This window comes from Gigantopelta aegis, chromosome 1, assembly GCF_016097555.1.
Source record: "Gigantopelta aegis isolate Gae_Host chromosome 1, Gae_host_genome, whole genome shotgun sequence".
Taxonomy (NCBI): Eukaryota; Metazoa; Mollusca; class Gastropoda; order Neomphalida; family Peltospiridae; genus Gigantopelta; species Gigantopelta aegis.
The window spans coordinates 14,443,662-14,515,750 of record NC_054699.1 but is presented as its reverse complement, the minus strand read 5'-3'; the positions used below and the strand labels follow the sequence as shown (position 1 = coordinate 14,515,750).

The 72,089-nt window shown below is 36.0% G+C and overlaps 2 protein-coding genes across 2 annotated transcripts; both read right to left on the bottom strand.

The window, feature by feature from the left end:
• Positions 1–13,261: 13,261 nt before the first annotated feature.
• On the bottom strand, positions 13,262–14,101 carry LOC121368537 (tigger transposable element-derived protein 6-like). Its single transcript, XM_041493306.1, has one exon. It carries the CDS (start codon positions 14,099–14,101, stop codon positions 13,262–13,264), a length of 840 nt encoding a protein of 279 aa, XP_041349240.1.
• A 20,057-nt stretch (positions 14,102–34,158) lies between these two features.
• Positions 34,159–69,972, bottom strand: LOC121390128. The gene is made up of 11 exons (XM_041521903.1): positions 69,823–69,972; positions 66,833–67,186; positions 63,395–63,658; positions 54,468–54,821; positions 52,444–52,695; positions 48,997–49,347; positions 45,168–45,431; positions 41,388–41,741; positions 39,430–39,693; positions 35,732–35,870; positions 34,159–35,212 (listed from the first exon to the last, which is right to left on the bottom strand). The coding sequence occupies exons 1-11, from the start codon at positions 69,863–69,865 to the stop codon at positions 35,164–35,166; spliced, it is 2,688 nt and encodes an 895-aa protein (XP_041377837.1). The 5' UTR covers positions 69,866–69,972; the 3' UTR covers positions 34,159–35,163.
• Between the last annotated feature and the right edge of the window lie 2,117 nt (positions 69,973–72,089).

The window sequence follows — 72,089 nt, the reverse complement described above, 5'->3', positions numbered from 1 at the left end:
CAAATCTGTTACTGCGGTCAAATCTTATAATTAAATTTATATGCATACTTCAACAATATATAACTGAATTTATTTTTGTTTAGCTTTAAATACGCCTGTAGTATTGTTTGTGTAAACTTCACTGATACTTATGTCGCGTAAGAATGCAAACGTTCATTCACTTAAGAATTGACCGCAATTATTTTTTGGTTCATGCAAGTATGAACCGAAAAAACGATGTGCACATTGTTTGAGCCCGCGTAGCGGGTCATACAAAAGTCTGCACATCGTGTTTTCGGTTCATACTTGCATGAACCAAAAAATAATTGCGGTCAAATCTTATAATTAAATTTATATGCATACTTTAACAACACATAACTGAATTTATTTTGTTTAGCTTTAAATACACCTGTAGTATTGTTTGTGTAAACTTCATTGATACTTATGTCGCGTAAGAATACGAACTTTCATTCATTATCATTTGAATCAGGTGATTTTTTTGTAAATGACGTCATTTCCTTTAACTGCTGTGCATTTTTATGGATCGTTTAGTTATATTGGAAGGAATTGTCCTATTCGTGTTTAATTTATATTTTATGAAAGTGAACGAAGAGAACGTGTCTAACATTTATGCTGTTGGTGGAACCGTTTAATTTTCGCCAACAGCTGTAGAACATCGCTTACAAGTAAGTTACAGAAGTGAAGTTTCCTACATGATTTCTTTGGCCACCGACCGAGTCTCATGTCATGATTAGCGAAGAGGGTGGGGTTTTTGGGTGTGTTTAAAAAAAAAAAATCAATGCGTATATATCTACATGTCTAGTCTGCTATAGCATTTTCCATTAATTTATCGTATACATTTTTTGTAGCTTTCACGTGCGTTTTCTTCAAAATATCTAAATATGATTGTCAGAATAATCCGGCTTGTTGCACAAAAGTAGTGCGAGTCAGGGGGTGGGGGTGGGGGTGGGGGGGATGTAGTAGGCGTGGCTTAAATGTTTTCGGTTCATCGAGATATGAACGAAAAAAAGTAAGCACCTCTGGACCAATCAGATTGCCGTAAAGTGTATAGACGCAAAGAAAATTTAATTATTATTATTTGAATCAGGTGATTTTTTTTGTAAATGACGTCATTTGGTAAATAACATGATTTTGATAAGCGACGCCATTTCATCTAGCTGCTGTGCATTTTTACGAATCATTTCGTTATATTGGAAGGAATTGTCCTATTCGTGTTTAGTTTATATTTTATGAAAGTGTATAGACGCAAAACAAAAAATTATTATAAAGAAAACAACACTAATAATATGGATAATAAAGAAATTATTACACTCGTGTGTGAGTCGTACTGATTTTACAAAACTCGTGTCAGGATTCATGTATTACCCTCGCTCTCACTCGGGCAATACCAAAATCCTGACACTCGTTTCGTAAAATCAGTACGACACACACGCTCGTATAATAATATCTATTTACAATCATAGCACGACGACTCGGCGAGAATGGGTAATTATATTACTCTAGTATCAAACTATATCAACTGTTACAATCATAGTATCGCGACTCTGCGAGACCAGGTAATTATATTACTCTAGTGTCAAACTATATCAACTGTTACAATCATAGGACCACCACTCAGCGATACCAGGTAATTATATTACTCTAGTGTCAAAATATATCAACCGTTAAAATCATAGGACTACCACTCGGCGAGATTGTGTAATTATATTACTCTAGTGTCAAAATATATCAACTGTTACAATCATAGTATCGCGACTCTGCGAGACCAGGTAATTATATTACTCTAGTGTCAAACTATATCAACTGTTACAATCATAGGACCACCACTCAGCGATACCAGGTAATTATATTACTCTAGTGTCAAAATATATCAACCGTTAAAATCATAGGACTACCACTCGGCGAGATTGTGTAATTATATTACTCTAGTGTCAAAATATATCAACTGTTACAATCATAAGACCACCACTCAGCGAGACCTGGTAATTATATTACTCTAGTGTCAAAATATATCAACTGTTACAATCATAGGACTACCACTCGGCGAGATTGTGTAATTATATTACTCTAGTGTCAAAATATATCAACTGTTACAATCATAAGACCACCACTCAGCGAGACCTGGTAATTATATTACTCTAGTGTCAAAATATATCAACTGTTACAATCCTAGGACGACCACTCGGCGAGATTGTGTAATTATATTACTCTAGTGTCAAAATATATCAACTGTTACAATCATAGGATGATCACTCAGCAAGAACGGGTAAATATATTACTGTAGTGTCAAAATATATCAATTGTGACAATCCTAGGACGACCACTCAAGGAGACAGGATAATTATATTACTCCAGTGTCAAAATATATCAACTGTTACAATCATAGGACTACCACTCGGTGAGATTGTGTAATTATATTACTCTAGTGTCAAAATATATCAACTGTTACAATCATAGGACTACCACTCGGCGAGATTGTGTAATTATATTACTCTAGTGTCAAAATATATCAACTGTTACAATCCTAGGACGACCACTCGGCGAGACCAGGTAATTATATTACTCTAGTGTCAAAATATATCAACTGTTACAATCATAGGACTACCACTCGGCGAGATTGTGTAATTATATTACTCTAGTGTCAAAATATATCAACTGTTACAATCCTAGGACGACCACTCGGCGAGACCAGGTAATTATATTACTCTAGTGTCAAAATATATCAACTGTTACAATCATAGGACTACCACTCGGCGAGATTGTGTAATTATATTACTCTAGTGTCAAAATATATCAACTGCTACAATCATAGGACGACCACTCGGCGAGACCAGGTAATTATATTACTCTAGTGTCAAAATATATCAACTGTTACAATCATAGGACTACCACTCGGCGAGATTGTGTAATTATATTACTCTAGTGTCAAAATATATCAACTGTTACAATCATAGGATGATCACTCAGCAAGAACGGGTAAATATATTACTGTAGTGTCAAAATATATCAATTGTGACAATCCTAGGACGACCACTCAAGGAGACAGGATAATTATATTACTCCAGTGTCAAAATATATCAACCGTTTCAATCATAGCAGACCACTCAGCGTGACCGGGCAATTATATTACTCTAGTGCCAAAATATATCAACCGTTACAATCATGAGAGACCACTCAGCGAGACCGGCCAAGTATATTACTCAAGTGTCAAAATATATCAACTGTTACAATCATATTATGGCGACTCAGCGAGACCTGGTAATTATATTAGTCTGGTGTCAAAATATATGAACTGTTACAATCGTAGGACGACCATACTGCAGAATGAGCTAATTATATTACTCTAGCGTCAAAATATATCACCTGTTACAATCATACAATGTAATTAAAATTAGCTCCAGTGTTACATGTGGACCTAACAGCAGCTCGTTGGGGCTCATGTCCAGTTGACCTTTTATTCAACCAATCAAAACCTTAGTTGCAAAATCATGCCAGTGATTAGAAAAGAATTTGAAAACATTCGGGATTATGCCGAGGGTATACGAAATGATTCGGGTGAATTACGAAGTATGCCGGAAACTAATTGCAATATAAAATTTTATATAAAATTTGTTTCAAGACGAAAAAAAACAACCGTGATGGTATAGCCATAAAATCTTTTATACTAGTATACAATCCAGAGTTTATTTCTGCACTCCCCCCCCCCCCCCCCCCCCCGTTTTTTCAATGTTGAAATAGACCAGCAAGTTCGCCTATTGCGAGAGTTTTAAGAATTTTTATGCTTCCGAATAACGCTATAAAAGGCGAAGTGTAATTGGTCGATATTTAAATTGTTATTTATAGATAAAATTTCACCTGGACATAGGTGTCTACACAATTCTGTTAGATCTACTGGTAGACCCAATAAAAGCTAATTTCAATCAGATTGACAATCATAGTACGACCACTCAGCGAGAACGGGTAAATATATTACTCTGGTGTCAAAATATATCAACTGTTACAATCATAGGACTACCACTCGGTGAGATTGTGTAATTATATTACTCTAGTGTCAAAATATATCAACTGTTACAATCATAGGATGATCACTCAGCAAGAACGGGTAAATATATTACTGTAGTGTCAAAATATATCAATTGTGACAATCCTAGGACGACCACTCAGGGAGACAGGATAATTATATTACTCTAGTGTCAAAATATATCAACTGTTACAATCATAGGACTACCACTCAGCGAGATTGTGTAATTATATTACTCTAGTGTCAAAATATATCAACTGTTACAATCATAGGATGATCACTCAGCAAGAACGGGTAAATATATTACTGTAGTGTCAAAATATATCAATTGTGACAATCCTAGGACGACCACTCAGGGAGACAGGATAATTATATTACTCTAGTGTCAAAATATATCAACTGTTACAATCATAGGACTACCACTCGGCGAGATTGTGTAATTATATTACTCTAGTGTCAAAATATATCAACTGTTACAATCATAGGATGACCACTAAGTGAGAACGGGTAATTATTTTACTCTAGTGTCAAAATATATCAACTGTTACAATCATAGGACGACCACTCAGCAGAACAGAATAGAACAGAACAGAACAAAACTGTATTACGCTCAGGCCGTTACACAACGGCATATGAGGAACATGATATATAAACTGTAGTGACAAGATAGGGTTTACAGGAGACAATAGTACAATGGTATTAATACAAATGCAATACAGTAATAGAGACAATAGTATAACACAAATACAATAGAATAATAAAGACAATAATAAAAAATAATAAAAAAATAAAGAAATGTTTTATTTAACGACGCACTCAACACATTTTATTTACGGTTATATGGCGTCAGACATATGGTTAAGGACAACACAGATTTTTAAGAGGAAACCTGCTGTCGCCACTACATGGTCTACTCTTTCCGATTAGCAACAAGGGATCGTTTATTTGCGCTTCCCACAGGCAGGATAGCACAAACCATGGCCTTTGTTGAACCAGTTATGGATCACTGGTCGGTGCAAGTGGTTTACACCTACCCATTGAGCCTTGCAGAGGACTCACTCAGGGTTTGGAGTCGGTATCTGGATTAAAAATCCCATGCCTCGACTGGGATCCGAACCCAGTACCTACCAGCCTGTAAACGATGATTTTGTTTGTTTACCAGATACCATACGAGCCCAAAAACTTATAATTCTTTGTTGAATAATTAATTTAAGGGGTCTTCTTCCTAGTTGTCCATATAACATGAATAGAGGGGTGCCTTTTTTACAGGTAGGATGTGTCTTAAGAATTTTATATGAATAGTTTCAATGATATCGATGTTTTCGTAACCCCATATTTCAAGAGTACAATGGAGTCAAATAGTTTTAATTTGCATTCTTCTGAAAAGTTATTATCTTTAGATTTAAACAGAACAAAGTACATTGCTTTTGTTGCCTTTTGAGTTGTCTGTTTTTTGCTTGTATTAAATTTATTTAGTTTGGTAAAAGTAAGACCTAGGTATTTAAACACATCATTTCCAAGTGTAAAAACTTTCTTGTAGTCATTACTGGTGCCATTGAACATTATTGTTTTAGTTTTACTTCATTTACTTTGCAATATTGTGAAAAGACATTTGGAGATTGTTTAAGTCAGAGGCGTTTGATGCGAGAAGCGCAGTATCGTCAGCATATAATAAACATAAAAAATAAAGAGCTGTTTCATAGAACGTTTCATAGAACGTTTCATCTGTATCCAGGGATACCCCAGTAATTATCTAGATCATTTAAATAAAGGGAAAACAGGACAGGCGACAAATTCTCTCCTTGTCGGACACCGATGTTGCACGGAACTAGGTCTGAGGTTTCGTTTTTTTGGTACAAATACATGACTTTATTCCTTTATACAGTTGATAAATTATTTTAAAGAATTTTCCATTTATATGATTTTCTAACGATTTGTATATCAAATGCCGTGGTATGTGCTATCCTGTCTGTTGGATGGTGCATATAAAATATATCTTTCTACTAATGGAAAAGATGTAGCGGGTTTCCTTTCTCAGACTAAATGTCAAAATTACCAAACGTTTGACATCCAGTAGTTGATGATTAATAAATCAATGTGTTCTAGTGGTGTCCTTAAACAAAACAAACTTTTAACTATGTATCTGTCTTTCTTCTCGCTGTGTTTTATAACAAATTCAAGGCCCATATTTTCGAAGCCATCTTAGCGCTATGAAATCGTAAAACCATCGTAGGGTGTGACGTCACTACAACACACGCCATAGTGACGTCATAGGTTACAGTGATTTTACGATTTCGTATTTTTGAAGCCAGCTTAGTGCTACGAAATCGTGAAACCACCGTACGTTGTGATACCACTACAGCACACGCTATAGTGACGTCATAGTTTATCGTAGCTAGTTAAGAGCAAAATTTAAGATACGACAGATTTTCGAAGGAAATTCCCTCTAAATGTCATCTCGGTACAGCTGACTTTCCAGAATGGATACTATGCAAGCGTCCGAACTACCGACAAAGAGGCCCCGTAAGGGAAACTAATGTTCCATAGAAGTAGAAATTTTAATATCGGATGTGGGGAAGAAGTCCAACATTCTATTTTCTTCTTTTTGGCTGATGAACAGTGATTAGACTATTATTTGATTATGAATATTTTAGACCAGTGGTAAAGCGCACGCTTAATGATCGGTCAGTCTGGGATCGATCACCATCGGGGGATCCATTGGGCTATTTCTCGTCCCAGTCAGTGCACCACGACTGGTATATCAAAGGCGTGGTATGTGTTATCCTGTCTATGAGTGGTGCATATAAAATATCCCTTGCTACTAATGGAAAAATGTAGCGGGTTTTCTCATTAAGACTATATGTCGAAATTACCAAATGTTTGACATCCAATAGCATATTATTAATAATTCAATGTGCTCTAGTGGTGTTGTTAAACAAAACAAACTTTAATTTTATACTTTAATAACAAAAATTCACAAATCAAAGAAGGAAAATGGATACAGCCTAAGACACCCTCCCTCCCCCTGTAACGCTAAACCATACACCCCACAATTTAAAATTTTTTATTTAAAGGTTGGAGACCTCCCCCATTTCCAAACAAGACATACTGTGGTTGTAATATAATTTTAAGGTGCTATTTATGTACTTATGAATAAACTGATTTTATTGGATTTGGTTTGTTTTGCGATTTGGGAAAGCGCTAATCAGTGGTGTGTTTGTGTGTGTGTGTGTGGGGGGGGGGGGGGGGCGGATCATGCCGCCCCCCAATCAAACCTTTTTTAAAACTATTAAATTTTATAAAATCATACATACATAGTGTGGTTCTCCTCCCCCGCCAAATGGGTTACCTGCGTAGGAACCTGGGTCCATATTTGCGAAGCCATCTTAGCCACGATTTGTCATAAATCCGTCGTAATTGACAGCGGCAAATGTAACGTATTTTTGAAATTGTCCCAACTCCAAAATATCGTAAATGCATCGTAGATCCTACGACATGTTCCTACCTGTCGTAGACTAGAAACCAATATGGTGCCTTACTTCTTATTCCATTTAAAGAATATTTCTTCATGCTAGATATGTCTATGTAATTACCTGTATATGTTACTACTAATATATATATGCTAAGTATTGTAGTAGTGATTTAGGGCCCCAACCCTAACACCACGTATTCTTCTGGGACAATTAAAAAAAAAAAAAAAAAAAAAAAAAAAAAGGTGCCTTACTTCTTATTCCATGATAATGACGAAGATACAGCTCCCCAGTGTTGTAAACTCGAAATATTTTGCCGTAAAAACTTTAAAACAGTTTATTGCAACCGTGACCTTTGATTGTTACGCTACCTATTTCACAAAAATTAGCAATCGATATAATGGGGCCGTACCGATATGAAGTTTAGAGGGAATTTCTTTGATTACGTCACCGAGAAATACCCCATCTGTTGTATCTCCATTTAATGAGAGTTCCCATTTTTGTTTACGACAAACATCGTAAATCATGACACACTAAGAGAACTTTACATGCCTTCGAAAATCTGTCGTATCTTAAATCTACGACATTCGTATTTTGCTCATAACTAGCTACGATATGTCGTAGCTAAGATGGCTTCGAAAATACGAGCCCTGTCGTAGGATCTACGATGTATTTTCGATATTTTGGAGTTACGACAATTTCGAAAATACGCTACGACATTTGCCGCAGTCACTTACGACGGATTTACGACATATCGTGGCTAAGATGGCTTCGAAAATATAGGCCCTGGATCCTAACCTAGTACAGCAGGCGCGGATGCAGGATTTCTGAAAGGGTGTGTGTGTGTGTGTGTGTGTGTGTGTGTGTGAGGGTGTGTCCAAATGTGATGACTGATCTCTCCTTTTACACAGAACAGTTAATATAATCACGTTTCGCCTTAAAGGTTGTGGTCGGTTTTCAAAAAGGGAGTTGGGTGGGGGGTGGGTGGTCCGGACCCCTGGACCCCCTGGATCTGCTACTGTACAGTGCATACAGGGTGTCGTGGAGCCTTTTCGATGGTCATCTTTCTTGACCCAGCAACCATGACCTTTTGTCTAATTTGGAATTGTGGACCTATGGGTGGTGAGAAATACTGCCTTCCTCCAAACTTCCCAGGGTTTCTGCCACAGGGTAAAACGGGTATGGCGCCATACCCAGATATTTTGACAGATTTCGTGGGTATTTTTAAGTTAACATTTTAACAAAATGAATAACTCTTATCATTACTGTATGATTTTCTTAACCATAACCCTAAACTTAACCCATTTTCTTTCTTAGGGAGACCCCCCCCCCCCCCATACCCTCTGTTGACTGTGGTTGCATTCAGTTCCATAGCGCCATACCCAAAAATTTCCTTCTGGCAGAAACACTGCTTCTACTCCCTATGCACACGTCACTGTTTGCAAAGTGTGTCGTTTATTTTAATTTTTGAGCTGGTTTGTTCTCGAATTAAACGAAAATGCCCGAATCTGAATAATAGCAATTATTCACATTAGCATTATTACCAAACAGGTATATAGGGTTGTAAACGGATCACTACGCATTTTTACATGGAGTGTAGAATGATGGAAATACAGGGTAAAAACGTCTTAGGTTAGCACGTTTTGTCCGAATATATGTCTGAATTTAAGATTTTGCTCCAGAACTAGGGGGACAGCTGCTTCTCCCTGGTCTTTGATATACCAGTCGTGGTGCACGAGCTAGAATGACAAATAGCCCTAAGGGCCCATCGACAGGGATCAATCGGTTCCCTCCCAAAGGTCAGACGTACCATAGCACAGACATTCCATTTGATAGACAAAAACTCTTTATTGGGTTATGTAATGTATCCAGTACACCCCTGCCTGCTTTAGTGGTACTGGTCCAGTCTGTCCAGCAAGCTACCTCCAGCAGTGGGTCAGCAGTGGGTCAGCAGTGTTAATCAATTAGCTGACTGACATTACCACAGTATTTTTATTGCAAAATATCTATTTATAGTCTTTTTTTTACATCTACTGATTCCACACAAGCAACAGTGAGAGCTTAATTGTAATCTGGTAAATGGAATTAATAAATGTAAGGACAGTTGATAACCACTGAAATATGCATGAACGCAGCTGATAATTTGTCATTCTACCATTATTCTTTTTCCCTAGAATTCGTATGAAACCTGAACTAATGGACAATGCACCATCCGGTGCAATTGCTGTACCACACCCCTCTGGATGGATGCAGGTTTTTTTACGCAGTGGTTCAAACATTTCTTGGAGCATTCTAATCCTTTTCATGATAAACCTGTCCTCCTTATTCTTGATGGACACAAGACCCACACAAACAACTTGGAGGCGATTTTGATGGCACGAGAACACAGTGTCCACATCGTTTGCCTCCCGCCTCACTGTACCTATCGTCTACAGCCACTGGATGTCTCATTCATGAAACAGCTAATGACATACTACACACAGGAAGTGGCTTCGTAACCATCCTGGAAGAGTTGTAACCATATTTCAGATTGTTGGTTTGTTCAGTGGGGCTATTTACGTGCAGCCACATCTGTCAATGCAGTAAATGGTTTTTGAAAGACAGGAATTTGGCCACACAATCGCGATGTATTCGATGATGGTGATTTTGCAGAATCTGAACCCACAGATCTTCCAGCACCTCAACTGGATGAGAGAATAGACGGATCAGTGCTCCTATGGACAACATAACCATTGTTCAGCCATCAACATCCGACACCGCACAAGGACAAGATGATGTACCTCCAGTGCAGACGAAGACACAACCATCAGCATATGGCAGCAATCAAACACAAGATCATGTGCAAACACCCACATTTAAACCGACAACATCTGGCACTGGACAAAAACAACATGATGTATCTTTCACTGAACTTTCACCCATTCCAAAAGCTAAGCAGTCAGAAGGACGCAAACCATCAAAAGTTATCTTAACAAGCAGCCCATATAAGAACAGTTTGGAGCAAACCTTGGAGAGTAGGCCATCTACTTCTGTTCCTGTCACAAAATGAGCTATAAAAAGATCAACTACGTCAAACGGAAAAGGAGGGAACAAGAAGACTAAGGTGACCATGGAGACGTCCCAGGCCGACACACCTTGCTTATTTTGTGAAGAGAAGTTTTCCGAATCTAGGCGGGATGAGAACTGGATCCAGTGCATGTCATGTAAACAGTGGGCCCATCAAGAATGCTCTGGTGCGGAAAATGATACATTTTACTGCAATTTTTGTACACGTGACTGAAGATGGATGGTTTAAGCAAAAGTTTTGATGTATCACACCTTTTGGGGATAGTAATGGGCAATATATCGCAGAGCAATTAGTTCGTTTTGTTTTATTAGATGTCTGTTCATTTCATTTATTTACACGAAAAACCAGTTTTTAAGACCTGGGCCCGTGCTTATAAAACTTTTAGAGTCCGGACTCAATCTTTAATGACGTCACACGCATACAGTTTGTATGGCGTTGTCATGGCATTACTGTCTCAGACTCTATTAGAATCTCGAGTCTAGACTCTAAAAGTTTTATAAGCACCAGGCCTGATGTGTATTGTTCCTGTTTTAAAAATTACTTCAAATGGCCCATTTTACACAATAGTTTGGGTAAAATGGGATTTTTATTTTATGATTTAATAATAAATTTCTGTTACATTCAATACTACGTAACGCCACCCCATTGGTCCAGACGCAGCAACGGAAGTTCATTTTTCGACGAATGTAAAAATTACGTCGTCAGGGAACGTCATATGCTGATGACGTCATTTTATATGGGCAAGTTGTCTTATTGAATGTTATTGTTTATGGATAAAAAATAATTCAAAGTAAAGTATGACGTTTTAGTGTTAATATTAGCGTGTATAATTCAAATTTAATTATAAGTATTGTCTGTTATTTCTTTTACGTTCATCTGGGTATGAACAAAAAAATCATCCGCAAACATATGTGAGAACGGCTTCGCCGATTCACACAGTTTGCTGATGATTTTTTTTGTTCATACCCTGATGAACATAAAATAAATAACAGACAATCCTTAACTAAATTTGATTTTCGTCCATAAGAAAGTTATATGCTGTAGTGTCTTGGAACTTATAGTGAACATTGTGGTATGTCCCGGGACTCCTATGAGATACGCATGCGTAACAAAAAAAAACAACCAACATCCGCCCATGTAGCGTTGCCTCCATGTTTACGTTATTTATTCAACATGAATAAATCTGATGTTTAAACACCAAAACGTGTTCCTATATGTAGACAGGACACCATACCTGGCGACGAGGATGAACTCTACGTAATTGGTACGTGAATACAGTATCTATGCTACGAGCTAGCAAACGAACTGGTTTTTTTTTTTTTCGTTCTAAAAAGTACAGCCATGCTAATTTGTGAATGTGTTTTCGCTGACTTCATGGCATCGCTACCGCCTTTTAAGAAATTTGTTGTGTATGGGGAATAAAGAACAGCCGGCACCAGATGGCGTAAATGGGCAACAAAATTTGAAAATCTACTGTGTGCGCTTGACATTGCAAATGTTTCCTGAATAAAAGCCTTGCTACTCCACTATGCAGGCGACAATGTTTTTGAAATATTTTACGCAATGACCGATGGACAGAAAGGGATTGGAGCAATGACTGATGGAGACAACCCTATTCCTAGGGAATATACCGTGCTAAAGAAGTCCCTGGATGAGTATTTCACTCCCAAAAAGAATATTTCTTATGAAACATTTAAGTTTAGGCAAACGCAGCAGAAGGAAGGTGAGAACGTTGATGCTTTCCACACCCGTCTGCGAGGCATGGCAGTCCTTTGTGATTTTCATGATGTTGACAAAGAGATTCTTGGACAAATCATACAAGGCTGCACTTCTACCAGAATGTGCAGGAAAGCTCTGAAGAACAATTTAACTCTCAGGCAAATGCTAGATGAAGCTCGCAGTATGGAACTTTCTGAACGTAGAGCTGCTATCATTGAGAATTCTGCTGCTGCTAATGCTGTCTCCAGTGATGCTAGTGTCTACACTGTCAACAATGAACATCATCGTGGTCGTCGCGGACAACGATATCATCATTCGCGTGGTTCCAATCACTCTCTTCACAATGGACACCAACGTAGTACAGTCGAACCTCGTTAATCCGGACAGAATGGTTTTCCCACAAATTAAAGGGATAAACGAATTTCCGGACTACTGAATCATGTCCCTTCGATTACAAAAGATTAAAAAAAACCCCCAAAAACCCCAAGCATGAAATACAATCATTTATTTGTTTCACCTTCAATATCACATGCACACGTACACAAATCTCAGTCAATATTTCACAAAGTAATCTGAAATACGGCATTGTTTAATAGCACATTTTGACGTAAAACAGCTTTGCATTTTAAGAACAAGTTCGAGATTGTTTTCATCGCCAACGGTCTCAAAATAACTGACAAGCGAATCAATGTGAGTTTTTGCTTCCTTTGCCGATGGGGTTGGTAGTGGTGTTGGTTCGATATCGTCATCATCGCTGGTTCGTCAGGTTTTGATTGATCTCCAACAACTATGTTCAAAATGTCACTGTCTGTCAAAGACTCACCAGTTTCTACATGGCTGTCAGCGTCCACATACTGTTCAGCGGTCAGAACAGAACTTTCTCCATTTTTGTCTGCTACTTGGTAAGATTTCAGCAAGTCGCGTAACTCAGAAAGGATCATGTCGTCTTCATCGTTGTCGACGGTTTCATTTGTAGGCAGGATGTCAACGTGACTGTAACAGTTTCACCTCACCCCACGCTTGTTTCACAAATCTCAACGCCTGTCGTATACTGACGACTTGAGGTTCGTTCTCTTCGACACAATTCAGGTAAAGCTGGACCAAATACCTCTGGTAATATGCCTTGAATGTCCTTATGATTCGTCCATCCATTGGTTGAATATGTTTAGTGGTGTTTGGTGGCAAGAAATGGACTTTTACGTTGGTTAACCGCACATGCGTACAACCATGGCTAGCGGCATTGTCAACAAGCAGAATAACATGGCGACCTCGTGACTTCGTCTGCCTATCAAAAGCTCTCAACCAATCACAGAACAGTTCGGATGTCATCCACGCCCTCTTGTTGTGTTTGTACCGAACATACACCTCTGGGTTGAAATCGGTTCCGAAACAACGTGGTCTCCGAGCTTTGGCAATTACTAATTGCTTAATTTTTGTTTCCCAGGTAGCATTTGCACACAATGCAACTGTTATTCTCTCCTTTGACCGTTTAACCCCTTTCACTGGCTTTGATGCTAAGGTGTAATTTGGGCCCAGTTTGAAAAACAGTCCGGTTTCATCCATTTTGAAGATATCTTCCCGCTCGTAGTTCTTCATCACCTTCTTCAGCTCTTCTCTGCCGCTAATTACAGCAGTGTTGTTGGCACTTGCTGCTTTCCCCTCGTACACGCGTTTGGTGACGTTGTGTCTGGACTTGAACCGTGACAACCACTCACCTGAGCCCCCCAGGAAGCTCACCAGATAGGGCATCGCATGGAAATGGTCACAAACAGAACAACAAGCTTTTGACAAGCTGAAGCAATCTCTGACGCAAACGCCAGTCATGGCTTACTTCAATCCTAAGGAAGAAACTACAATCTTGGTCGATGCAAGTCCTGTTGATCTAGGAGCAATTCTGACCCTACGCCAGCCGTGCTCTCACTCCCACTGAACAATGTTACTCCCAAACAGACAGAGAACTCTTGGCAGATGTCTATGGAGTAGAACACTCCCATCTGTACCTTTTTGGCTCCTCACTGATCACAAGCCACTACTGGGAATCACGAACAGCCAAAAGCCGACTACAGCCCAGATGGAAAGATGGCATTTACGTCTTATGCCCTATGAGAGGACACTAGTCTATGCTCCAGGAAGAGATGACCTAAATCCAGCCGACTACATCAGATGTCACCCTCAGACTACACTAAACCGCGAGAATGCTGGTGAAGCATACATTGCATATGTCTTGCGAAATGCCATACTCAAATCAATGACGACTGAAGAAGTGAAAAACGCCACAAAGCAAGATCAAACACTCCAAAGTTTGATGTTGGCAATCCAAACTGGCTTATGGGAAGACCCAGAGATATCAAATTTCACCAAGTTTTTTAATTGTGTGCCAAGTTACAGAAACGTTTGAGAACTGTTTTACTTTCTTATGAATTGTGTATTTTTCTTTGACAATTTTCTGTTCAAGTTGGGGCGGAATGTAGTGTCTTGGAACTTATAGTGAACATTGTGGTCTGTCCCGGTACTCCTATGAGATACGCATGCGTAGAGAAAAAAGAAACAACATCCGCCCAAGTAGCGTTGCCTCCATGTTTACGTTATGTATTCAGTATGAATAAATCTGATGTTTACACACCAAAACGTGTTCCTGTATGTAGACAGGACACCATATATGCAAGTGGATTCTGTGCTTTATACATCGATTACACATGTTCAGCAATGAAGCAATCATTATTGTACGTGCTTTATGCTTAAAAAATTACGATTCAGGGGCCCATTTTAGACCACTTTCCCTTACTGTGCTTTTTGAGGTGTAAAATGTATAGATAAATCTACTTTTACATAATTATGTTCTGTGTTCTGTATTTAGTTATATCAGCCTATTCCATTATTTACTACATGTATTATTCAAGATAAAAGGCAGGTCATTAGTAATACGTTCAACCGTGTCTTGTGTTGTTTTAAAGAATCTGCCATATGGGATGTCTGACTTTTGGGAGGACACCGTTATTTCATCGAATAAAAGTGGTTTATTATTATTGTTATTGTTGTTATTATTATTATTATTATTATTATTATTATTATGTTGTGTGTGTGTGTGTGTGCGTGCGCACGAGCACATATGTGCATGTATTTATTATTAATGATTTTAACAAAATATATTTTTTAATTCCTTTTTTTCAGAATGACATTTGTATTGACATACTCCTCATATTGGTATTTTGAAAAAAATTCCCCTATTGCAATTGATGTCTACTTTACAACACGTCGTAGAGTCCTCGTGAATTCATTTTCGAAATGTGAAAAACGCACACAAGACTTCCCATTTGCCGTAGGAGAACAGTTTAACATCACATTCGAACTTACCGATCTGGCATTTAACGTAAGTACACTACAGCTACTACAGAGTCAAGTGGGGTTACTAGTTTTAAAATTTCGGAAAATCTTGACTTAAAGGTAGCCTATTTCGCCAGATTACAATCTGAACAATATTTCTGTGAAATATTTATAGTTCTTTGCTTGAAATGTTCTAAGCATATCGGCTTTTGTGAAGGACACAGTAGCGCCAGAACCTTGTCTATTAGTCTTCCAGTGAGCCTGAGAGTCGTCTTAGTGAAGGACACAGTAGCGCCAGAACCTTGTCTATTAGTCTTCCAGTGAGCCTGAGAGTCATCTTAGTGAAGGACACAGTAGCGTCAGAACCTTGTCTATTAGTCTTCTAGTGAGCCTGAGAGTCATCTTAGTGAAGGACACAGTAGCGTCAGAACCTTGTCTATTAGTCGTCTAGTGAGCCTGAGAGTCATCTTAGTGAAGGACACAGTAGCGTCAGAACCTTGTCTATTAGTCTTCCAGTGAGCCTGAGAGTCATCTTAGTGAAGGACACAGTAGCGTCAGAACCTTGTCTATTAGTCTTCCAGTGAGCCTGAGAGTCATCTTAGTGAAGGACACAGTAGCGTCAGAACCTTGTCTATTAGTCTTCCAGTGAGCCTGAGAGTCATCTTAGTGAAGGACACAGTAGCGTCAGAACCTTGTCTATTAGTCTTCTAGTGAGCCTGAGAGTCATCTTAGTGAAGGACACAGTAGCGTCAGAACCTTGTCTATTAGTCTTCTAGTGAGCCTGAGAGTCATCTTAGTACGCAGTCCGCCCAGTATAATCACAGCACTGAATTACCACACATTATGGCAGCACATTATGTTAGCCAACTCGATAGGTGCTTTGTAAAGTTGTTTATCATCCATTAAAGGCTTTTGTGGGAGATATCGCTGGCACTATAAATAGGGAATAAAATCCTTGACAATACTCGATTTGCGTACACAAAACTGGAATAAATAACGATTTTCCGAATATCCCTGTAGGATTGAGCAGGATAATACATTGTCACCTTAAAAAGCGTGTGTAAACTCTAATTCACAAATAAATATACAAGTTTTGTATTATCGCAAAACTAAAAATTATTAGTATTTATTGTACTTAAAGAAATGATTTAAAGAGTATGTTTTTTGAAAATCTACTCTGAAATACTCGAGTCGAGCCAGACTTATGTCACGTGACCTATATTTTTGGTCAGTGACCGAAAATATATAGTGGCTATTTCATGGGTTTTTTCGAATACGATTTTTATGTCAACGAGTGATGTGTGAAAACCATATTTTCACGAATTGCGAAGCAATGAGTGAAAATATGGTTTTCACACATCACGAGTTGACATAAAAATCGTATTCGGAAAAACACCATGAAATGGTCTATTTATTATATACATATTTCCTAATTTTTGACAATATCTTTCGCTCTTTGGTAATATCTTTCACTTATCCAATCGAAAACACGTAACGTCATGATATATTTCTTCCTATGGAACTTTGCCAGAAAATTTACTCAACCATAGACTTTTAAAAAGAAATTTGATTAAAATTTATCTTTATTAACATTTATTTAACAATACTGTGGTGCAAACATACCTGACAAAGTGATGTTTTAAAAACTCCCACAAAAACAAAACGAGTCGAACGCCGTTAAATTCTTACACTTACACTCGGTGACACTACATTGTGTCATCATTATTTAGTTTCGTATTCAATTTGTTTTATATATTTTATCGTAATTGCACTTCGTATCCCGTTTTTATAGGTACAGTTGTTTAAATTACATTTTTTATTTTTCAAATACGATCAGATGCATTGGTAATCATCAAATTTAAATACGAAGAACAGAGACAAAGGGAGATAATTTAATCATGCACTCTTACAAAAAAGTAAATACGACTTCTATATTTTCACTGTAGCTAAAATACAGTGAAAATATGACTTTTCACAGGATATGACTTTTATGGTTTCCGTAGATCTATATATTTCATTGCTATGTATATAATAAATAGAGGATATTTCATGTTTTTTTGTCAAATACGATTTATATCTCATCGAGTGAAGTTTGCAATCATATCTCACGAGTCGTGACGAGTGTGATATAATTGCAAACTTCACGAGACAAAAAACATGAAATTTTCTATTTATTATATAACTTTTGGCAATTTACCTTTATTTTTAAAATGCCAGCAGCAAAAGAGTTCCGACTTTCTTACAGTGAAGATCACTTTCTACAGTGACGATAACATATTTTAGAGTGAAACAGTGAAATTTTCACTCTAAAATATGTTATCGTCACTGAATGACTGATAACACTTTTATTTCACTGATATTTTAAGATATTTCACTAAATGTTATATAATGAAGATATTTATCTAGTCATCATACCTTGCCAATGTATACAGTGATTGCTGGATAATTTGCAATATCTTCTGCGATATTCTCCTACGAGATATTGCTGCTTTTGTTACATCACTGTGCATGTTTCAGCGCTAAACCTATGATTAGTGACGTCACGCTACGGTCGTTCTGCTAGTTAACGAGTCTACCGCAGCCAAATATGGTGACATTCAACCCACATTATTGACATTGTTTACAATTGTCGCAAATGAAAAGAATGATAATGGATGATACAAATAATTCCCCCATGTGTCTTGTGATACAATGTATCAGCACTCGTTGATAAAAGTATAAAAATTCTCGGCAAGCCTCTGATTTCATACTTTTATCAACTCGTGCCGATAAATTATATCACAAGACACTAGGGTTATATTCTCTATTGTATACTGAAAGGCAAAAGTTATTGTGACACACAAAAGACAAAGATAATTGATGATAAGTTTTTACTGCCGTGTATGAAACGTTATTACATGGAAAGAGAAATGTCTGAAGGTATGGAAACGAGCAATAGTCCATGAAAAGGGCGCACCTGCTATATGCAAATGAGCCACATCACTAGAGGGGGTCCAGAGCGAAGTTCACACAGTCAGTAGCGAGTGTGTCCACCTTGAGCATTGCTACAGGCCTGACACCGTCGTCTCAGTGAGGCCACTAAACGCTGGAGAAAGGGATAGTACGGGCTGTGAGGGTTGCTGGCTGAAACCTGTTTCGCAGATGCGTGCTTCGGATCCATGTGTCTTAGCCAGGGGTTGTCACGGATGGTCGGCCGCTATGGGGACGGTCCCTGACCTGGTTGTTTTGTTGATATTGTTGCCATAAGTGCCATATGGTGTTTCTATTGAAGTTGAAATGACGAGCGACGTCACGCTGCGAGATCCCAGATTGAAGCATCCCAGAGTGGCAGTGATTTGCGACTGAATGTCTGGCCTTTTATGGTGAACACTGGACAGCATTTCTCCCGAATATTCCATGTTTCTTGCGCAAAGCATGCAATTGCTACAACAACTGCTTGGTTGCATTTCTTTGAGCTGTTTCATGCACATTTCCTATGGTTTACATCCATAAATCCATTCACAAATTTATTACTGCAAACAATCCATGTCATAATAACTTTTGCCTTTGAGTATAAGAGGGCTCAGACAAGCAACTGGACAGTCGTAGAAGTGAGATCGGCGAACTGGCCAACTCAGTCGTGACAATCGGTAGCCTTAATCTAGCATTACTGACGGAGAACACTGAGATTGGTAAAATATTGTGATTGAAATTTGTTCTGGGTTCATATAGCCAATCATTATCAAAATATATAAATATACTGGAATATATATATACTGAAACACAATGAAAACGCAAAAACAACTTTTCATTGCAAATAACGACAAACTATTAATGAATTGATGGACAATGTATTATGACATTAATGACTGGTATTCATGAGATACATTCACATGGAAACATGGCCAGTTATCATCAGTAATCGAGTTGCATTCGTAATGGAAAAGTTCAACCCCCCCCCCCCCCTCCCCATATCAAGGTCGGTATCTGGTGTGTCCACCATTGGCCCGTGAGCATGCGTGAAGACGACGGGGAAAGGATTGGCACAAACATCTCACTTAAGTCACAGGAATGTTCCTCCACTCCTGCTGCATCGCCTGTGCAAGCTCAGCGACGTTACGCGGTGGTGGCTGGCGGTGACGTACACGACGTCCTAACTTATCCCACATATGTTCAATTGGGTTCAAATCCGGTGAAACAGCGGGCCAGTTCATAACGGTGATACCGGCTTGTTGCAGGAATGCCTGGGTAATTCTTGCAGTATGTGGACAGGCATTGTCTTGTTGAGACAGAAGGGGACCTCCTGGTCTTCGGTGACGGCGCAAAAGTGGCTGGAGAACTGGTCTTAGAATAAGTTCAACATAACACTGGGCTGTAGGGGCATCGTGGACAATGATGAGATCACTCCTGAAATGACAATTGATTGCCCCCCCATACCATCAGACAACCGCCGCCAAACCTATCACGTTCCCTCACACATCCGTCAGCGTATCGTTCATGGAGTCTCCTGTACACACGTGCTCTTCCATCGGCAAAGGAGACAGAGAAACGGGACTCATCTGAGAAATCAATGCTCCGGTAAAAGGCTGGTGGATGATTACCATTCTGGAGAGCAAACTGTAGTCTCGCAGCACGATGTCGCGGTGTCATGATGTTACCGTTGGATAGGCCTTCCATGACGTCCTATCGTGTTGCTTGCTGTCATCGTCGCATTTCTGAACCGGTCACGGGGGTGGTGTCGTCGAATCTGCCGATCTTGGCGTGGGGTCGTAACGGGACGTTGACCAGGTCGAGGTCGATTACGGACATTCCCAATCTGTTGATGACGTTCAGCAAGTCGTCCAATAGTTGATAGATGGACTCTGAAGGTCCTAGCAACTTGGCTTTGCGAATTCCCCTCTTGAACCATGCTCAACGCTCGCTCCCTTTGTTCTTCTCTGAGTCGTGGCATTCTTAATGTGACAAGGAATATGACACCGTTACGTGACTTTTATGTGTCCACATGCTGGCATTTCACGTGCATTGCATGCAACATGATTGAGCATGTAGTGAACGCATATCACACCATTTTGTGTATTTCTGCTATTGTATGTGTAACGAGAACAAAACCAGGATTAAAACCCAGACAAAAGTACCAATCAATGGCTTCCTCTCATAAATTGTTATTTTAAGTCCAATAAATATATTTTTCATTAATCACAACAAAATATTGAAAAATATCTGTTTTGCGTTTTGATTGTGTGTCAATATATATAAAAAATTAATTTTGTGATATAATTATTTATATAATATAATATTTATTAGACTATTATTAATGTATTGGTGGTATTGTAATGTTTAAAAGCAAATTCGCTATAAGACTTCTGTCTGACATGTATGAGAAAAACCAAGAAAGAACAGTGTTATCTAAGCCGCATAAGATAGATAGTATTTGGTATTTGGCAACTCTTCTGGCCTTTTTCTAACTCGCATAATTTGAGAAACGTTATCTTTTTTTTCACATATTGCAGCCATTATGGATTTAGGTGTTTTATATGAATATAGAAACAATATTACAAGCAATCATGTGCTAACTTTAATTAATAGACTCCAAGGGAGCCCCACACAAAATGTGATGCTTTTATCCGTCAGGTACAAATAATCTTTAAAAAAATGGTGCGAAGCCACCCAACTCTGTCATCGGCATAAAAGTGATGCTCCACTTCATGATCGTTTATAATGTTTTCTAGCCCTTACACCTACACATAAGTCCAAAAGAACTCGCTCTAGGCTGGAACCGGTACCAGGCTGCGAACCCGTTATCTACCAGCTTGTAGCCCGATGGCGTAACGACACCACCCAGGCTTGTACTTGTAGTTTCCCCAGTTGTAAACTTGGTAGACATTTAAATTGTCATATTGCATAACCATAGCATACATTCAAGTCTTGAAACTCTATGTGAAAGATTACATGTCACTATTGGACATGTATTGTAAATGAGGGGCGGGACGTGTAGCCCAGTGGTAAAGTGTGCTTCCTTAATGTGCGGTCGGTGGGATTGTTCCTACCAGTGCACCACCACTGGTACATCAAAGCCCGTGGTATGTGCAATTCTGTCTGTGGGATGGTGCATATAAAAGATCCCTTGCTACTAATGGAAACATGTAGCGGGTTTCCTCTCTAAAACTATATGTCAGAATTAATAAATGTTTGACATCCACTATCCGATGATTAATAAATCAATGTGCTCTAGTCATTTCGTTAAACAAAGCAAACTTTGAGTTTATATTCTAAATGCGCACTAAAATTGAAGAATTTCAGTATCAATTACTTTCTTAATGTATATTTATAACCGATCTTAATTTATATCACTCAACTCGTTTGGTTGACGTTTAGGTAAGGTTGTAGTGCGCCAATCGATAACGTCATCGTATGAAGTTGAAGTATCATGTGCTATTTGACGTTCTAGTGGGACGTATAACTTCGATATGTACCAAGATAGTTTTAACTATATGGGTAATAAAATTAGATTCTTCATGGTTACATATGCTTTTATGAACTTCAGATGGTTTTTATTATTACGCTTTGTGGGCTTAGTCCGGGAGCCAAGGGTTCATTTTATTTGGGTTTGTTTTTTATCCTACTTGACATAAATATTTTAATACATTTTTTGCATATCTCATTAAGTGCAGAAATTGTACAATAGTGCTATGTTAGTGTGACCAGGAAAGAGTTAATATTCATAAATAACTAATCAAAATGGACTGTACGAAGCAACCTCGTGAATAAACGTAGCCATAGGCAAACCGAATATTTTAGCATGAGTACTTTAGAAGGAATGGAAAAAAAAATCTACATTGTTGAACATTTGTGTGTAACCTTAGTAATAAAAAACAAAATATCTGGAATTTTCTAGGGGAAAAAACTCGTAAAGAGCTACCCGTAGACAAGAAAGAACAACAAAAATCTGGCAAATCCAGGTTGCCCCCCAAATAGCCTGTGTCTCCGGGACTAGCTTCAGTGGTTCACCTTTCTTTTGGGTCTTTTACAGGGTTCGTTTATACGGGTCTTTACATTCCTTGAAAGTCTTTAAAAAAAATTAGGTCTTTAAATTCTTTAATTTTTTTTAGGTCTTTAAATTCTTTAAATTCTCACAAATCATAGCCAAAGCAATGATGATATCTTTTACAGCTGCGTGCACTTGATATTTTCCAATTACAAGGTTTAACCTGTTATGATACATATATAAAACAACACCAGTTTGTTGCCATGGACAGCAATGTAAACGAACTGATTTGGTATTTTTAAAAATATCATTCTATTGTCTTTGACCGCTGAGTACAAGTCTTTGAAAGTCTTTAAAAACGTAGGTAAAAATCTTTGAATTTGTTGGTCTTTACGGTTATGAACATTGTCTTTAAGTGAGTAGTGTTTGTATCTTTTGTGTACATAATTTAAAATAGTTTTCAAACTATATATGAATGGTTACATTCCACTATTTTTACATGTATTCTATATACAACTGATCTACTTCTGTCTGACGGGGCGGAATTTAGCTCAGTGGGTTGAATGCTTACTTGAGATGCTAGCGTCGCAGGATCGAACCACTTCGGTGGATCTATTCAGCTGATTGGGTTTTTCTCGTTCCAACCAGTGCAGTACAACTGGACAAATACCCTGGTATGTGCTTTACTGTCTGTGGGGAAATGCATATATAAAAGATCCCTTGCTGCACTAGGAAAAATGTTGCGTGTTTCCTGTTTGACATTCAATAGCCGATTAATCAATGTGCTCTAGTGGTGTTGTTAAACAAAACAAGCTTTAACTTCTGTCTGAAATTTATAACGAAAGCAAATACTCCCCCGCATTCCGTCTGCAAGCGACGCTGGAGTTGTAAACAATTCGCTATGAGATATATAGTATCAAACGGAACTTATTTAGTATTTTCTATTTACAATAAGCAGTCGAGACTATATCTTTCATTTAACACGCATGATCTATTTGCAGGTCTATGTCGATGAAGTGGTCTTTTCTAAAATGACATTCCACCCAGTTTTAATAATGAATCGGATTCGACATGTAGAAATTCGGGAAAGCGTCCATGTTGACTCGGTTAAACTGCTGTTTCCAGTATAAAACAGTTTTCTGTTGTTGCGTTGTGTTGTATTGTCTTATTGTTTGTTAAGTTGTATTTTGTTCTCGTTTTAGTTTTTGCTGTTGTACATTTTTTCTTGTGTGTGTGTGTGTGTGTGTGTGTGTGTGTTTCTGTCTGTAGGGCGGAACGTAGCTCAGTGGTACAGCGCTCGCTTGTCGTGCGGTCGGTCTGAGATCGATCCCTCTCGGTGGGCCAATTGGGCTATTTCTCGTTCCAGCCAGTGCACCACGACTGGTATATCAAAGGCCGTGGTATGTGCTATCCTGTCTGTGGGATGGTGCATATAAAAGATCCCTTGCTGCTAATCGAAAAGAGTAGCCCATGAAGTGGCGACAGCGGGTTTCCTCTCAATATCTGTGTGGTCCTTAACCATATGACCGATGCCATATAAGCGTAAATAAAATGTGTTGGGTGCGTCGTTAAATACATTTCCTTTTCTTTCCTGTCTGTCTGTCTGTCTGCATATGTGTGTTGCTGTTAAACAAAGAACCAGGCCAGGGTTTCAAACTGGTATGCATAGTCAACGATATTTAATGCACATAAAGTATCAACAAGTACATTTAATTAACAAAATGATATTAAAGGGACATACCATAGTTTTTAAACACTAAAGCATATTTTTCACTATTAGAGCCGTTTATGATCACTGAAATCAAACATTACTTATATTTTATTGTTTAGATTATCCATTTCTGTACAACCGAAGTGTTTCTGGTCATCCTGGTGTTTATAATACCACATAATGCATTTTTTACATTTTTAAAAACGCACGTGCGTCTGAAAAGTAATGATTATTGAATCGCGTTTTAGTCTATTTTTAAGGGTATTTCAATGTCACAGACTCTATTGTATTCATATTTGTTACAGGTTTGTAAATTAACCAAGCTTAGTGTCCATTGTTATTGGTTGAAACTAAGGGTTTAGGTGAAAAATATGCCTTTATGTTTAAAAACTAGGGTCTGTCCCTTTAATGTGATAGCTCTTGTAAGTTAAATATAACGAACGCAGCCGTTTGGTCCATCCCACTGAATCCGCCCACTTGTGAGCTGGTAGTAATACTTAACACGTGGCATCAGGGATTAGACTATATTAGAACTGGAGAAACATTTTTTTTTTTTTTTTTGGCATAAAGATGAAACGGGCACGAGTCGCAATGTTCTGATATCCATCCCAATAGGCCTAAGTCAGAAATAAGTATGGGCCTGCAATATTATTTTATACAAAACAAAATCAACATTGTCAAACTGGCTACAAAATAAAACTAAGTAACTGTCTAACAATATACCATGTTTTAAGTGTTTTGTCGATGAAGTTGCAGTGTAAATAAAACTAAGTAACTGTCTAACAATATACCATGTTTTAAGTGTTTTGTCAATGAAGCTGCAGTGTAAGTAAAACTGAGTAACTGTCAAACAATGTAGCATGTTTTAAGTGTTTTGTCGATGAAGTTGCAGTGTAAATAAAACTAAGTAACTGTCTAACAATATACCATGTTTTAAGTGTTTTGTCGATGAAGTTGCAGTGTAAATAAAACTAAGTAACTGTCTAACAATATACCATGTTTTAAGTGTTTTGTCGATGAAGTTGCAGTGTAAATAAAACTGAGTAACTGTCTAACAATGTAGCATGTTTTAACTGTTTTGTCGATGAAGTTGCAGTGTAAATAAAACTAAGTAACTGTCTAACAATATACCATGTTTTAACTGTTTTGTCGATGAAGTTGCAGTGTAAATAAAACTAAGTAACTGTCTAACAATATACCATGTTTTAAGTGTTTTGTCAATGAAGCTGCAGTGTAAGTAAAACTGAGTAACTGTCTAACAATGTAGCATGTTTTAAATGTTTTGTCGATGAAGTTGCAGTGTAAATAAAACTAAGTAACTGTCTAACAATATACCATGTTTTAAGTGTTTTGTCGATGAAGTTGCAGTGTAAATAAAACTAAGTAACTGTCTAACAATATACCATGTTTTAAGTGTTTTGTCAATGAAGCTGCAGTGTAAATAAAACTAAGTAACTGTCTAACAATATACCATGTTTTAAGTGTTTTGTCGATGAAGTTGCAGTGTAAATAAAACTAAGTAACTGTCTAACAATATACCATGTTTTAAGTGTTTTGTCAATGAAGCTGCAGTGTAAATAAAACTAAGTAACTTTCTAACAATATACCATGTTTTAAGTGTTTTGTCAATGAAGCTGCAGTGTAAATAAAACTAAGTAAATTTCTAATAATGTAGCATGTTTTAAGTGTTTTGTCGATGAAGCTGCAGTGTAAGTAAAACTGAGTAACTGTCTAACAATGTAGCATGTTTTAAGTGTTTTGTCAATTAAGCTGCAGTGTAAATAAAACTAAGTAACTGTCTAACAATATACCATGTTTTAAGTGTTTTGTCAATGAAGCTGCAGTGTAAATAAAACTGAGTAACTGTCCAACAATATACCATGTTTTAAGTGTTTTGTCAATGAAGCTGCAGTGTAAATAAAACTAAGTAAATTTCTAACAATGTAGCATGTTTTAAGTGTTTTGTCGATGAAGCTGCAGTGTAAGTAAAACTGAGTAACTGTCTAACAATGTAGCATGTTTTAAGTGTTTTGTCGATGAAGCTACAGTTTAAGTCAGAAACCTACGAACTGAAATGATAAAACGACTGTTTACTTAGTTAATTGGTCTATTCCGGACTGGAAACTCTAATGACGTGCCCATATCCATTGAAGGTTCAGGTATAGGAGGGGTGATTGGGGATGGGTTAGGTGTTAGGTTTGAGGTAGACGGAATTTCGAATAAAAAGTTCTAAGTAGATCATGTCTGGACTAAAACGTCAGAGACCGAATAAACACTTTTAGCGCTCGTCCAAAACATTTAAGTTGATTTGAGCAATTTTGGCGGGCTACCAAAATAAAAATGCATCGGATTATTTACAAAAAAAAATAAAATAATAATAATTTTTTTTAATAATAATTGGAGGATTGATTGAAAGTTAGAGAAGCTAGAATACTCACTATTCTCGAAAAAGTTACCTTTACTTCTTACATTTAGTATAAATGTGAATATTTGTTTATTTTATATATCGTCTCTCATAATTCCCTATGTACTTTTATATGTTTATTTTAAATGTAATTGTGTTGTACATGAGGTGAGACGTAAATAAAGATATGTCTGTCTGTGATTTCTGTTTGGCAGGTGTGCATTAGATTACCAGACACTGCAATTGTCGAGTAGCATCGCCGCTGGCTGGGCATAAAAAAAAGAACACGTTCAGATATTATTAACATTACACGGTATCTGATTATACTCTTAAATGGGATTTGACTGTAAATACAACTAAGACAAAAATTGTGGTGTTTAGAAATGGAGGAAAAGTGCGAGAAAATGAGAAATAGCGGTTGGCATATAGACGTTGTGGATGCATTTAATTACCTAGGCATATTACTCTTTTATAATGGACCGGCCTCGGTGGTGTCGTGGTTAGGCCTACAGGCTGGTAGGTACTGGGTTCGGATCCCAGTCGAGGCATGGGATTTTTAATCCAGATACCGACTCCAAATCCTGAGTGAGTGCTCCGCAAGGCTCAATGGGTAGGTGTAAACCACGTGCACCGACCAGTGATCCATAACTGGTTCAACAAAGGCCATGGTTTGTGCTATCTTGCCTGTGGGAAGCGCAAATGAAAGATCCCTTGCTGCTAATCGGAAAGAGTAGCCCATGTAGTGGCGACAGCGGGTTTCCTCTCAAAATCTGTGTGGTCCTTAACCATATGTCTGACGCCATATAACCGTAAATAAAAAAAATGTGCTGAGTGCGTCGTTAAATAAAACATTTCTTTCTTTCTTTCTTTTATAATGGAAAATTTAGTCGTACACAGAAGAGAGTAGCAGAACAGTACTGAAAGTGTGTAATAAGAATTATTTTAATATTGAAACAATGCTATCTGTGTTTGACACCTGTTAATAGTATTCTTAGTTACGGATCTGAAGTGTGGGGTTTTCATCCTGGCCAAGACATTGAAAACATTAATATACAGTTCTGTAAACGACTATTAGGGGTACACAAAAGAACTTGTAATGATTTTGTTTATAGTGAATTAGAACAATTCCCAATGTAAATTATAAGAAGATTACGTATTTTTAAATATTGGATAAAGCTGCGTAACACTAATAACAGTATAGTAAGAGCTATATATGAGGAAATGGTTCAGTATGAAGATGACTGGTTAATGAAGGTCAAACAGGAACTAAACGATCTAGGTTTAAATTATATATGGAACTTAGCACATGTTGATAACAATGTTTACAATGTAATTAGAAAAAGGATAACTGACATATTCAAGCAACTATGTTACAGTAGAATAATGATAACTCCAAAGGGAAGTCTATACAAACACTTATTAAATAATTTCATATTACAAGATTATCTTAGAGAACCACTGGAAGTTCGTCATTTAAAAGAAATAACTAAAATCAGAATATGTGCACATAAATTAAATATAGAATTTGGCAGGTATAGAAATATTGAAAGATCACAGATAAAATGTACACTATGTGACAAAAATGAAATAGAAGACGAGTATCATTTTATCCTCCAGTGCCCACGATATGATTTAAGAATGAAATTGATTAAAACGTATAGACGTCCAAGAGTGTTTAAACTTACCCAACTATTAGCGTCTGACAATGCTAAAGAACTTAATAATCTTGGAAAATATTTATTCAGAGCAAATGCCGTTAGAGATAAGCTATTGGAGCAAATTGGTTAATATTAACATTACTATTTATTCAGTGTAGTACTATTCGATTACATGTATATTAAAACAATAATACATGTATCTCTCAGTATATTTAATAATGACTTGTGCATTAAATAATATAAGTTAATAGAACCTTAATTAATTAATTAATTTATTATTATTATTATTATTATTATTATTTACTAAGTTACTCTCCACCATAAACCTGTACATATCCTGTATATATTTATTTATTTTGTTGTACATTGTATTATGCTGATAAGTTGTAAAAACTTAAAGAAATAAAGAACTTGATCTTGAAAAAAATAATGTATTTTTACCAATCATGACATTGTTTAATGTAGTGGGAAATTCCGGGTGAGGGTTCGGTTTTGAGAAGTTCCATAATAAATAACAGAACAATCCAGTTTGAAGAAAAGTGGAATTGTTGGGCAAAACTAATTGTATAAAGTACATATATTATGTTTTAGAATTACATATCGGTACACTATATTTACAGAATATATAGAATGGATTTACAGATTTATTATGTTAATATTTACATTAATACGAATAAGTGTTTGACGACACCCCAGCACGAAAAATACATCGGCTATTGGGTGTTAAACTATGGTAAATGCAAACATGTAGTTAATACGTATAAGACCTTTTTATAACGCGTCATCTATTTTATTCTTATATGTTTATTCTATCAATATGTATCAGTTCTATATTGTATATTTTTGTGTGAAATAAAGAAACGTTTCACTGGATATATATTTATGATTTATTTTGTACGAAGCCTTTATCATTGTATCAGTGATCTTTTACACATACTTTCATGCATGTAAACAAAGAATGGATGAATGCTTAACGACATCCCAGCACTAACATTATCTAAATAAAGAATCATTTGCTTGTTTGGTATCTTATAAACAAAGACAAACACTGATGCGCGGTCGGTCTAGGATCAATCCCTGTCGGTGTGTTCATTGGGCCATTTCTCGTTCCAGTCAGTGCACCGCGACTGGTATATCAAAGGCCGTGGTATGTGCTATCCTGTCTGTGGGATGGTGAATATAAAATATCCCTGGATACTAATGGAAAAATGTAGCGGGTTTCCTCTCTATGACTGTATCAGAATGACCATATGTTTGACATCCAATAGCCGATGATTAATAAATCGACATGGTCTAATGGTGTCGTTAAAAAACCAACAAGCAAACAAGCAAAAAAAATAAACCCCCACAAAAACAAAAAAAAAAAACAACAAAAAACTATTGACGTTTAGAATTTATCTGAAGCAACATGAGTAACACACTAGAACACACAACATTAACACACACACACACACACACACACACACACACACACACACACACACACACTCTCTCTCTCTCTCTCTCTCTCTCTCTCTCTCTCTCTCTCTCTATATATATATATATATATATAAAACAACACCAACCCCCCAAAAAACCACATATCAACCCCCCCCCCCCCAACAAAAAAAAAACAACCCACACCCAACAACAACGAAAAACCCCATTGAATTGGTTATTTTAGTAAATATAAGTTTTTTCGGCTCAGAGAGAGCTCAGCTATTTCATTTTCATTTTTTATGTTCGCCAATAGATTATAATTCATAGACTTTTCAATGGTAAATGTTTAATTACATTTTAAAAATATAATTAAAATTTGCAAAATGCGAAACTTTCAAAATATGTCTCCGTTACTTTGTGAATATTGCAATAAAATCGTAGTATTAAGTTTCACTACTATCCGATCAAATTTCAAGGTGAAGGTAGACGTTCATATTTTCAATTTAAATTGTTTAATAAATAAAATAAATAATAAATAAAATTCTTAAATATCGCTCTATTAGTTTGTGGAAACAACCCCAGAGGATCCTTGTACCAAGTTTCAGAACAACCAATCAAAACTATTGGAAAAATTCTTTAAAATCTGAACATAAATTAAAAAAATAAAAATAAAAACATTAGTAGTAAAAATTTCGAAAATCTCTCTCCACTAGTTTGTAAAAACTGCCCATTGGAATTATTGTTCTTAGTTTAAGAAATATCAAATCAAAACTCTAGGAAAAGATAAACTTTGAACGTTTCGGTGCAATTTCTATATATTAAAATGCCCCCGCCACCTCTGTCTGTCTGTCTGTCTGTCTGTCTGTCTCTCTCTCTCTCTCTCTCTCTCCTCTCTCTCTCTCTCTCTCTCTCTCTCTCTCTCTCTCTCTCTCTCTCTCTCTCTCTCTCTCTCTCCCTCTCATTTTTTTTATTTTACCAAGATTACACCAAAATATAGGTAGGTACAGACCATTTTGATACTATTTTATTTTACTATCCCCTCCCTGGTCACACCAACATAGCATTTAAAAAAAAAAAATCTGCACTTAATGGCCACAAACAAAAACAAAACAACAACCCAGCCAACAAATGCATGCAAAGATTTACGTCAGTTAATTCAGAGAACAAAATAAAATTAACGCTTGGAATGAACCACGAAACATCTAGCTATATACATTAAGAAACCAATGGATATATGTAATGGAATTCTTCAATTGTAGTGCGTATGTAGAATATATGTAGAATAGTGAAATGTAACCATTCATATATAGTTTAAAACTATTTTGAAGTATGTACACAAAAGATACACACACTACTCACAGCCTTAAAGGGACATTCCTGAGTTTGCTGCATTGTAAGATCTTTCCGACTAATAAAATATTTCTACGATTAAACTTACATATTAAATATATTTTCTTGTTTAGAATATCATTGGCTGTATATTCTATGCGTTTCTGGTTAATATTTGTAAGAAGCCCAGAGTGGATTTTGTCTTCAAATAAAATGAAAATTAACCTAGTACAAATATTAGAACGATCAGAAACACGTTTAATATATAACCACTAATATTTTAAACAAGATAATATCTTTCATATGTAAGTTTAATCGTAGAAACATTTTATTAGTTGATAACATCTTAAAAATTGCAGTAAACTCAGGAATGTCCCTTTAAAGACCAAACAAATCCAAAGACTTTCAAAGACTTTTACCTACCATTTTCAAATACTTGTACAAAGCCGTCAAAGACAATAAAATGCAATAAAAATACCAGATCAGTTCGTTTACATTGTTGTCCATGGAAACAAATTGTAGATCTGTTTATATGTATTATGACAGGTTAACTGGAAAATATCAAATGTTATGCAGCTATAAAAGTTATCATCATTGCTTTGACTATGATTTGTGAGAATTTAAAGACTTTTATTACAATTCAAAGACCTAATATATATATATATATATATATATATATATATATATAGATATATATATATATATATATATATATATATATATATATATAAATTTCAAAGAGTTTCAAGGAATTTAAAGACTGCTACGAACCCTGTAAAGAAACAATGTAAAATGAACAACTGGAGCTAGTCCGGGAGCCACAGGCTGAGTTTGGGGGCAACCTGAATTTGCCAGATTTTGTTTGTTCTTTCTTGTCTAGGGGTAGCTCTTTATGAGTTTCCCCCCCAGAAAATTCCAGATATTTTGTTTTTTATTACCAATGTTACACCCAAATATTCAACAATATAGATTTTTCTCCATTCATTATAAAGTACTCATTCTAAAACATTCGTTTATTCATTCATGGGTTGCTTCATCCAGTCCATTTTGATCAATTATTTATGAATATTAACCCCTTCCTGGTCACACTAACATAGGGCTATTGTACAATTTCTGCACTTGATGGGATATCCAAAAAATGTATTAAAATATTTATGTCAAATAGGATGAAAAACAACAACAAACAAAACAAACCCAAATAAAATGAACCATTGGCTCCCGGACTAAGCCCACAAAGTTTAACAATAAAAAACGTAAACCATCTAAAGAGGGGGTTAAGGGGCCAGCGTACACATTTTTGAAAATTAAAAATGTCGATCAACATTTTTCATTTGGGGATGTACACTTTTAGGGGGGGGGGTGTGTGTGTGTGTGTGTGTGTGTGTGTCAAAAGTGTACGGTTTGTACGCTCGTGAAAAAGTTGAAAATTATGGACGGCCCCTTATGCCATATTTACAAATCCGCAAAAGAGAGGTACCGTGGGCTCAAAACCTTAAATGAATAATGTTAAAACATATAGTTAAAGGGACATTCCGGAGTTTGCTGCAATGTTTTAAGATGTTATCGACTAATAAAATATTTCTACTATTAAACTTACATATTAAATATATTTTCTTGTTTAGAATATTAGTGGCTGTATATTAAACGTGTTTCTGATCGTTCTAATATTGATACTAGGTTAATTTTCATTATATTTTCTAAAATTTTTTTAGTACTTCCTAGGTAAGTATTGTAACCTTTTACCAAAATTGTTTATGTGTGCAATTAAACCAATTACTTTCAAGATTATTACATTATTGAGCACTGTATTACATTAAGTACAGTAACAGAATAGGTAACCTTAAATGGAAATTCCTGAGTTTGATAAAAAAAAAAAATTAAAATGTTATCGACTAATAGACACTTTTTAACGATTGTAATTACATATCAAATATATTTTTCTGCATAAAATATTAGTGGCTGTATATTAAACGTGTTTCTGATCGTTCTAATATTTGGGAAAGGTCAAATTTAATTTTATTTCCTAAAATATGTTTTTTCGTATGTAAGAAATTATTTGAAGACAAGATCCAGTTTTGGCTTCTTACAAATATTAACACGACCAGAAACACATTGAATATACAGACACTAATATTCTAAACAAGAAAATATATTTAATATGTAAGTTTAATCGTAGAAATATTTTATTAGTCGGAAACATTTTACAATGCAGCAAACTCGGGAATGTCCCTTTAAGTCTTAGATCCACCACATAAAGTCACAACTTTATTATTTAGTTTTTTTTTCTTAAAATATTTAGTGTAAATAAATAAAACAATTCTTAAAGGGACATTCCTGAGTTTGCTGCATTGTAAGATGTTTCCGACTAATAAAATATTTCTACGATTAAACTTACATATTAAATATATTTTCTTGTTTAGAATATCAGTGTCTGTATATTCAACGTTTTTCTGGTCGTTGTAATATTTGTAAGACGGCCAAACTAGATTGTGTCTTCAAATAATTTCGTACGTACGAAAAAATAATATTTTAGGAAATAAAATGAAATTTAACCTAGTACAAATATTAGAACGATCAGAAACACATTTAATATGCAGCCACTAATATTTTATGCAGAAAAATATATTTGATATGTAATTACAATCGTTAAAAAGTCTCTGCTAGTCGATAACATCTTAAAAATTGCAGCAAACTCAGAAATGTCCCTTTAACATACAGCCATTAAAGGTGCAGACCCTAGTTTCAATTCGTAAAAATGGACACTACGTTTATTTAATCTACAAACCTGTAACACACTTGGATAAAGTTACAACAGATTAAAAGAAGAGTCTGTATTAAAACTGGAAAATATCCTTAAAAATAGACTAGAACTCATATCAATAACTGCTACTTCTCAGACGCACGTGCGTTTTTAATAATATGAAAAATACATTTTGTGATATTAGAAACAACAGGATAACCAGAAACACTTCGGTTCTACGGAGATGGATAATCTAAGCAATAAAATATAATTGATGTTTGATTTCATAGTGAAAAATATGCTGTAGTGTTTTGAAACTAGAGTATGTCCCTTTAAAGGAACTGTCCTGAGTTTGTTGCAACTGTAAGATGTTTCCGACACAATCGTTTTAGTGACTAAAATTACATATTAAATACATTTTCTTGTTTAGAATACCCGTGTCTGTATATCTAGTGTATGTATCATAATGTTTGTAGAAGTGATTTTTCATTTTAATTTGTAATATTTGGTTTTTCGTACGTTCAAAATTATTGGAAGGCAAAAACCACCTTGTTTATACAGACGCTGATATTACAAACAAGAAAATATCATTAATGTATAAGTTTAGTAATAAAAAATTCTGTTATTCGAAAACATGTTATAATGATATCAAACTAAAGATTGTCCCTTTGTATTCCAAATTAAAAGCATATTTGATTTAAAAAAAATTAAAACATTTAATGGAACAGCGAAGGTAAAAAAACTATTGCACGTGCAATTATGCCTTTAATGTCCTTGTACTGTTTTAATTGGTTGTAAGTAACAATTCAGGTAAAAATGCCTAACTTTGCTGTTCCAGCATTTTGAGATATAATGTATACAGCCGATACTTTTTAAGCAACACCTCTTTTTTGAAAATGTTATAAGTTTAAAACTAATAATGTTTTTAAATTAGTTTTTATATTATTTATTATACAGTTACAAGCTAATTCATCAGTTACCATTTGATGCAAACAGGCTATAGTTATTTTTGACAAGTAATGTAACATTATTGAAATACTTCACTTCTAACTATGGTACTGCAAGTATAGTATAATTTGAGCTGTAATTTTATTTTAAAAAACCCCGACCAAATATAAATTACTGGAACACTCAAAGGTAACACAATCTTTAACCAAAAAACAAAAAGAAAAAAACAAAACAAAAAGGAAGAAAAAAAGAAGCCTTGTTTACGAATACAGTTTCATACAAATCGAAAACGACAACTGTGGACTTCTGGTGCCAGCATCTTTCTCTCTCACGAATTCAGGTAGTAATTACAGAAATATGTTAGGTTGTGAGCTTGATTTTGGTTTTCCTTACTTATTAGATTCGTTCTGCCCATCATTGGCTTGCTTCTTTATTTTCCTGTAAATAAATATAATCTATGATTTATTCCTAATGATATATGACATAAATTAGTAACATTTCGTTTAGTGTTTTTAATACAATGTGTTGTGATATAAAAAATAAAATAGTATTGAAATAACCAAAATAAACAGGATAATTAATTATTAACCAGTTATCAAGACTTTGACCATGGTAACAACTAGTAAGATAAAACATCTTACAAACAATATTGCTATGACTTCCTCTTTTACTCACTTTCACACATATTTAAAAACGAAAGATAACTGTTATATTTATTGTTTTCGAGCACTTTCATCAATACTGAAAGTCATGTTTGTAATCAGGAATTACATTAATGTTTTGCCTTTATCATAGTTTGACACCCAATAGCCGATATACTTTTTGTGCTGGGGTGTCGTTAAACATTCATTCATTCATTACATTCGCCTATATCATTCCAGCACGGAATGAATATGTTAAATTGTTGAAGGTCGAAAGTGTCATAAAGCGAACAAGATATATATATGATTTAATTACCTGCTATAAATAATCCAAACAGTAGGAATAGCAAGAGCAAATAGAACAGCGACAACAATTCCCGATATAGCAGCACCTGGACCTGCACCTACATATGGACCTGCACGTAATCTTGAGGAAGAAGTGCGTTTTGGATCATCTAAAATTATACGAAAATATCAATTAACACAGCGATAATATTCACTGCTATAAGGCGTCCACCTAAACCATCCGTCATCCCATTGGTCCAGACGTAGCAACGGGAGTTTGTTAATTTTTCCATGAACGTAATACCGTATATGAGCTAGTTGTCTTATTGAGTGTTATTGTTTATGGATAAAAAATAATTCAAAATAAAGTATGACGTTTTAGTGTTATAACTGTATGATTCAAATTTAATTATAAGTATTGTCTGTTATTTCTTTTACGTTCATATTCATGTATTATTGATGATTATTTCATTGTTTGGATTTTTAAGTTATGTCTTCATTACTGAATACATTTCGACACGTTTTGTTGTGTTATCACAGACGGTGTTTGCAGGAATAACGTTGCAATGTGGGTACCCAACGCCATTTCCTGATCCAAATCAATAGCGCGTGTACCCACCCAGGGCTGCAGTCACTGCTCGAACTCTCCGTACTATTGTCCCAATCAAGGTCTTTATGGTCCTTTGTGGGATGATATCCCACTCATCAAGAAGGGCCTGCGTGAACTGAGTGGCGTTGTTTAGGACGTTGACGCACTTCCTGACCCTCCTGGCCACCTCGTCCCACAAATGCCCACAAAAAACAACCAACCCCCCAAAAAAACAAAAAAAACAAAACAAACAACAACCCCATAACAGTCCCTCCCCCAAATCCATCTGACTGACTTGAAAACCGAGAACCCAGACTCGTCAGTGAATAACACACGTCTCCAGTGGGCCAAGAAAAACCGATTTGGTGCATGTGCACGCAGCCATTGCCAAAATTCAATATGACACACACACACACACACACACACACACACACACACACACACACACACACAAAACTGCCCCTTTCACACTCGCTTGTATGGGCAGTTAGTAAATGATCAACAACACGTGGCAAACAAAATCAAACCCGAAAACCTTGATTCACAAATCAATATATTTAGGGGATAATATTACTGTTTCGTTGTTAACTATAAGGATTTATCACAGAATAAGGATTTAGGGACTAATACTACACCTGTTAAGCGATTTTATTGTGGTTTTATTAAAGAAATCCCACAAATTTTAAAAACCTAATTATCTATTCTCCTTACGATATTCAACGAAAACGCTTGTAGTAAGTAAAATTATGATGCAATATATATATATATATATACTCTTCAAAAAAAGAAACGCAAAAGGGTACAAATGGGTTATAACTCCGATTTTATGTTTCCTACCGGTTCATGCTTTGTGAATATAAGGTCATTGCATGTCCCAAACACATTCCCACGGTTACATTCGATAAAACGCAGCTACTGTACAATAAAGTTCCAAAATGTGAATATTCGCAAAAACGCAGCCACGTGCAAACCATGTCACCACTGCACGTGCGTTGTCTGCACATGCAACATGAACACCGACAGTATAAAAGTGCAGGGTGTTCGCTTGCCTGGCCTCTGTATCTGGCCGACAGTTGACAATCCAGGACATGCCACGTCTCAGTGAACCGCAGAGAAACAATGCCATCGGCCGACTAGACGCAGGCGAATCCAGAACGGCCGTTGCCAGGGCATTCCATGTGTCCCCAAGCACCATCTCCAGACTGTGGGACCGTTACCAGCAACATGGATCAACACGTGACCTCCCTAGATCCGGTCGACCACGGGTCACTACCCCCGGGCAGGACCGCTACATCCGGGTACGCCACCTTCGGGAACGATTGACTACTGCCACCTCCACAGCCGCAGCAATACCAGGTTTGCGCAGGATATCCGACCAGACCGTACAGAACCGCCTACGTGAGGTAGGAATTCGTGCCAGACGTCCAGTTCGAGGTGTCATCTTAACACCACAACACCGTCGACTCCGACTGCAGTGGTGCCAGATTCATCGACAATGGCCTCAACTGCGATGGAGACAGGTGTGGTTCAGTGACGAGTCCCGATTTCTGCTCCGACGTCATGATGGAAGATGTCGCGTGTATAGGCGTCGTGGTGAACGTTATGCGGCAAACTGCGTGCAGGAAGTGGACAGATTCGGCGGGGGTAGTGTCATGGTGTGGGCAGCCATCTCACACACTGGCAGAACTGACCTGGTCCACGTGCAGGGCAACCTGAATGCACAGGGCTACATTGACCAGATCCTCCGGCCACACATCGTTCCAGTTATGGCCAACGCCAACGCAGTGTTCCAACATGACAACGCCAGGCCTCACACAGCACGTCTCACAACGGCTTTCCTACAGAACAACAACATTAATGTCCTTCCTTGGCCATCGATATCACCGGATTTGAACCCAATTGAGCATCTATGGGACGAGTTGGACCGACGCCTCCGACAGCGACAACCACAGCCCCAGACCCTGCCCGAGCTGGCAGCAGCCTTGCAGGCCGAGTGGGCCACCATCCCCCGGGACGTCATCCGTACTCTGGTTGCTTCAATGGGCAGGCGGTGCCAGGCAGTTGTCAACACACGCGGAGGCCACACCCGGTATTGACTCCAGATGACCTTGACCTTGGTGGTGAGTCCTATCACTTACTCACAATGGACTAGAGTGAATTGTGAACAATCCTGCAACATTTGGTAATTATCGGACTCACCATTCAATAATTAAATCAATTCTCCAAATGTTACGACAATGTGGTTTTGCGTTTCTTCTTTTGAAGAGTCTCTTTTGTTTTATAAATACATAAAATAATATTCATTTACGAAATGGTAAGCATTATTTTCATGAGTTTTCAAAATGTTGCGATATTTCAAAGAATTTAATGTTGTTTAAAATTGTGTTTACAAAATCGATAGTCATTTCCATTTTGTCTTTATAAATTTTGTTGTCCCAAAAATATGTTCTAAACAAAAATTGTGATACAGTTATTTCTACTGAACCTGCTTGTGCCATTTTGGGAACAGAAACTAGAATAGCATTGCTGCTAACGAAGTGTTAAAAATTATAATGGCACGAAATAATAATAAAATAAGAACAATAACATCATTTTGATCTGAAGTTAGTAATATTTTTGAAAATGACTCATAACAACGTTTAAATAGAATGAAAAGCACGGAATTAATACACTAACAAAAACACCACAAATGAGGCCACGTGACAGCATATCGAATGAGTTTTCTGAATTATTTTGTGATCATGACAGCGTACATCTATCGTCCAATTTATCACGAAAATTAACCAATGGCAAAAAGGCTTATATGACAGTTGTTTTTCACATTTTATTCAGACAGAATCCATATACCTCTCAAGTATTTAACCAAAATACATGTCTTGTTTAAAGGAAACCTATTCAAAAGACACCGGCAATGTTCTTTCAGTTTAAACAAGCCATTTCTAGGAATTATTGACCTTTGATCGGGTCTGTTTCCGAAATGTAGTGCATGCACAGTTTGGAACTCCAAAATCGTCTATTACCAAATGTTTGATATCCAATAGCTGATGATTAATTAATCAATGTGCTCTAGCGGTGGTCGCTAAACAAAACAAACTTCTTCTGTAAGGTTATCAATTAATAAGTAAAATAGAATAGCTTACCTGTAACAATTAGCGTGAATTCTATTGTTGTAGAGTTTTGAATGGCAGTGTTGTTAACTGTACACACGTAGACACTTCCGTTCTTATTCCTGCTGATGTCTGTCAGTGACAATAGAGCGCCTGATGAGACTGTGTCGTTTTTGACTGTCCATGAGAAGGAACATGGTGATGGGTTACACTGTGCCGTGCAGTTCACAGTCAGACTGTCTCCTTCTGTAACATGTCCAGTAGAGGCAGGATCGAGTGCAACATTGTGTGGACCATCTGAGAAAAAAAGGAACCAAAAACATCCTTCAAAACATCAGTAATATGTAATTGTATATCTTTACTTTGTCCTAAACAAATGTAAGACATCTTTTATTTATTACAATATAAATATATTAAAGGTTAATTTTTTTAATAAAGTAAAATTAAAAGGAGACAATTTTTGTTTTTGTCAGGTTGCACTTAAATATCGCAGATGATAATACATGTTTTTGCAATAAATGATATTTTAATAAAATTATTGAATATTATCCATTAAAATTACTTTTTTTGCTACAAGGAAAAACAATCCCAGAATAGTGTCATAATTTGTGAGGATTTTTCACAACTGAAACTCTACAATGAGTTACCGAAGAGTCTTCAAAAAATATGTCACATAATCAATAATGATCTTTGTTTTCTGATTGGAACATTTAGCATAAGTAGGAATAACACTTTTGAGTCATTATTAGGAATATAAAACATACAGTAACAGGATGTGAAATTTGCATTTTTGTTTTGACTTCGAGAGTCATGTCAACACTTTGACTTGCCCATGCAATTTTTTAGTTGCCCGAATTTTATAGAAAAGTATTGCACTTGACATAGGAGATCAGTTTCAATCGGTTCTAGAGTATATATGTATCAATGTTTATAAAGAAAAACCCTGTTCAGTGCTTTATCAATGTTTGCTTGTGTTTATTTATAAGAATGCTAATAAATAAGTTAAGGAAAATTACAAAATGGAGACTTCGACAACTAATGTTAACAGATAACATCATTGGAACACGAATGTAAGAATTCTGATGTCTTATTAGTTGTGTCTTGAAAATGAATGATTATAATGGTGAAATTGTTTGGTTATCGATAATAGCTGCATTCAATAGTATTGATGTTTTCATACTACTCCATATAAATAAAGATAAAAATCTGGCTTGTGCTCCCAGCTAGAGACTGTGCCCTCCTCCTTCCCAGATATCGTTCATACTGGCTTGAGAAAAACTTACTTATGTGTCATTCCTGTGAATATGACAGATGTTTGTTTACTTCCACAAGTAAATTTCAATGATGTCAAGTCTATGTACGCACTGTTGCGTTTTGTTTGTTTTTAAAATCAGATTATTATCATACAAACAGTAACAATATTGTATGGCTACGGTTTTTAATTTTTTTTTAAATAATGATGCACCTAGAGATGAAACTAAATGTAAAAACTTGTTATCAGTGCAGGCTAATGTAATAGTAACTTTTAACAATGTATTAACCAATATACGATTGTCGCCAATAGGTTTACTACGAAAAAAAAGAAAAGAAAAAAAGGGATGTTAATTCAGCACCTTTCTTATTACCGGGGTTTTAGTCAAGTGTATAACAGTCACAAATTTTGTATAAAATCGCTTTGTTACATTACAAAATTTTTATACAATTTGTGAGTGTTAGGCCTATACATCGATACATTCACACAAAAGGACAAACAACTGTTATGTAATTGCAAATTTCACCCCGTTATATCATTTACTCAATTCTGATTGGACAACGTCTTGACGTAAAACGGTCACGGAAATGACGTTAGAAACTGATTTGTGTGTATTTTTTACACTATAAAGAAGTGTTTGTAATTTTTTTGCGTACAGTTATCGATGTATAACTGTTACTGTCACAAATTTAGTATAAAAACGATACACAATTGTTATATAAATAAATCCCTTACTCACAATATAATTGCAGTTTAAATTTCGAACTCTTTATTGCAGTATTACTCAGTTCACACCACCAGTCTGTAGCATCAAGGTGTGCAGTTCTGTTGATCTTTAGAGTATAGTTCTTAGTGCTAGACGAACTGATGTCTGTTCCACTTCCACAGGATGGAACGTAACCTTGTTTTGGAGTATCAGACACAACACATGAATCGCCTTTTTGGTAGAGAGTACCTAACGCACTCGACGATGTTGTCTTACGAAAATATACTGCATTAACAAGACCAACCGCCTGCTTGACTGTACAGGTGAATGTAACAGACTTGCCTAGAACTGCATGAGAGGAAGACCCAGTGAGATCAAGCGATAAACCTGTAAGAAATCAACATAACTAGTGTTAGTAACAGACAGACATAGACACAGATCAAGGGTTCAAACATTTTCAAAAACATTACTTGTCACGGAGCAAGTGCCAATCACATATTCACTTGCCCCATATATTTTTCCACTTGCTCATACTGTTTGAGATAACCTATTCTGTTACTGTACTTAATTTAATACAGTGCTCAATAATGTAATAATCTTGAAAGTAATTGGTTTAATTGCACAATAAAGAATTTTGGCAGTAGGTTACAACACATACCCAGAAAGTACTAAATTTATGTACTAAATAGATGTTCTTGCACAGTAAGACTGGGGCATACACAACAATTTCGTCAATGCGCAATTTCGTTTAATTCCCAGAGTAATGAACGTTATTCGAGCTCAAAAGGCAGAAGCCACTGTAATTGTACCGTTGTGGAAAGCTCAACTTTGGTACAGGGTTCTCAAAACCGCAGCAGTTTGCCCACCAATCAAACTTCCAAACTCCTACAGGACAATAATAAGTACTTGGGGACATGCAGAACCTTTACAAAACTCTCGGTGGAAACTGTATGCCTGGAGAATATCTGGCAACAATCTCTAATAAACAAGAAATGGTCAGTGAAAAACATTAATGTTTATAAGTTTTATTAGCTCCTTCAACGTTAGCATTGTATAACCGTTACATTGTTCAATTTCATACATTTTGTGCCAACATGGGTGAACCATATTTTTTCCCAACCAAAACTAATGTTCTGGCTGACTTTCTACGTCAACTATCTGAAACATCAGAAATACCTAAATCAAAACTGAATTGTGTTATTGCAGCCACAAATCATGTATATGATGCTATGGAGTTAAAACGCCCAGGGTGATCAACATTTTTGCTGAACTTGGTGGAAGCTCTTATCAAATCTACAACTAAAACACTGATGAAGAAATCCACAGTGTTGCCAGTTGAAAAGTGTTGTGATTTGTTTATGTCATGGCAAGACAATGAACTGTTGTTGGTGAAAGATTTACGTTTGAGTTTGAGCGCGATGTTAAGACCATCAGATATTGCTTCAAAAATACTTACCTGCGATTCGATACAGGAGACGTTAGAAAAGTGGTATTTACTATAAAACAATTGGAATTTTCGAACGATGGATCACTTCGATTAAAATTCTTTGGAATAAAGAATGATACTTATAGAGATGGTTATGACGTTCAGATACCACCACATAGGTGTCAAAGGCTTGATCCAGTAGCTGCTCTAAAGGTTTATATTGAAAAAACTTCCAATGTTCGAGATACAGCTGAATCGCCTGTGTTTCTGACCTTAAGATCGCCTTTCAGTGCAATAGACGCTTCAACAGTTACAAATATCTTACAAGATGCTATTAAACTTGTGGGACGGGATCAGCAAGGGTACTCTGCAAAATCTTTTCGCCGAACAGGGGCTACGTAAGCTATAGCACACAACTTTGACCCCCAGATTGTCCGAAAACTAGGAAGATTGAAAACCGAATCCGTTTTCTTTGAACATTATGTGCATTCCAATACCCCACTTGCCTACACTGAAACTATCTTAAGTTCTACTTAACTTAGGGTATTGTGCTACATATTCTCTCTCATCAGCTGTAACTGTAAACAATATATATGTATGCCTATTATTTTACTTATTTTGTTTATGGTCTTAAAACATACCACACTTAACAGGGATCACTATTAGGACATTATGTTCAATACATTATGTTCAATAAATATTATTTCATTTATTGTTGGTTATTCCCCATTGACGTAGGTTTAATTAAAGTGTAGTCAAGGGGAATAACTTAACACTAGTATAGGTGGTGCTGTACAACGCCACCGTCAGTTGTTTACTTTGCGCCTTTCCATATTTCTTACATAAGACGTGTATTATGCAATAGTTTATTATGTTTATTATGTTTGCGGTGTGTAGGGCATTATGTTCAATAAATATTATTTCATTTATTTAATTTATTGTTGGTTATTCCACATTGGCGTAAGTTTAATTAAAGCTGCTTTTAGTGGACACAGTTCATGTAATAATAGTTTCTGGCAGAAGTCTTTTTGTAAATGGCTTTTCGGACAAGTCTCAAGAAAATCAATCCTTGGAGCAAGCTTTAGCTAGACAAAACGTCCACTACGAATATTCGTCCATGATGACAAGTATATAGTCACCAGTTGTGATTTGTCTAAAATCAGCACTCACCTCAGACCATGGTGAGTTAGGCAGTTCTGACATCTTCAGCGTTTCGCGTGCTGTTGTAGGCGCGGTAATGTGAGATGCCATACAGTTATTTGCTGTACTTTCAACAGATTGGTGCATGCCGTGCAAACACACTTGTTCTCATAGAAGTCCTATAGTTTTGACGATTCCCTGATGACCAGTATATGTTGGTAACATAATCCGAGAACCTTTTAGGAGAATGTGGTTGTCGGTTGCAAGCGACAGTTCACCTTTACACAGTTCTAGTGTCCTAAACAGGTTCTTGTCCAGGTTTTCATTGCACGTTTCATTAGTATGCCATTTTGTAGTCTGAATTGCAGCAATTACTTTTTGAAGGTTATATCCTTATTTGTTGTGATGATGATAACATGATCAATCGTCCTTGCTTTGGGAACAGCTGTAGTTACAATAAAGGTCATGTATTCCTCTGCAATTTTCTCTTCATGACTGCTGACGTTCTGTTGTACTGGATGTCGACTGAGATAATCCGCAGGATCATGGTTCATACAGGCTTAAAGGGATTTTTACACATATAACATAATCCACTAGATGCAACTAATAAGTCGCTGATGATACAGATGTGTCAATAAATGAAGTAATTGTAACTTCTGGTGTTTGTGATTCTCACTTCGAAAGTGCAATTTCACAGCACTTTCAGCCATACTGGTCACATGAAAAACGTATCACACCAAAAACACATGGTACCTTCCGTTTGTCATTCGCACAGTACCTTAACCAGTTACAGTAAAGTGGGTTAGCATCCAACTTGACGTTAAAGAAACATTTGCCACTCATTTTACGATTCAACAGTAAATCGCCAACACATTAGCATATATATCATATTGCAATTTCCTGTGTGTGCAAAATTTGACACCCGGAAAAAGTCTGGTAATACGTTTCAAGTTTTAGCGAAAAATCAACAAAAAGTGTTTTCTGTTTAATTGTTTTTATAGAAATATGTTATTTGTATTGTAAGTGGATCTTCGTTTTTAAATTTAAGAAGGTTTTTGTAAGATCCAAGCACTTAGTCACAAAATGCAATCACTTTTTAAGCATAAGGTTTATATTTACAAAATTCAAGGACTTTTAAAGCACTATCCCGAAATTCAATACGACACAATCTCTAGTAGTGTCGTTAAACAAAACACACTTCTTAATCTGTAAGGTTATCTATTAATAAGTAAACTAGAATAACTTACGTGTAACAATTAGCGTGAATTCTATTGTTGTAGAGTTTTGGATGACAGTGTTGTTAGCTGTACACATGTAGACACTTCCGTTCATATTGTTGCTGACGTCTGGCAGTGATAATAGAGCGCCTGATGAGACTGTGTCATTATTGACTGTCCATGAGAAGGAACATGGTGATGGGTTACACTGCGCCGTGCAGTTCACAGACAGACTGTCTCCTTCTCTAACATGCTCAGTAGATGCAGGATTGAGTGCAACAATGTGTGGACCATCTGAGAAAAAAGGAACCAAAGACATCCTTCAAAACATCAGTAATATATAATAACAGAATCTATCACCATTGTGAGGTATAGATAAGGCAATTCCAACCCGAGGGACAAAATGTTTTTTTTTTGTCAGGGCCGAAGTTTACCGAGGACCTTACCAAAACATTTTGTCCCGAAAGGTTATGCTCCGTCTGTATAGATCTCTTGAGAGGTTAAAACTAGATTATGGATGCATTGTGTATGGGTCGACACGCAAGTCGTACTTGCAGATGCTAGATCCTATACAGAACCAGGGACTTGGGCTTTGTTTTGGTGTGTTTAGAACATCTCCTGCAGAGAGCTTGTACGTTGATGCACACGAATCTTGTTTGACTGCTAGGTGTGCAAAACCTCTGCAGTATGCTACCAAGATTAAATCATTACCGAAACATTCAACACATGATGCGGTGTTTGATAACAAATATATGAAGTTGTTTGATGCAAGGCCAATGCTATTCGTACATTTGGTCTTCGCATTAAGCCTTTTTTGTCGCTTGATTTATCAGACACTTTGGAAACTCCTTCATATTTTGTTTTACTACCTTGGCGTATTACACTACCTAAAATTGTGTTTGATCTGGCGCATCTGAAGAAAGATCGTACAAATGCTGTTGTTTATAAACAGTTTTTCATAGAAATTCAAGACAAGTACCGTGATTACATTCCTGTGTGTAAACAGACGGGAATTATGTGGCTTGTGCTACAGTGTTTCCATCAGACACAGTATTTTCCATGAGACTGCCTGACTCGGCATCGATCTTTAGTGCTTTAGTGTCCTCCTATAGACAGTGCAGGAAGGATGAAATAGTATTGTGTCGTGCTCGCATCGGTCATAGTTACTTGACCAATTCATTTATTTTGAAGAAGGATCCTCCACCTCAGTGTGAGCACTGTCAGTGTACTCTGACGGTACGCCACATTTTAGTGGATTGTCCTCATCTCAAAGAAACTCGAAAATATATATTCGGACAAACAAATGTGATGTAATCATTTCGATACCATCCAGAATTTGTATTACAATTTTTACGCGATACTGACTTTTACTCTAAATTTTAATTTGATATATCTGTGATATCTTTATTTTTGCACAGTTCTTTCACTGTGTTTTAATTTGACTGTTGAATTGTTATATTGATGTTGACCATCACATTGTTTTTTGCATTTACCATAGTTTGACACGCAATAACCGATGTATTTTTCGTTCTGGGGTGTCGTTAAACATTCATTCATTCATTCATTTTGTAAGCTACGGGTTTTTTTTATTGTAGAATGATTCATAAATATTTAATCATACGTGGAAAAATATAGTCCACATCATGCAACGACATAAAATTTTAACAACTTACCAATAAATATAAAGTTACAAATACTAATTTGTTTAAATATTTTAAAAACAATGATAAGTCAAATGGCAAACAGAATTCTGTAAAACATGAGTTATGATGTCAATCGTCGTAAAACATGAGTTATGACGTCATGGCATATGTAGAAATCGTCTAGCCCTCGGGTCAGACAGATTTATCTAGCCTAGGGTCAGGCAAATGTTTCTAGCACCATGCAAAAGCTGGATAACCCTGTCCTGTGGGCAAGAATTGTATATCTTTACATTGTCCTAAACAAATCTAAGATATATTTTTTAAATTTATTACAATATAAATACATCAAAGATTAAGTTTTCAATGAAGTAAAATTAAAAGGAGACAATTTGTGTTTTTGCCAGGTTGCAGTTAAATATTGCAGATGATAATACATGTTTTTACAATAAATGATATTTTAATAAAATAATGGTAAATTGTTTGGTTAAAGGAATGCTTGCACAAGACCTTTGGACTGGTATACATATTCAACGATATATAATGCACATTATTGTGTAATATCAGCAATTATAATCTTATATTTAATTAATAAAATACTTAAATGTGACGGCTATTATATATAATGGTCGCAGCCATTCTTTACCATCCCGTGAACATGCTCTCTGGCGTTATACTTAACGTGTTACGTCAGGAATTAGCCTTAGAACTGAAGAAAGAAACCTAGCTGATTTTTGCGGATGCATCGCAATATTCTGTAATAAATATCCATCCCAATAAACCAGCAATAAGTATATATTAGTTTTCAATACACAATAAACCACCATTGTCCAAGTGTCAAAATAACTGTATCATGTTTTGTCCATACATAAGCCCACATACCGAAATTATAATCAGAATGTTTTCTTAGTTAATTGGTATTTTCTTTCCGTGGCCTGTACCTGTGATTCCTGATTGATACGTGTATATTTGGAAAGTAACCAAGTCTAAGTAGGGCCTAATTAATTCCCGCTGTCTAGACATAAAAATTACGGGCCAGTTTTATTAAGATCACAGAGTGTTGTGGGCTAACCTGCCAGGCCTAATAATATGCATTTTTCCTTTGGAGTTTTTGAGAGAAAAATACTCCATTTCTTTTTATTGATGGAAATTGAAATATATTTATTTAAATAGTTTAGAATACTATCAAGTCATTTATGTTGTTTTACAAGTCAGGTTGAGGAAAGCGAAGCGCATTGTCATAACTTAGAGCATTTGTGTATACTGAGCATACATGAGTTGGTCGGAGCTGACGTCAATTCATCCCAAGCTATAGAATTGGACGCCACAAAAATGAAACAAAACGGCTGACGCCAATTAGCAGGCATAATCACGTTTTTTTATTAACTCTAAAAGTACGCGTTTTTCATTTCTTAAAGTGCCAGTATGTGTTGTTGGTCCGGGTATGGCTCTTGTTTGAATTTACTATCCCTTTAAAAACAAAATCTGCATTCCATACAAATCTGGCTTGTGCCCACACCTAGAGACTGCCCTCCCTCCTCCCATATATCGTTCATACGGGCCTGAGATAAACTTGCTGATGTGTCATTCCTGTGAATATGACAGACGTTTATTTACTCAACCCCAAGTAAATTTCAGTGATGTCAAATCTATGTACACACTGTTGCATTTTGTTTCTTTTTAAAACAGTAACAATATTGTATGGGTACGTGTTTATTATTTACATTATGATGCACCTAGAGTGGAAAGTAAATGTAGAAACTTGTTATCGGTGCAGGCTAATGAAATAGTAGCTTTTAACAATGTATTAACCAATATAAGATAGTCACCAATAGGTTTAGTACCCCAAAAAGAAGGATGGTAATTCAGCACCTTTCTCATTATAGGAATTTTAGTCAGATAGTAAAACATTTAGTATAAAATTGCTTCGCTACGCTACACGATTTTTATACAATTTATGAGTATTTTACATAAATAAATATCACAGAAAAAAGACAAACAATTGTTATATAATTGCAAATTTCACTCCGTTATATCATTTACTATATTCTGATTGGACAACGTCTTGACGTAAAACGGTGACGGAAATGACGTTAGACACTGATTTGTGTGTATTTTGTACACTATATAGAAGTGTTTGTAATTTTTGTTACTGTTACAGTCACAAATGTAGTATAAAAACGATACACAAGTGTTATATAAATAAATCCATTACTCACAATATAATTGCAGTTTAAATTTCGAACTCTTTATTGCAGTATTACTCAGTCCACACCACCAGTCTGTAGCATCAAGGTGTGCAGTTCTGTTGATCTTTAAAGTATAGTTCTTAGTGATGGACGAACTGATGTCTGTTCCACTTCCACAGGATGGGAAGTAACCTGGTTCTGCAGTATCAGACAAAACACACCTATCGCCTTTTTGGTAGAGAGTACCTAACGCACTCAAGGATGTTGTCTTACGAAAATATACTGCATTAACAAGACCAACCGCCTGCTTGACTGTACAGGTGATTATAAAAGACTCGCCAAGAACTGCATGAGAGGAAGACCCAGTGATAAAAAGTAAAGCTGTACAAAATAAACATAACTACTATTAGTAACAGACAAACATAGACACAGATGGCTTGCAAAATGTTGACATACTCTGTCAAAAAAACCAAACAAACGCATAGGTGAAATATTCATGGAATTATCTCTTTAATACAAAGTGTCATAGTTCGTTATTTATGATCGTATCACAGTCAAATTTGACATGAGTATGTGACAATGTTCCTGCTGTGGACTGACGACAGTGGAGGCGTTTTCGTCACGAAACAGCGTCGTATGAGGGCGCTGAAATCAGTACCTTGTGTGGCACCAGCAGCAGGAATCACTGCGCGATATCTCCTTGGCATAGACTGAATGAGTCTCTGAATCTGGACACGTGGAATCCTAGCCCATTCTTCCTGCAGTGCATGTGACAGTTGCGGAAGCTTCTGAGGCTCCGGGTCACGCTGGCGTACACGTCTGTCCAATTCCTCCCATAGATGTTCAATGGAGTTGAGATCTGGCGATCTTGATGGCCATGGCAGCACATTCTGTAGAAAATCCATTATTACATGTGTCGTATGCGGCCTGGCATTGTGCTGCTGAAATAGTTCTGTCTGTCGATCCAAAATGGGAAGCATGTGACGGCGAAAAATTTCATCCCGGTAGCGTACAGCTGTCAGGTTGCCTTGTATGAGATGGCTCCCCACATCATAACACTCCCTCCACCGAATGTCAACTTGGGCGACGCAGTTGTTGGCAAAACGTTCATTGCGGCGTCTGTAAACACGTTGTCGTCCATCACGTCGCTGTAGAAGGAAACGTGACTCGTTGCTGAACCATACTCGCCGCCAGTTTCCCAAGTTCCACCCCTGTACATAAATGTACACGTAAATGTCGATGTTGACGTCGCAGGACGGGGCCAACATACGGTCTCCTAGCCCATAAACCAGCTTCTCGAAATCGGTTCCGAATGGTTTGTGCAGACATTCTTCTCAAACCAGGTATGCGTCCAGCAGTGTTCGTTGCTGTGGCAGTTCGGTGACGCAAGTGCAGAACCCGGATGTAGCGATCTTGTGCTGCAGTTGTTATGCGAGGTCTTCCACTTCTGGGCCGGTCTTCAACTGTTTGAAACTGTTGGTTCCTGTCCCAGAGACGTGAAATGGTGCTCTGATGGACGTTCATGTTGACTGCGATTTACCTAACTGAAGGCAGCCTACTGTAATGTTTAGTCTTAGTCTTGGCATCATGTAACTTGTCTACACCAAATTGAAATGAGGCATCATTGCGAACATTGCAGCTTTAAATACCAATCACTACCCCCAATCTTTTCCCCGACTTTCACGTGCGTCAAAATCTGGTCATTTCACGCCGATTTCCTGCAATTGTCGCACAACATGCGTTAAATGTATTTTAGGGAGCATGCGGTGCCATTCCAGGAACAATAACAAACATGGTCATTCAGAAACATTGTACAAAACCCCCCGATAGTTTGTAAAATCAAACACTTTTCTTCTTTCCCTATCACCTATGCGTTTCTTTTTTGATAGAGTATATATATATATATATATATATTATTTGTGTCTCTACTGTGACTTCATATTGTAATCTATGCAGGACTTCACAGGGCTTAGACTTAATATCTGAACAAGTCATAATTTGCCCACAGAGGGGATGATTTTCCGTGATCACCGAAAAAAGTAGTAAATCTGGTATTAGTTGTAATTGTAATTTCATTATATATTATTACAACCATTAAATGTATCAAGTTAGGTCTACATTTTATATTTTGGACATAAAAATCACTCAACGAATGCCCAATTACTTTCTGAAGTGTCACATCATTGTTTGTTGCGATGATAACATGACAAATCGTCATTGCTTTTGGAATTGTTGTAGTCACAATATTTAGTTGATGTATTCCTCGGCAAATTTCTCTACATGACTGCTGACATTCTGTTGTACTGGATGTCAACTGAGATAATTAGCAGGAACATGGTTCATACAGGCTTAAAGGGATTTTTTTGAAACTTTTGAAAGCACCTTTTCAGCACATTTTTATTTTCAAGGTCTTTATTTTTCAAGTAGAAATATAACATAATCCAACAGATGCAACTAATAAGTCACCGATGATCCAGATGTGTCAAACAATGAAGTAATTGTAACTTTAGGTCGCTGAAATCTGCACATTTATTTGTGCTTCTCACTTCACAGGTGTCACTTCACCGCACTTTCGCCCATGCTGGTTACATGAAAAACGTATCACACCAAAAACACATGGTGCCTTCCATTTGTCATTTGTACAAGGCCGTAACCAGTCACAGTAAAGTGGGAAAGCTTCCAACTTCACGTTAAACAAACATTTGCCACTCATTTTCTGATTCAACAGTAAATTGCCAACACATGCGAAGTTAGAGCATATCGCCACTTCCCCTGTGTGCAAAATTCAACATCCGGTAAATGTACTGTAATTATTATGTTTAAAGTTTTAGCGAAAAATCAACAAAAAGTGTTTAATAGTTTTTACAGAAATATATTATATTTATTGTAAGTGGATCTTCGTTTTTAAATTTAAGGCATTTAGATCTAGGCACTTAGTCACAAACTTCAAGGACTTTTAAAGCATAAATTCTATATTTACAAATTTCAAGGACTTTTAAAGCACAACCCCGAAATTCAATACAAGACACACACACACACACACACACACACACACACACACACACACACACACACACACACACACACACGAAACCGCCCCTTCACATTCGCACTAGAAACCTTGATTTCCAAATTAATATATTTATTGATATTCTGGTAAAGATTTTTTTTTTTTAATTTTATCTCTCAAGTATTTAACCAAAATATATGTCTTGTTTACATAACAATCCATTTAAAAGACACCGGCAATGTCTTTTGAACGTAAACAAGCCATTTCTAGGAAGTATTGACTTTGATAGGGTCTGTTTCCGGAATATAGCGCATGCACAGTTTAGAACTCCGAAGTCATCTATTACCGAATTTGTGACATCCAATAGCTGATGATTAATTAATCGATGTGCTCTAGTGGTATCGTTAAACAAACACACTTCTTCTTCTGTAATGTTATCAATTAATAAATAAAATAGAATAACTTACCTTTAACCATTAGCTGGAAACCTATTATTTTAGAGTTTTGAATGGCAGTGTTGGTAACATTACATATGTACACATTTCCATTCATATTACTGCTTATGCCTGTCAGTGACAACAAAGGACCTGATGAGACTGTGTCGTGTTTGACTGTCCATGAGAAGGAACATGGTGACGGCTTACACTGTCCCGTGCAGTTCACAGTCAGACTGTCTCCTTCTGTAGATGCAGAACCGAGTGCTACATTCTGTGGACCGTCTAAGAAAAAAAGGAACAAAAAACAACTTTCAAAACACCAGCAAATTGTGTATCTTTACTGTGTCCTAAACAAATCTAAGACATTTTTTTTTTAATTACAATATAAATACATTAAAGGTTATTTTTTTAATAAAGTAAAATTAAAAACAGAAATGTTTTTGCCACGTTGCAGTTAAATATCGCAGATGATAGTACATGTTTTTGCAATAAATGACAGTTTAATAAAATTATTGATTAACATCAGTTAAAATTGGCTTTTGGCTAAAAGGAAACACAACCCTAGAACATTGTCATAATTTGTGAGCATTTTCACCAACTAAAGCTCTGTAATGAGGTACTGAAGAATGCTCGAAAATGATGTCACATAATAAATAATGATCTTTGTTTTCTGATTGGAACATTTAGCGTCAATAGGAATAGTATTTTTATTCAACACTTTAACTTGCCCATGCAATTTTTCAGTTGCCCAAATTTTATAGAAAAGTATTGTACTTGACATAGGAGATCAGTTTGAATCGATTCTAAAGTATACATGTATCAATGTTTATAAAGAAGAAGATGCAAAGAGCTAGCTTTTTATTACTAGTTCTACCCTTCACTGAATTGGCTGTTAGTTAGCATACTTTTCCGCATGAGAGTCACGAACTGTAGCATCAGCCCTAAATATTAACAAAGTCACTTGTTTTGATAACAAAAACATTTACAGGTATAGTTTAAACTCAGAACTTTTCAAAACAAAAAAACTGTTCAGTGTTTTATCAATGTCTGCATGTTGTGTTTATTTATAAGAATGCTAATAAATAAGTTAAGGAAAATTACAAAATGGTGACTGAGAGAGCTAATGTTAACAGATAACATCATTGGAACACGAATGTAAGAATTCTGATGTCTTAGTAGTTGTGTCTTGAAAATTAATAGTTATAGTGCTAAAATTGTTTGGTTATAAATTTAATCTGCATTCAATACTTTTAATGTTTTCATCCTACTCCATATAAATAAAGATAAAAATATGGCTTACGCCCCCACCGAGTGACTTTTCTCTCCCCCTCCCAGATATCGTTCATATTGGCTTGAGAAAAATTGCTGATTTGTCGTTCCTGTGAATATGACAGACGTTTATTTACTTCCCCAAGTAAACTTCAATGATGTCAAGTCGATGAACGCACTGTTGCGTTTTGTTTCTTTTTAAAATCAGATTATTATCATACAAACAGTAACAATATTGTATGGGTACGTGTTTTTTAATTTAAATAATGATGTTCCTAGAGATGAAACTAAATGTAGAAACTTGTTATCAGTGCAGGCTAATGAAATAGTAACTTTTAACAATGTATTAACCAATATAAGATTGTCGCCAATAGGTTTACTACCGAACAAAAATGGATGTTAATTCTGCACCTTTCTTATTACCGGGGTTTTAGTCAGGTGTATAACAGTCACACATTTTGTATAAAATCGCTTTGCTACATTACGCGATTTTTATACAATTTGTGAGTTTCATACATAAATAAAATGACACAAAACAGGCAAACAATTGTCATACAATTGCAAATTTCACCCAGTTATATGATTTACTCTATTCTGATTGGACAACGTCTTTACGTAAAACGGTCACGGAAATGACGTTAGAAACTGATTTGTGTGCATTTTTGTATACTATATAGAAGTGTTTGTAATTTTGTTTGGTACATTTATCGATGTATAACTGTTACAGTCACAAATTTAGTATAAAAACGATACACAATTCTTATATAAATAAATCCATTACTCACAATATAATTGCAGTCTAAATTTCGAACTCTTTATTTCACCATTACCCAGTCCACAAAACCAATCTGTAGCATCAAGGTGTGCAGCTCTGTTGATCTTTAGAGTATAGTTCTTAGTGCTGGACGAACTGATATCTGTTCCACTTCCACATGATGGAAAGTAACCTGGTTTTGGAGTATCAGACAAAACACACGAATCACCTTTTTGGTAGAGAGTACCTAACGCACTCGACGATGTTGTCTTACGAAAATATACTGCATGAACAAGACCAACCGCCTGCTTGACTGTACAGGTGAATGTAAAAGACTCTCCTAGAACTGCATGAGAGGAAGACCCAGCGAGATCAAGTGATGAACCTGTAAGAAATCAACATAATTACTATTAGTAACAGACAAACATAGACACACAGATCAGGGGTTCAAAATTGTTAAAAAAATTACTTGTCACGGGGCAAGTGCCAATCACATATTCACTTGCCCCATATATTTTTTCCACTTGCCCATACTTCTTAAAGGGACATTCCTGAGTTTGCTGCATTGTAAGATGTTTCCGACTAATAAAATATTTGTACGATTAAAGGGACATTCCTGAGTTTGCTGCATTGTTACTGTAAGATGTTTCCGACTAACAAAATATTTCTACCATTAAACTTGCATATTAAATATAGTTTCTTGTTTAGAATATCAGTGACTGTATATTCAATGTGTTTCTGATCGTCTTAATATTTGTAAGACGCCCAAACTGGGGTTTGTCATCAAATAATTTCCTACGTACGAAAAAACTATATTTTAGGAAATAAGATGAAATTTAACCAAGTACAAATATTAGAACGATCAGAAACACGTTTAATATACAGCCGCTAATATTTTATGCAGAAAAATATATTTGATATGTAATTACACTCGTTAAAAAGTCTCTGTTAATCGATAAAGTCTTAAAAAGTGCAGCAAACTCAGGAATGTCCCTTTAAACTTACATATTAAATATATTTTCTTGTTTAGAATATCAGTGTCTGTTTGTTCAATGTGTTTCTGGTCGTGTTAATATTTGTAAGAAGCCAAAACTGGATCTTGTCTTCAAATAATTTCTTACATACGACAAAAACATATTTTAGGAAATAAAATTAAATTTGACCTTTCCCAAATATTAGAACGATCAGAAACACGTTTAATATACAGCCACTAATATTTTATGCAGAAAAATATATTTGATATGTAATTACAATCGTTAAAAAGTGTCTATTAGTCGATAACATTTTCATTTTTTTTTTTTTATCAAACTCAGGAATTTCCATTTAAGGTTACCTATTCTGTTACTGTACTTAATGTAATACAGTGCTCAATAATGTAATAATCTTGAAAGTAATTGGTTTAATTGCACACATAAACAATTTTGGTAAAAGGTTACAATACTTACCTAGGAAGTACTAAATTTATGTGTTCAGTAGTATCCACTGTTTATTGTAATTCTGTCTGTCTTCCTTGTATTTTTCAATTTATTGAACATAATTTATTTGTTAAAATCAGTATTAATAAAGCTGAACAAAATTCACGAATATATTCATGTATGCTTAGAGGGAATCGCACCATCACGATTATGGCGTAGGGCTAATGAAATCTAACTTGTCACGATGTGACGATTATGACGTAAGGCTAATGAAATCTAACTTCTCCTTAGATATTCATTTTACAAGAGGCGAGACGTAGCCCAGTGGTAAAGATTTCGCATGATGCACTGGCGGTCTGGGATCGATCCCCGTTGGTGGGCCCATTAGGCTATTTCTCGCTCCAGCCAGTGCACCGCGACCAGTATATCAAAAGATGTGGTATGTGTTATCCTGTCTGTGGGATGGTGCACATAAAATATCCCTTGCTGCTAATCGAAAAAGAGTAGTCTGTGAAGTGGCGACAGCGGGTTTCCTCTCTCAGTAGCTATATGGTCTTTAATCATATGTTCGAAGCCATTTAACCATAAATAAAATGTGTTGAGTGCGTCGTTAAATAAAACATTTCATTTTACACGAACGTAGATTTTCATTTGCAAAGTACTGAAAAGCATTAAGTATGTTCTGCTACAAGGTTTATTATGTACATCTAAACTAAAATATCTTGCAACTTTTATAAGAATAGAGTTCATAATATTTATGCTTTGTTCGAGTGAACTTGGAAATTATAGACTCGTTAGTAGCACTTGCTTTACGCCCCCATTCGATAATAAAAGGGGAATAATTCTACGTTTTTATTGAACTTTTCAACACAATTTCCGTTTTGGTGTGTTAACGCATTTGCAAGAGCTCCGATCGTTCCAACATGTAGGGTTAGGGAAATCAGTTCTCCTTTGAGCTCTTTCCAAAGGATATAGACTCTATTAGAAACATACTTATCTGCCCTTGATTTGCATTATCTATCTATCTATCTATCTATCTATCTATCTATCTATCTATCTATCTATCTATCTATCTATATATATGGTGACACTCGATCGAAAAAAAAGAAGTTTTGTTTAACGACACCACTAGAGTACATTGATTTATTAATCATCTGATTTGACATATAGTCTTAGAGAGGAAACCCGCTGCATGTATCCATTTATAGCAAGGGACCTTTTGAGAGAGAGAGAGAGAGAGAGAGAGAGACACACACACACACACACACACACACACACACGTGTGTGTGTGTGTGTGTGTGTGTGTGCGTGCGTGTGCCCCTCACCTTGCCACCTTCCCACGCCACTGGTATATGTACATAGATAAAACTTTTTTTTTTAATGTGCGTGTTCGTCTGGGTTATGTTTTTGGTTGTGCGTGTGTACTGGTGTGTGGGCTTGTTATGTAGGCTTTTGTTTATTTGGGGGCAGATTTGTTGTTGTCACTGGAATTTTTTTTTGCGGGGGGGGGGGGGGGGAGGTAACATTGTTCATGGGGGTATTTTAAAAAGATTAGGGGTTTTTGTTTTGCCTGCCACTTACGGTTATACTCATGTATACAGCAATGTCTTCATTTTAACATGTTGGTCATCTACCTACGTTAAATAATCGGCATGCCAGACTAACATAAATATGTTTACACAAATATTGTGATGTAAACAAAACAAATACTGTTACTATAGGTAGATGGTTTTAGGTTAAATTATATATTTTGCTGCACAGTTTACACTTTATAATGCAATGTATATAGGCCTAACTGATTTGCAGTAAACGAAATATTTAGTCAAACAGGCGCGTGTGCAGGAAATTGTGTAGAGGAAGACTAGACTGGCTAGTGTTGTTTTTAGGGGAGGGGTCGGGTCATGCGTCACCGGAAATACCTTCAAAAACAAAACAAACAAACATAATAAAGCACGTGGGGGAGGGGACTGTTCTGATCGGAATATTACATATAGTCCGTCTCATCCTCCTACAAAAATGTTTTGTTGTTTTTGTAAATAATTTAAGTTTGGTTGGACGTAAAAATAAAAATAAAAGTGTTTTGAAAACAGAAATATACTATTTGTGTGTGTAATTTAGAAAACACGCGGCTCAGAAATAAATAACTTGTAGTAAATTCCATAGTATGAAAAAATGCGTTCCCCGTGGGACGCACAATAAACATATGTTTCTATTATCTATCACAACTGTGTTACTGTCACACTCAATTCATAAAAACAGCAGGTGTGTTTGTATGTTTAAATGAAATTATGATGATTAATGTGAGGCAAGATTGCAGCTTTGAAAAAAACAACGACAAACAATTCATGTAAGAAAACCAAAACAATCAGGGTGGGTTCACTAGATTCATCTCCTATATTTAACACATGGTCAGTTATAACATAACGCAATTTCATCAACATAATTTTTACCTGTATCATTCTTTATTTTTAAAGCATAAGTGGGGACATTTATGATGCCAGGGACTGGCATGCATAAATCTCAGCTGAAGATTCACAAACAACTGTAGTAATTCGCCATTCGTCCTGTAACCGGAACGCGCCGGAAGTAGTTAGGGAACGTAACTCTGCTTATTTTTTCTCGCGAATTTCTAATAGATGCTACACCGAGATTTGTAACAACATGAAAATAAGTTTTAGGTGTTACGTTAGTCACTTGTCATCCGACATATGCAGTTATCATAATTACTTACCCGACATGAAAATTCCACTTGCCACGGGCGTCGGGTGATGGAATTTATTATGCCCTGACAAAGGACTTGCAAAATTTAAACTAAAATATACTCTTCAAAAAAAGTAGGGGAACCTGAAATATTAATGTTAATATCAACTATTAGACCGAACATACGTTTTGACCACATACATCCTATTAAAGAACGTTCAGGTCTGTTTATCAACACACCGAAACACATTCCATAGTTTGCACATGCATCACGCAGTTGCCCCGGGGTGTCATTCTCGATTTTGACAATTTCCAGGAAGGTCCATTAATCACTGTGGAACATTATTTCTGTCAATCTTGCTCATTCTGTTGATCATACAGTTGTCATTGTTTTGTTTTTTGTTATTTTTATTGTTTGAATTTGCGACTTACTGATAAAAAACGTCGAACTTTCAAATTTCACTTCTGACCCCAATCGTCCTTCAAGATCTTTGGTGGTCATAAAAACTACTGTAATACTGAACTACCGGTTGTAACGTTTGCCCAATTAATTCACTACTATCATATAACCATTCCCCATAGCTAATATACCTTACAATTTTGGCAATTGTAAATTCTTATTAGAGTTCCCCTACTTTTGTTGAAGAATATATATATATATATATATATATATATATATATATATATATATATATATATATATATATATATATATATATATATATATATATATATATATTATTTGTGTCTCTACTATAACTTCATATTGTAATCTATACAGGACGTCACAGGGCTTGGACTTAATATCTGAACAAGTTACAATTTGCCCACAGAAGGGATGATTTTCCTTGATCACCGAACAAAGGACTGAATTACAAAATTCAGTAAATCAAACAGAATTCCCTATTTTTACAGATTTTTAATTGTCAACATACATGTAAAGTTGAATAAACAATACCAACTTAAAACCCCCACCCCAAAACAACAATACCCACTCATCATATAATTATATTTAGAACCATTTTATTAGATCTGTTTAGGGCTCGTAGCCAGCCGTGTCCATTGTGTGTGTGTGTGTGTGCACTCCACACACACACACACACACACACACACACACACACACACACACACACACACAGAAGTAAATCTGGTATTTTGCAGCGACAAATTACTTGTAATTTCATTATAATATTACAACTGTTAAATGTATCAAGTGAGGTCTACTTTCTTTGTACACATTTTGGACATAAAATCAATCCAGCTGAATCTGTGGTGATGTATGTCCATGGAGTGATGTTACCGAGAAAAGCTGCTTTTGATGGACACAGTTCATGTAATAATAGTTTCTGGCACAAGTCTTTTTGTAAATGTTTTCTCAGACAAGAATCTCAAGAAAATCAATCCTTGGGGCAAGCTTTAGCTAGAGAAAACGTCCACTACGAATATTCGTCCATGATGGCAAGTATATAGTCACCAGTTGTGATTTGTCTAGCCTGGTGCATGCCGATAAACCGCACGTGTTCTCATAGGAGTGCTATAGTTTTTACGATTCCCTGATGACCAGTATATGCCAAGTTAATAGCTTGCTGACACAGATATTTTGGTAATACAATCTGAGAAACGTTTATGAGAATTTTCTTTTAGGAGAATGTGGTTGTTGGTTGCAAGCGACAGTTCACCTTTACACAGTTCTAGTGTCTTAAACAGTTTCTTGTCCAGGTTTTCGTTGCCTGTTTCATTAATATGCCATTTTGAAGTCTGAATTGCAGCAATTACTTTCTGAAGTGTCACATCATTGATTGTTGCGATGATACCATGATCAATCATCATTGCTTTGTGAATAGTTGTAGTTACAATGTACAGGGCGCAATACTGCGAGTGAAATTCTGTTAAATTTGCAAAACACTCGCCTTTTTGTGAGTAGATTATTTTGTCAGCATCAAGCTTTCATTGTAACACATTTGTGTTTACTGTATCAGTCAGACAACACATTTATTGACGATCGAAACTGTAAATCAAAATTTTCGCGTTTCGGATAGTCGAAGTTTGTCGAAGTATTCTGATATCACACTCGGAGCTCATGGGTCGACTTGACGATCATGGTGTTCCGAATTCTTTATTAACCACAATCGGAAAGCCTCGTGACACACCGATATATTCCAAGTGTAAACGAGCTCTCACAAAGCCTTAGACCAATCTCTTTGTAGCCAGTTTGTTTGCGCCTAACGTTAAGCTAAATGTTACATGGCGGGAATATGTTAAATAAATAAAAAGCGCCAACAGATTTTTTTTTCTTTTAATGTATTGTTGGTAACGATAACATACAGTCGACAAAAATAAATAAATAAAATACGTCGCAGTGTTAATAAACGTAGCCGTCGGTACACGTAACCCAATTAAAAAACGGTTTACAGTAACTGAAAATGAAAGTAGAAAAAAACACCGTTAATATAAATTGACGCTTTGGAGATGGATGTTTAGCAATTATGTCGACTGGAAAAAAGAAACCTTAGACTATAGATTCTGGTGGTCAAACAGATGCGAAAACTATCCCCCCCCCCCCCCCCCCCCCCCCCCCCCCCCCCCCACACACACACAAAAAACAAAACAAACAAAACACACACACACAAAAAGCCCAAACCAACAAACAACCCAGTTGAAACAGAGCGTTCATTTTGGGAATCCTGGTTATTAGATTTCGAATGAATGAATGAGCGAATGTTTAACGACACCCCAACTTACATCAACAATTAGATTTCGAATTTCTAAGATATGATAAAAATGCAAATGACATGTATTGGGAATACTGTCATAAAGCGGGTGTCAGTTAAGTACTACTGATTTTGCTGCAGGATCTAACAAATGTTAACGTGAAAACATTCGTTCACAAGGTGAAAGTCGTGGTCACATAAGAACACTGAAGCCACCAGTTCACCAGTCTACAATAGCAAAACTCAATTTAATGCTTTTGAGACAAAGTCAGACGAAAATACTGTCACAGAACTAAAGGTGAAACTTAAAACAGTCTATTGCATTGCTACCGGTTGGTGTTTAAAGATAAAAAAAACCCATTTTTTAAATACTAATACTGTCACAGATCTAAAGGTTAAACTTGAAACAGTCTATTGCATTGCTACAGATTGGTGTTTAAAGATAAAAAAACATTTTTTAAATACTAATACTGTCACAGATCTAAAGGTTAAACTTGAAACAGTCTATTGCATTGCTACAGGTTGGTGTTTAAAGATAAAAAAAACATTTTTTAAATACTAATACTGTCACAGATCTAAAGGTTAAACTTGAAACAGTCTATTGCATTGCTACAGGTTGGTGTTCAAAGATAAAAAAAACCCATTTTTTAAATACTAATACTGTCACAGATCTAAAGGTTAAACTTGAAACAGTCTATTGCATTGCTACAGGTTGGTGTTCAAAGATAAAAAATTTTTTTTTTAAATACTAATCCTGTCACAGATCTAAAGGTTAAACTTAAAACAGTCTATTGAATTGCTACCGGTTGGTGTTTAAAGTTAAATACTAATACATGCACCTAATGTGTTGCCTGTCGAATAATATTCTCGAGTTGGCTAGCGAGTAAATATAAAACACTGCTTTGCGCCCTGATATAATTGATGTATTCCTCTGCAATTTTCTCTCCATGACCGCTTACGTTCTGTTGTACTAGATGTCGACTGAGATAATCAGCAGGATCATGGTTCATACAGGCTTGAAGGTTGTTGTTGCTGTTTTTCAAGGACGTTTAAAGCACTTTTAAGCACATTTTTATTTTCAAGGACTTTAATTTTTAAGTACACATATAATATAATCCACTAGATGCAAATAATAAGTCGCCGATAACCCAGATGTGTCGAAATATGAAGTAATTGTAACTTTTGGTCACCAAAATTTGCACATTTATTTGTGCTTCTTGCTTCGTAAGTGCAACTTCACCGCACTTTCGGCCATGCTTGTTATATGAAAAACGGATCACACCAAAACCACATGGTGTTTTCGGTTTGTCATTTTACATAACCTTAACCAGTCACAGTAAAGTAGGTTAGCTTCTAACGTCACGTTAAACAAACATTTGCCACTCATTTTCTGATTCAAGAGTAAATTGACAAGACATGCACAGTTATAGCATATCGCCACTTCCTGGGTGCGCAAAATTCAACACCCGTTAAATGTCCGGTAGTAGGTTTACAGTTTTAATGAAAAATCAACAAAAGGAAAGAAATGTTTTATTTAACGATGCACTCAACACATTTTATTTACGGTTATATGGCGTCAGACATATGGTACCACACATATTATATTGAGAGAGTAAACCCGCTGTTTCCACTTCATGGGCTACTTTTTTCGATTAGCAGTAAGGGGTCTTTCATATGCACCATCCCACAAACAGGATAGCACACACCACGGCCTTTGATGTACCAGTCGTGGTGCACTGGGTGGAGCGAGAAATAGCCCAGTGTGCCCACTGACTGGGATCGATTCCAGACCGACCACGCATCAAGCGAGCGCTTCACCACTGGGCTACGTCCTGCCCCTATCAACAAAAAGGGTTTTCTGTTTAATTGTTTTTACATAAATATGTTGTATTTATTGCAAGTGGATCTTCGTTTTTAAATTTTAGGAGGGTTTTTCTTCTTTGTCAGATCCAAGCACTTAGTCACAAAATTCAATCACTTTTTGAGCATAAATTCTATATTTACAAAATTCAAAGACTTTTAAAGCACTACCCCGAAATTCAATACGACACAATCTCTAGTGGTGTCGTTAAACAAAAGAAACTTCTTCTTCTGTAAGGTTATCTATTAATAAATAAACTAGAATAGCTTACGTTTAACAATTAGCGTGAATTCTATTGTTGTAGAGTTTTGAATGGCAGTGTTGTTAACTGTACACACATAAACACTTCCGTTCTTATTCAAGCTGATGTCTGTCAGTGACAATAGAGGGCCTGATGAGACTGTGTCGTTTTTGACTGTCCATGAGAAGGAACACGGTGATGGGTTACACTGTGCCGTGCAGTTCACAGTCAGACTGTCTCCTTCTGTAACATGTCCAGTAGAGGCAGGATCGAGTGCAACATTGTGTGGACCATCTGAGAAAAAAAGGAACCAAAAACATAAATAAATGATATTTTATAAAATAATGGTAAAATTGATTGATTAAAGGGACATTCCCGAGTTTGCTGCAATTTTAAAGATGTTATCGACTAACAGAACTTTTTAACGATTATAATTACATATCAAATATATTTTTCTGCATACGATATTAGTGGCTGTATATTAAACGTGTTTCTGATCGTTCTAATATTTGTACTAGGTTAAATTTCATTTTATTTCCTAAAATACAAAAGACAAAACCCAGCTGGGGCTTCTTACAAATATTAAGATGACCAGAAACACATTGAATATACAGACATTGATATTCTAAACAATAAAATATATTAATATATAAGTTTAATCGTAGAAATATGTTATTAGTCGGAAACATCATAGAATGCTGCAAACTCTGGAATGTCCCTTTAAAGGAATGATCTCGCAGGATATTTGGACTGGTATGCGTATTCAACGATATGTAATGCACATTATTGCTTAATATCAACAAGGATATAGGATACTCCCGGAGTGTCTTGTGATATCATAATTTATCAGCACGAGTTTATACTTTTATCAACGAGTGCTGATAAATTATGATATCACAAGACACGAAGGGGGTATTCTTTTCATCATTCATTATCATTCCTTGCGACAATTGCAAACAATGTCTGTAATGTGGGTTGAATGTCACTTTATTTGGCAGCGGTAGACTCGTTAACTAGTAGAATAGCGCTGAAACATACACAGTGACCTAACAAAAGAAGCCATATCTCCTAAGGCTATCATAATATCACAGGAGATATCGCAAATTATCGTGCCAGCGATCTCTCCTACAACAGCCTTCAATGGATGATAAAATCTTATATTTAATTAATAAAACGGTTAAATGTGACGGCTATTATATATAAAAATCGCAGCCATTTTGTACCATCCCAGTGAATATGCCCTCTGGCGAGCCAGTGGTTATGTAATACTTAACGTGTCTCGTCAGGAATTAGTCTTAGAATACAAAATAAACCATCATTGTCCAAATTTAAAAATAACTGTATCATGTTTTCTCCATACATTAACCAACGCACTGAAATTATGATCAGAGTGTTTTCTTAGTTAATTGGTCTTTTCTTTCCATGCGCTGTACCTGTGATTCCTGATTGGTAGGTGTATATTTGGAAAGTAACCAAGTCAAGGTAATTAATTACTGCTGTCTAGACACCAAAAAAATACGCGTGTTTTTTTTTGTTTTAGATCACAGGGTATTGTGGGCTAACCTGCCAGGCCTAATAATATGCATTTTTCCTTTGGAGTTTTTGAGAGAAAAATACTTCTTTTTATTGATGGAAATTGAAATATATTTATTTAAATAGTTTAGAATACTATCAAGTCATTTATGTTGTTTTACAAGTCAGGTTGAGGAAAGCGAAGCGCATCGTCATAAATTAGAGCGTTTGTGTATACTGAGCATACATGAGTTGGTCGGAGCTGACGTCAATTCATCCCAAGCTATAGAATCGGACGCCACAAAAATGAAACAAAATGGATGACGCCAATTAGCAGGCATAATCACGTTTTTTTATTAACTCTAAAATTACGCGTTTTTTATTTCTTAAAGTGCCAGTATGTGTTGTTGGTCCGGGTATGGCTCTTGTTTGAATTTACTATCCCTTTAAAACAAAATCTGCATTCCATACAAATCTGGCTTGTGCCCACACCTAGAGACTGCCCTCCCTCCTCCCATATATCGTTCATACGGGCTTGAGATAAACTTGCTGGTGTGTCGTCCCTGTGAATATGACAGACGTTTATTTACTCAACCCCAAGTAAATTTCAGCCGTCCTGCTTTATTACTGTTAATAATTCTGTAAAACCCTTTATTAAGTAGACTTTCCCATCAAACAACTGACCAATTACGTAGTCCCAAAGAAAAGAAAATTATCACTTCGGTTGCCCCCACCCCCTTGCCCCCCTGCTAGCTACGGCTCTGAATAGTATGCATTTTTCCTTTGGATTTTTTAAGAGAGAAAAATACTCCCATTTCATTCTATTGATGCAAACTGAAATATATGTAGTTAAATAGTTTATTATATTATCAAGTCATTTATGTTGTTTTACAAGTCAGGTTGATGAAAGCGAAGCACCTTGTAAATAAGAGCGTTTGTTTACACTGTGCATACAGGAGTTAGTCGGAGCTGACATCATTTTCGCTCCAAGCTATAGTACCAGACGCCACAAAAATTAAACACGATTGCTGCTGGCAGTTAGCAGGAATAATCCCGGTTTTTTATTAACTCTAAAATTACGTGTTTTTCATTTCTTAAATGTCAGCATGTGTTGATGGTCCGGGTATGCATCTTTCCAGCAAACAAGGCTATTGTTTGAGTTTACTATCCTTTTAAAAGCATAAGCTGCATTTGATACTTTTAATGTTTTCATCCTACTCCATAAAAATACAAATCTGGCTTGCGCCACCACCTAGAGACTGTGCCCTCCCATCTCCTAGATCTCGTTCATACAGGCCTGAGATAAACTTGCTGATGAGTCGTTCCTGTGAATATGATAGACGTTTATTTACTTCCCCCAAGTCAATGATGTCAAGTCTATGTACGCATTGTTACGTTTTTTAGTTTTTTCTCTCTCAAATAATCAGATTATTATCATACAAACAGTAACAACATTGTATGGGTACGTGTTTATTATTTACATTATGATGCACCTAGGGTGGAAACTAAATGTAGAAACTTGTTATCAGTGCAGGCTGATGAAATAGTAGCTTTTAACAATGTATTAACCAATATAAGATTGTCGCCAATAGTTTACTCGCCCCCCCCCCCCCCCCCAAACCAACAAAAACCCCACAATTGATGTTAATTCAGCACCTTTCTTATTACCGGGGTTTTAGTCAGGTGTATAACAGTCACAAATTTAGTACAAAATCGCTTTGTTACGTTACGAGATTTTTTTATAAAATTTGTGAGTGTTATACATCGATAAATTCACACAAAACAGACAAACAATGTTTTATATAATTGCAAATTTCCCGCGATTGTATCATTTACTCTAGTCTGATTGGACAACGTCTTCACCTATAATTTTTAGTATATGTATCGATATATAACAGTCACAAATTTAGTATAAAAATGACAAACAATTCTTATATAAATAAATCCATTACTCACAATATAATTGCAGTCTAAATATCGAACTCTTTCTGTCACGTTTATTCTGTCCACACCACCAATCTGTAGCATCAAGGTGTGCAGCTCTGTTGATCTTTAGGGTGTAGTTCTTAGTGCTGGACGAACTGATGTCTGTTCCACTTCCACAGGATAGAAAGTAACCTGGTTTTGGAATAGCAGACAAAATACACGAATTGCCTTTTTGGTAGAGAGTACCTAACGGCCTCGAGGATGTTGCCTTACTAAAATATACTGCATTGACAAGACCAACCGCCTGCTTGACTGTACAGGTGAATGTAAAAGACTCTCCTAGAACTGCATGAGAGGAAGACCCAGTGAGATCAAGCGATGAACCTGTAAGAAATCAACATAACTAGTATTAGTAACAAACATAGACACTGATAGCTTACAAAATGTGGATTAATATATATATATATATATATATATATATATATATATATATATATATATATATATATATACACACACACACACACACACACACACACACACACACACACACACACACACACACACACATGATTGGTCAGAAAAGTGGCATGTCGCGATGACTTGCGGCTTTGCGGTTGAAATTAGCATGGTTCTGACAGAACGTCAGAAAATCGGCCGCCGTGTATCAGTGCTCAAAATAAGCACTTGTCCGTTTATTCCGACAAGTGAAAATCTATTCGGACAAGCAAAATGTGCCTTGGTGATTGTCCAGTGGACAGGTAGAAATTTACAGAGCAGTTTTATTTTAATCAACCAAAAACATCATCCAGGTACTTGAATAAAACATAATTTATTTGGACAAGTGAAAATGTTTTCTTTCTGGAGTATTTTGTATTAAAAAAAACCCTCCTTTGTAACCACTAATCATCAACAATCAACAATTTGTAATACTTATTTGGGGGTTATTTAATGCCAAAACGTGTTATTAAACAATTGAATATTTGCTTTTTATTACATACCTATTCAATCTAAATATAGTAATAAATACATTTTCAAACCGTATCTTGTATCACACATATGTGTGATCTGGACCGAAACGTATAAATGGGGAATTCGCTTTTTATTTTTACTGGATTTATCGCCTTTTATTTTTAATGGATTTATCACCTTTTATTACTGACGTCATGTCTGATTTACAAATTACGTCACATCGTATTTGAAACATAACACAAGACTGCCGCAGAATATGATTGCTAACGTTAAGAAAATAAAAAGTAGGATTTATTTATAGATTTCAGAAAGTATAGTTATGATGTTAAATTAAAAAGAATGTATGTTATAAATACGTTGTAAACATAAACTCGTGCAATAATTAAGAAGCGCAAACAACGTATGTGAAGTTCTCTCTCTCTCTCTCTCTCTCTCTCTCTCTCTCTCTCTCTCTCTCTCTCTCTCTCTCTCTCTCTCTCTCTCTCTCAATCTCTCTCTCTCTCTGGACTGCATATATTATCAGATTTCAAAATGAATTTATAAAATTATAATATTCTGCAAGTGAACAAATACTTATTAAGAAACAAGAAAGTACTCTTAATTGGCTGTTCTAGAAATAATAATTATGCTTTAGCGAATAATTAGTTGCAACCTATTTCTGGGTTTATTGTGGTGGACTGGGTATGACAAAGATACACAGACTAGTTGAATCTATCACCGTTGTGAGGTATAGATAAGTCAATTCCAACCCGAGGAACAAACTGTTTTTTGTGAGGGCCGAGGTTTAGTTTCGGCTTGCACACGTAAACTTTACAGCCATTCCACAAAGCAACCTTATAGTAACTATTCGTCACAATGTAATCGATTTGTTTATTGGGTGGTGTGGCATTGGCGACCTTGTCATCACCTAAGAGCAGCCAGTCGTACGTCATGAAATTGTTATCACACATATATGCGTTAGCAGTATTTGTTATCAAAAATGACGAACGATGTTCTCACAAACTGATATGTCAGAAATACTACATCCCACTTGATATGTTGGTTATTGAAGGTTGAGTTGATAATAAAGTTAAAACCGAACTTGTTTGAACAAGTTGTAGTAAACTACCAGGAGACGACATTACGTATGTGTTTATTTTCAGTTAAGGCTTTTTCAATTTGATAAATCCACTGTTTATTGTTGATTTGAATTTTTCACAAACCCAAACCTAAGTCGTAGCGTTTTGTTTTGTTTCTTACATATAAATAAGTAGTGATATTCTTCTCCATTATCATTTCCTTGGTACAGTGTAGACAGTCTGTTTTCGGCTGGGTTGGTATTCCAGCGTCCCGTTTGTATTGGTAAATAATAATTAAAGTCGTGAAGGTATTGAAACCATGCTTCACTACAGATGAGAGCTTGTCTGAACCATGTTAAATAAAGGCGAATACATACAGGTGCGCGTATAATTATTACAATTAAATATTTATTTTAGTTTTTAAAGTATTAATAAGATGGCTTTATGAGCCTTTTTCCTGAGTTTTCGTAAACTGGTTGCATAATAAATAGGTAGTGGTATTCATCTCCAATATCATTGTCTTGGTACAGGTGTTTTTGGCGGGCATTGGTATTCCAGCATTCTGTTTGTATGGGTAAATTATCACTACAAAATATGTCATTATTGACAGAGTAGTGAAGATATGTAACCATGGTAACCATGCTTCACTACAGATGATTTCTCTGCAGAGAGCTGGTCTTCACTGTGATATAATAGAGGCGTCTGGATAGACACACAGATGCGCATATGGTAATATGTCAAGATAGTAACGGTCACTAGTTCACAGAAATATTGCTCTAACCTCTAATTTTCAATACACTCTTGAATATTTATATTGATGTTGATAATCTCTTTATTTGTTTTATTTACCATAGTTTGACACCCAATAGTCGATGTATTTTGTCGTGCTGGGGGTGTCGTTAAACATTGATTCATTGATTCATTCATTACTAATTTTCAATATTATCAATGAATATCTCGTTTTTCGTATTGTCGGCTAAATATACTTACCGCTGACTAATACTAGAACGGCTAAAAACACACAGAAATGCATCTCAACAGTTTTAGAAGCAACGAATTTCAAGTCTATAAACCAGCGTAACTCGACTGTTAGATTGTTTTAATATAATATACGCGAGTACTATGAAATTCAACACTAACGTTAACGATATTACAATCATATTATAATGCTTGCATGAAGGTGAATAGTTTTAATATCGTATTCAATTATACCTATTTGGTAGGAATATGACGTTAATGATATTATTATGATATTGTAATGCATGCATGTTGTCGAAGTGAATAGTTTTAATAGCATATCACGTTCCAACACGTTGACAAGCTATATTTACATGTGACAGAAATTCAGTGGTTTTAAATTTAGCGACACCAAGCATCTGCGCCGAACGATGTTCATTTATTGATTGAAACATATTTTATAATGTTTGTAATGTTTCAAATACGATGTCACCTAATTTTTAAATCAGATATGACGTCAGTAATAAAAAGGCGATAAATACATTAGAAATAACAATAGAACTTCATTTATAAGTTCCGGTCCAGATCGCACATATGTGTGTTACAAGATATATTTATCACACGTTTGAAAATGTCTTTATCACTATAGTAAGATTGAATAATAAGCAAATATTCAATTGTTTAATAATATGTTTCGGCATTTTTGCGTTTCTCAACTTAACAATAAGGTGACGTCACGTCATCCTGACGTCATTCATACAGATAAACATATTAATTATATATTCTCATTTCTATTAATATCATTTTATCATTGCATTCAGGATCTGTAGTATGACGTTTGTTTTTGTTCAAGGATACCACTAGAGCACATTGATTTATTAATCATCAGCTATTGTATGTCAATCATATGGTCATATTGACACAGTCATAGAGAAGAAACCCGCTACATTATTCCATTTGTATCAAGGGATCTTTTATATGCAACATCTTACAGACAGGATAGCACATACCACAGACTAGGATCTGTAGTAGATACAAACATAATCGAATTTCTGTCATATGTAAATATAGCTTGTCAACGTGTTGGACGTTGATATGCTATTAAACATATTGACTTTGACAACATGCATTAATTACAATATAATAATAATATCATTAAAGTCATATTCCTACCAAAGAGGTATAATTGAATACGATATTGAAACTATTCATCTTCATTGTGTATTATAATATGATTGTAATATCATTAATGTCAGTGTTCAATTTCATAGTATAATTAAAATATTAAAATGATCTAACAGTCGAGTCACACTGTTTTATATACTTAAAATCCGTTGATTCTGAAACTGTAGAGATGCATTTCTATGTGCTTTTGGCAGTTCTAGTATTGTTCAGTGGAAAGTGCATTTAGCTGACAACACGGAAAACGACACATTCGTTGATAGTATTGAAAATTAGAGATTAAAGCAATATTTCAGTAAATTACTCACAGTTACTACCTTGAAATATTATCCCCTGCACATCTGTGTGTCTATTCAGACGCCTCTATTATATCATGGTGCAGACAAGCTTTCTGTAGAAAAATCACCTGTAGTAAAGCATGGTTACCATGGTTACATATATTCACTACTCTATCAATCATGACATATTTTTGTAGTGATAATTTACCCATAAAAACAGAAGGCTGGAATACCAATGCCCGCCAAAAACACTGTACCAAGGAAATGATATTGGAGATGAATACCACTTCCACTACCTATTTATTATGCAACCAGTTTACGAACACTCGGGGAAATGCTCATAAAGCCATCTTATTAATATTTTTAAAACTAAAATAAATATATAATTGTAATAATTCCACGCACACCTGTATGTATTCGCCTTTATTTAACATGGTTCAGACAAGCTCTCATCTGTAGTGAAACACATGGGCGTACATAGGATTTTGAAAAGGGGGGTTCCAAAATAGATTACAGAGATATTGGGCATATATTTCTATGTTGAGTTTTGAAAAGGGGGGTTCCAAAATAGATTGCAGAGATATTGGGCATATATTTCTATGTTGAGTAAATATAATAATGTCAGATAGCAATGTCAGATATATTAAATTATAAAAAAAGCGATTTCAGGGGGGGGGGGGGGGGGGGGTGGGGGTCGAACCCATCGGTCCCCCCCCCATCCCCCCCCCCCCCCCCCCCCCATGTACGCCCATGAAACATGGTTTCATATACCTTCACGACTTTAATTATTATTTACCAATACAAACGGGACGCTGGAATATCAACCCAGCCGAAAACAGA

Excerpts from the sequence above, each read along its gene's own strand:
- LOC121368537 (XM_041493306.1), bottom strand. The coding sequence starts at position 14,101 with ATGACTGGCGTTTGCGTCAGAGATTGCTTCAGCTTGTCAAAAGCTTGT.
- LOC121390128 (XM_041521903.1), bottom strand. The coding sequence starts at position 69,865 with ATGCATTTCTGTGTGTTTTTAGCCGTTCTAGTATTAGTCAGCG. Across the intron at positions 49,348-52,443 it reads TTTCCAGCTAATGGTTAAAG|CTTTACTTTTTATCACTGGG; the intron begins GTAAGTTATTCT and ends TATTTTGTACAG. Across the intron at positions 35,871-39,429 it reads ATTCACGCTAATTGTTACAG|ATGATCCAAAACGCACTTCT; the intron begins GTAAGCTATTCT and ends GTATAATTTTAG.